We start from the raw sequence: 61,743 nt of genomic DNA on the forward strand, positions 1-61,743 counted from the left end.
TTACAAGCCCATATATCCTGAAGATTCAGGATGATCCAGTGTTTCAGGGGGGAATTGATGTCTTTTAGAAAACCAAAGTAACTCCATTTTACTTAGAAAACCTCAGTCTGACTAAAAGTAACCCCAGCCCAGCTCAGGCCCATCACAGCCTCTCATGATCAACGTCGTTATCTCTCTCCACTAAATTGTATCTAAGGAAACTTGGTTCTCACAGGATTCTCACTGTTCTTTGCTTACAATTAAGAAAACAGGATGTAACCAAATAAGGAGTAATCACCAGATGAAGAATGAATCATTCGCATGCGTACTAGATACTTAGCCCACCATTTTATTGCCACGTATACTATGTCTAGGGTGTCAGCATCATTCAGATTGTTTGTATAAATGTAAGATGCACCTATAACCAATTTGTATTCAGTGCAGAGCCAAAGCCCACTGGATACCTTGCTAATCTGCAGTAGCAATAAACACCTCAAAAGAGATTCCCACTGTGTCTGTTTGATTGGCTAAAAGGCGGACCCAGGGACGAACCAAATTCACATCACTGTTGTCCCCCTCCATGTGTGATCAGTCTTTTTCCTGCAGGGTTGCCAACCTTTTTGCTAGCCTGGCTCCTGTGCCTTGAAAAAGAGCTTGACAGTCCAAAATTAAGCAGATGAAGCTTTTGCTGCAATGGAAATGAAGAGATGGGGAAATCTTCATCGGTTTAATTTCTATATGCCAGGTTTCCTCTAAAAGCATAAGAGCAGGAGCAGGTAGAGAGTTGGCAACCCTGCTTGCTGGTGCCTCGTGGCCGGCATTGGGCATGGGAGTTCCGCCATCCTTGTGTACATTCAAACATGGCGGTTGCTGGGGGGGGGGGTCCAAGCCGGGAGTGTTTACCGGTCGTGACGGATCCTGATGGGGCTGGAGGTTCCGCTGCTGCCTTCAGTCTCTCTGGACTCGACCGTTGGCAGGAAGACTTTCTGGCCTCTCCTGCTGCTAACAGCAAATTTCCATCCAATTTGGATCGTGAAGGGAGCGCAGAACATGGCCTCAGGCAAGGAGTCCAGAGTGAGTGTCCACCACCCTGCCCCAAATGGTTTCAATGTTTTTTGGGCGGGGGAGACCCCCAGGGGTTGGATTTGGGTCCAGGTGGAGACATTTAGGAAGCGACACTGTCCTGGCCCCTCTGGGCTGACCTTGTAGGGCAGGAAGGGAGTGGCCCAGTTCACCTTCACGGGGTCCTCATGGAGCAGCAGCCCTCCATGGATGGCTCAGAGCTCCATCAGCCCCCTTCCTCCTCCAGGACCTCATCCAGCGAGGAACGTGCAGAGTGGAGCCACCTGCACAGAGGAAGGGAAGGGGTTCCTGGCCTCTCTGAGCTCTCTGCAGTTCCCCCCTTCAGAGGGGCAGGATGGCAATATTAGGGAGGGAAGAAAACAACACTGGTCTTTCTTGGCTAAAAGATATGAAATGTTGAGGTGGGGGGGGGGGGTGGAGGGAAGATAGAAATGGCAGGATCTGCCAAGTGGCACTTATGTGGAGGATGAGAATTGCCCCCTCTTGATGTAGCCTGGCTCCTCTGCTTTGAGCAAAAGCTTGAGCAGATTGAGCAGGTGAAGCCATTCCTAGCCCAAAGAAATGGGAAACTGCTTCACCAGCTTAAGACCTGCATGTCAGGCATCTGCTTAAGTCACAGGAGCAGGACCAGGTAAAGAGTTGGCAACCCAGCTTACTGGTTCCTCATGGCCACCACTGGGCCTGGGAGTTCCACCATCCTTGTGTACATTCAAACATGGTGGTTGCTGGAGGGGGGAGTCCCTGGCTGGGTGTGTTTACCGGTTGCAACGGATCCTGATGGGGCTGGAGGTTCCACTGTTGCCATCAAACTCTCTGGACTCGACCGTTGAAAGGAAGACTTTCTGGCCTCTCCTGCTGCTCACGGCCAATTTCCGTCCCATTTTGGCCGTGAGGGAGTGCAGAAAATGGCCTCGGGCAAGGAGTCCAGAGTGAGTGTCCACTGTCCTGCCCCAAATAGGTTCAATGTTTGGTGGGGGTAGGTGAGACCCAGAGGGGTTGGATTTGGGTCCCGGTGGAGACATTTAGGAAGCAACACTGTCCTGGCCCCTTTGGGCTGAACAAGGTGGGCGTGAACGAACTGGCCCAGCGCACCTTCACAAGGTCTTCATGGAGCACCAGCCCCCCCATGGATGGCTCAGAGCTCCGCCAGCCCCCTCCCTCCTCCAGGACCTCTTCCAGCGAGAAAGCACAAAGTGGAGCCACCCGCACAGAACAGGGGAAAGAGTTCCTGGCCTCTCCGTGCTCCCTGCAGCTTCCCCCTTCAGAGGGGCAGGATGGCCATATGAGGGACTTGAAGAACATAACACTGGTCATTCTTGGTATTTGAGCATGACTGGAATGGATGGTGAAAAGAGCCCAAACTCGGGAGCACTTTCAGCATCCAGCAACACCCCTGCAGCGAGGCTCCCCCTCTCTCTTCCTCTTTGGATAGATGGTGATGACCTCCATTTTTGGAAGGCTTCTTCTTCTGTAGCTTTGCATGAGATTATATGAGTTCTATTGTTTGTTAGCCACTTCATTATTTTTAAATTAAAAGGAAGATATCAATTTAATGGAATGTGGGGGGGGGGGCTGAGGAAGGAGGATAGAAATGGCGAATTCTGCCAAGTGGGAGTTGCAGGTTCTGTGGAGGATGGGAATTGCCCCCTCTTGTTGAAGGGGGTGGGGGGAGACCCCCAGGGTTGGATTTGGGTCAAGGTGGAGACATTTAGGAAGCGACACTGTCCTGGCCCCTTTGGGCTGACCCTGGTGGGCAGGAAGGGACTGGCCCAGCCCATCTTCACAGGGTCTTTATGGAGCAGCAGCCCCCCTTCGATGGGTCAGAGCTCCGTCAGCCCCCTCCCTCCTCCAGGACCTCATCCAGAGAGGAAGTGCAGAGTGGAGCCACCTGCACAGAGGAAGGGAAGGAGCTCCTGGCCTCTCCGAGATCCCTGCAGCTTCCCCCTTCAGTGGGGCAGGATGGCCATATTAAAGGAGAGGAAAGATTGTGCTGTTGGTCAGTGTCGACTCCTGGTGCCCACAGAGCCCTGTGGTTATCTTTGCTAGAATACAGGAGGGGTTGACCATTGCCATCTCCTGTGCAGTCTGAGATGAGGCCTTTCAGCACCTTCCTTGATTGCTGCTGCACGATATAGGAGTTTCCCATTGTTTGGGAAACACACCAGAAGGGATTCGAACCAACAGCCTCTTGCTCTCTAGGCAAGTTGCTTCCCTGCTTCGCCATTAGGTGGCTTTAAAAAAATATTTGTCATTCTTGGGAGCTGGAGATGCCTGGATTGGATGCTCAAAAGCCTGTTTTAAAACAGTTACACTGGCTGCCAATTTTTTTCCGGGCAAAATACAAAGTTCTGGTTATTACCTTTAAAGCTCTGAACGGCTTGGGTCCAAGATCTTTTAGAGAGCGCCTTCTTTTATATGATCCCCACCGCACATTAAGGTCATCTGGGGAGGTCCATCTCCAGTTGTCACCGGTTCGTTTGGTGATGACTCAAAGGCGGGCCTTCTCTGTAGCTGCTCCTGGACTGTGGAATGCACTCCCAGCGGAAATTCGTAATCTTGATTCTTTACTGTCCTTCAAGAGAGCCTGGCCTTTCAGGGTTTTAAATCAGTTTTAATTGTTTTAATACCTGGTTTTCAGGGTTTTAATTGTTTTGATAGTTTAATTGTTTTTTAAGTTGTTTTAAATTGGTATTTATATTTGTATCTCTGTTTTAATTGTTTTTAATATTTTCTGTTTTAATTGTAAACCGCCCTGAGCCATTTCGGAAGGGCGGTATATAAATGAAATAAATAAATAAATAAATAAATAAAAGGGGTAAGGCTCGGGAAAATTTTATGTCTCAAGCAACACCCCTGCAGAGAGGCGCTCTCCCTCCCTCCCTCCCTCCCTCCCGCTTTGGATTGATGGTGATGATGACCTTGTTTTGAAAGGCTTCTTCCTCAGTAGCTTAGAATGAAATAATACAAGTTTTATTGCTTGTAAGCCTCTTTGATATTTTTACACTAAAAGTAGGATATAAAAGAAATGAAATGTTGTGGAGGAGTATGGAGGAAAGATAGAAATGGCAAGATCTGCCAAGTGGCACTTATGTGGAGGATGGGAATTGCCCCCCTCGATGAAGGGGGTGGGGGTGGGGAGACCCCCAGGGGTTGGATTTGGGTCAAGGTGGAGACATTTAGGAAGCGACACTGTCCTGGCCCCTCTGGGCTGACCTTGTAGGGCAGGAAGGGACTGGCCCAGACCATCTTCACGGGGTCTTCATGGAGTAGCAGCCCCCCATCGATGGGTCAGAGCTCCGCCAGCCCCCTCCCTCCTCCAGGACCTCATCCAGAGAGGAACTGCAGAGTGGAGCCACCTGCACAGAGGAAGGGAAGGGGTTCCTGGTCTCTCCGAGATCCCTGCAGCTTCCCCCTTCAGAGGGGCAGGATGGCCATATGAGGGAGTGAAGAAAACAAACACTGGTCATTCTTCAGTAAAAGAAATGAAATGTTGAGGAGGGGGATGGAGGGAGGACCGAAAGGGCCATTTCTGCCAAGGGGGAGTCGCAGGTTCTATGGAAGATGGGAATTGCCCCCTCTTGATGTGGTCTGGCTCCTCTGCTCTGAGCAAAAGCTTGACCAGCTTAGCCCAAAGAGATGGGAAATGCATCACCAGCTTGATATCTGCATGCCAGCCTTCTGCTGAAGTCACAGGAGCAGGATTAGTGAGAGAGTTGGCAACCCTGCCTGCTGGTGGTGCCCCATGCCAACCACGGGGCCCAGGGAGTTCAGCTAACTGAGCCAAGAGACCCCTTCAAAGTGGTCATACTCTGATATTTAGCAGGGGGAGAGCAACCTGTCTCCCCTGCGGCTCATGCCAAATTTGGTCCATTTGGGTCCATGTGGGAGCGCTGAACATGGCCTCCGGCAGGGGTTTTAGAGGAAGGGTTCACCACCCTGCCCCAAAGAGGTCCAATGTGGGGGAAAGACCACCCAAGTTCTCAAAGCGGTTTGATGAGAAATCTAGGGTGGGAGTCCCCACTGGCTGCTTAGGAATGACCCCGGTGGGTGTGAACTGGCCCAGCCCATCCTCAATCCTGCTCTCCTCTCTCCTTGACAGGACATGGGAGAAGGATGCCCCTCACTACGCGGCGTGGGCAGCCTTGATGAGGCAACTCCTGTGGCTCCTCTCAGGTACGTCCTCCTGCTCCTCCTGGGTTATCTGGGCCCATTCTTGATTTATGGCACCTTGGATTTCAGGACCACTTGGGATCCTCTCAAGAAACATGGCCCCTGCCAGGGTTTCATTGTTGGAGATCCAGCTCCAGATGCCATCGGCCTTTGGCACCAGTAACCCTGATGACCACGACAGGTCTCTCTCTGACCAACACGTAGCCAGAAGTCAGATAGAGGTCTTTTCCTCTCAGCATCTTCTTCTGAATAAAGCAGATTAGTTTAACCTTGTGTGAATCTCCCTGCTTATCATGGACAAGCTGTTGCCCCGGAGACCCTGTTGACTTCTGCTGTAATGGGAGAAAATTAGCTCCTGAATACTCTGCCATAGAAGTCATGACCCCCAACATTAATAAGCCCAACCCCGCAAGAGGTCCCAGTTTGCAAGGGGCACCCAGTCTAAGTTCTGACTATTGGAATGTGGGGAAGACAGAAAGGAATGAGAGCAGGGGCAGGCAAAGGGAGTTCCAAAGGAGAAGAGCCGATCCGTCTGAGCTGGCTGGGTTCTGGGAGAGGATCCAGGGGTTCAGGCACAGGAGGCCAGGGAGGGTTCTCGTGCACATTTTGCTCCCTAGGGTTTCAAATGAGGATGGGTGGGGTGGGGGGATCGGTCCCATAGTCTGCTCTCTGAGGACTGAAGGGCTGTGGGCTCTATGGGCTGGTGTTCCTGGCCCACTATTTCTCAGGCCCTGGATTCCAGGTGAGGCCTGCAGCACCCAGAGCGTGAGGCTGGAGCCAGGGTGTGGCTGGCTGCTCCTTCAGGGCTGGATCTGCTGGTGCCTCCTTGAGTGGTTGCAGGGCAAAGGGAGCAGTTGAGATGGGGAGTGATGGAAGCCGCTCTGGGGGCCAGAGGAGGGGGTCGTGGCAGCCCCTCGGAACAGGTGATGCTGAGTCAGACCATTGCTCTACTCTGACCAGTAGCCGCTCTCCAAACCCCAACCAAGGGAGCTGAGCTGTTTTAGAGGTTTTTAAATTAGGCAGTATATAAATATATATAAATCCAATGAATGAATGAATCAGGAAAGAAAGAAAGAAAGAAAGAAAGAAAGAAAGAAAGAAAGAAAGAAAGAAAGAAAGAAAGAAAGAAAGAAAGCCCTTTATGTTGTGGAGAGCGGGGAGGGTATATAAATAAAATTAAAATAAAATAAAATAAAATAAAATAAAATAAAATAAAATAAAATAAAATAAAGAAAGTCACCTTTATGTTGCAAGGAGCTTGGAGGGTTCTTGCCTTCACCCCTGCCCACTGCTGGAAACAGGCTAATCTGGTTTCCTTTGACACACTCACTCACTCACTTGTGTCTTTTGTCCTTTTTCCCTCTCAGTGACTTCCAGCCACAGGAGATATATGAAGAGTGCTCCGTGGCCAAAACAAGCAAATGGTCACTGGTAAGGGATGAAAACCCAGTCTCTACATGGCAGGGCTGGGAGGGGGTGGGAGAGACCCCATTTCGAGCTAGAATAGAGGGCGTGTGGTAGAGATTCAGTCTTAGCAAGTTGAAGGGATGCTTTGAGAACTTGTCTGGAAAAGCCATATGCCTTGATATTTGCAGTGGTAGTAGCAGTGAATTGGGTGGGTGGGATGAGTGACAATCCGGGCTCAACTACAAGTGACTCAGGCAAAGGTTGGAGACCCTCGCTATGGAGGAAGCATCATGGGAACTTTTGGGATGGGAAGTGCTGAGAGGGAATAGGGGTGTGTCTACCTATCTTTCAACCTCGCTTCTTCATTCCGCTCTCCTGCCCCAAATCACTCCCTCCCCCAGGGTTCTAGACTTTGATTTTGTTCTGGACTACCAAGCAGAAAACACATCCAGGAAGGGAGCAGTCTGGAGGGGAACTAGAGTGGGAAAGTCTTCTTTGGGGTAGATGGTGCATTCTTCCCCCACTGCCACTTCTTGGCTCCTCATGGCCCACTTTCTGGTGTCATTGAAAAGGGCCTCAAAACACGGGTCTGCAGCATCAAGTGGCCAATAGCTCTGCCCAGCAAAGAGAAGAACTTAGCTAGGCTTTCCTTAATTAAAGGTACCATTAAAGAAACCATAGTGTCCCATGTAGCAGGAGGCCTGACTCTTCTTCGGGATCCTGACACTCCAAATGTTGTGTAATAGCCATGATCTCACCCGACTGCCCAGGAATAAGCGCAAAGCTGGTTTCTGAGGTTCAGTAGATTCTTGGGTTTGGTTTCCTCTCTGAGCCCAGTTACACGTTGTTAGACATGGTTTTGAGGTGCTAAGGAGCCACCTCCTGCTTTAAGCTCCTCTGTTAAGAAGGACCTCTTGAAGGAGGGTTGATGTTTGGACCCCAGATGCCCTGCAAAGGTCAAGTGGGCACCAGAGCACCCATTCCTCTCTCCATTCTCATCCACAGAAGTCATTCTCGGATGGCTCCAGGATTCAGACCGTCAACACTGGGAACGAGATCCTGGAAGAGGCACATGGCATCAGTTCCCCCAGGAGGTAGAGTTTCTTCTTGAACTTTTGTGTAGGGAAGGTTTTCTGTCCCCCTGCCAGCCTGGATCTGGGATAGATCCAGTGCTGCTGACTGGCAAGAGGTGCAGGGCAGACAAAAACGATGTCTTCATACATTGTGTAGAAGCAGGGGCGTAACTAGGTTGGAGTGGGCCCTGAGACAAGATTCTTAAATGGGTTCCCCCGCCCAGAAATTTTTAATAATAATAGTAGTAGTAGTAGTAGTAGTAGTAGTAGTAATAATAATAATAATAATAATTCAATTTCTATAGCGCCCTTCCAAAAATGCCTAAGGGCGGTTTACAAAGAGAAAAAGGTGCCTCTTTGCCCCGTAAGCAGGGGGCTTTTATTCTCACATTTCTGTCCTCATTCAAAACATACAAAAAATAGATGTACAAAATTGAGCAAATGAGGAGAGAAGAATTATATGGGAGTAAAACCTTTTTCTTAAGGAATCAGGAAGTGCATCTTTGGAGGCTCAAATGGATACCTTTCAGGCACAACTATTTCCAAGTCAAAAATTCCTTTTTCATGTGGTGTATTTGCAAAACCAAGGATTTGAGCTTGAAGTTCATCTAAGCGACTTCCAGTCTGCCAGCAAGTAATACCAGGTGGTGGCTCTGTGGACAGCAGATGCAGCTCCCTTTTCAATCATGAAGCTCTCTGCATTGTGCTCCGTTTTCGAAGTAGAGCTCTAAGAACGGAGCCAAATTCGCTCAGGGGCGTAGCAAGGTTGGAGTGGGCCCTGAGAAGAGATTTCAAAATGCCCCCCCCCCCCAAAGTCCAGGGCTTCCACACACCCCAGGCTTCCAAGGATTTAAGTCTGATATTTCAAAATATGTATGCTGCCAAGAAATACATTTCACTGAATACACACACACTTCACAATATATAGTGATATACATTGAATACTATATCTTTGTGCTACTTTTAATGCCTAGAACACACTAGAAACACTAATTATTAAGATGGGCCCCTTGCTGCAGATTAGCAAAGGAGACTTTCAACCATGCAGGGTGAGCCTATGTTTGTTTTCTCAGAATTCTGAACAAATTCAGTCAAGTTTGATTCCAGGAGGTTTTTCACAAGAGGCTTTGAAAGCCCTTTAACACACATCTCCTCTGGAATGGAGGTGCTGCATTCACATGTGGGCCAGATGGACCCTAAGGGGGAAAAATATAAAAGCACAACACATGCGTCACAGTTCTCACTCATGTCTCAGTTCTCACTCAGACCTGGGTTGCAAAACAACTTGAACAGAAGTGTATTTATGAATGAATGAATGAATGAATACATAAATAAATTTGTTCCAGAAGTTTTTGTAATTTCCTGCCATGAAACAAGCCACTTATAGGACTTTTTAGAGGTTTTTTTTAAGCCAGCAAATTTTCCAATCAGTCTTCCATGAAATATTCAGAGACTTCTCAGTCTCCCCACCCCCCATCCAAGCCCTATGGCAAGCAGATCCCTACCTGGATATAGGGGGCGGGGGGCGGGGTGTGACCACCAAAAGGAATCCACATTCTACCTGGCCACGGCTGAGCTGTCTGGCCTGGGAAGAAGAGGGTCTGCTGCAGAGAACTGGAGTGGCCACTCTGACTGCCAGCCTTCTTCCTGGGGCTGGCCAGCCTACTCGAATTCAGGCTTCACGGAGGCCTACACGGAGGCCTCCCTGGAAGCCCCGCCCAGCCGCCGATCAGCTGAGAGGCGCCCGGGAGAAAAGCAGCTTGCCTGCTGCTTGGATTGCCGACCAGGAGGACCAGAAGGAGGGAGGGCAAACAGGGCAAGTGGCTGAAGGGTCTTGGGGCTGGGCAGGGGGCAATGGGGAGTCATGGGAGGTGTCTCTGGGGGGCCCCTCAAGGCAGTGGGGCCCCGAGGCGACGGCCTCCCCCGGCCTCATGGTAGTTACGCCCCTGCGTAGAAGCATTCACTCTTCCAAGATGTGGTGGTGATGTCCGCTAGCTTGAAGGGCACAGAGGATAGCTTCCTGGAGGCCTGCTGGATGGCTGTCCCCTATTGGAAGCAGAGTGCTGGGCCAGATGCATCTTTGGTCTGATCCAGCAAGGCTCTTCCGAGGTACTCAGGCCATTGTATTTCTTCCTGCAGTGTCTTCACGGTTGAGGAGGATGGATGGTTTCTCCAGACCGTGGACACCGAATGGTCTTGTGAGGTCAGGAAACGATTCCAGTCGCTTTTGTGGATGGGCTGGTGGAGGGGTGAGGGGAGATTGCATCTCCACCGTCAGGAGACAGAGCGGGGTCAGATCCTGAAAGGGGAGGAAATCCAGCTGCTGCATGTTGGCCAGAGGATTACAGTGGGAACGTCGTGGCTAGGGAAGGATTCTGCCACCCTCTGCCTCTCCTTCCAATGGCCACCTTTCTGGGTTTGTGTGCTTTGGATTGGAGGCATCAAACGGCTCCCAAGACCCTGAGACGGGTCAGGAGAGGAGAGGGTCTTCCTGGCAGAGATCCTCCAGGTCTCTTGACTGAAGAGGCATTTCTGGAGAGACAATCCTGGTCCCCTCAGGTAAAAACAGCCCACAGCAGGAGGGATGGCCCTCACTCCGGACTCAGGGGCCCACCTTGTCTCTCCCTTTGGAAAGGCTGAGCTAACCCTGTTTCTTGGGGAGAGGAGAGAAGAGGACATGAAGGGGTGGGATCAAGAAGGCTCTCTGGGCCAAACTATTGATGCCAGTGGGTCCCGTTCCTCTTGGTTTCCATTCCCCATGAAAGGAATGCAGAAGAAATGACAAGAAATGACAACAAGCGGTTAGCATTCCATTCTGGAGCTCGCATGCAGTGATGTTTCTGTTAATGGCTGGTTTTGGGGAGGGAAAGAAAGAGATTTCACAGACCTACCTGTCATGCTGTCTTTGGACTAGAGCTCCAGATTTCGGCCAGCTGATTCTGATGGCCCTTTTGAAGGATGGTGGCCAGTTTGCTGACCACAGTAGATCATATCACAATGGAGGTTCATGGTTGGACATAGGATGAAACCAAATGGCCACAAGCATGTGGTGGCTGTGCCCTGGCACTCCCACCACAGTTAGAATTAGAACACATGGTTTCTTTTTAATAAGGTTTTTTTGTCTTAAAAAAAATCAAAATAATTTAAAGAAATAAAAATGAACTCAAAGAAAATGTCAGGGGGAAAACTCCCTACGAATCCTATTACCTAGGAAGATCAGAGTGAGTACACTCATTGGAAACCTTTGTCTCATATGCAGAGTCCTGACATCCAAGAGGCCAAGATCGCAGAAGACAACACTAGGGATCAGGAGCTGGACGTGGAGAGCTTTGTCAGTTCCCCGAGGTACTCTTTTCTCACCTGGAGGGGCAGCTCCATCGCTCATGGAAGTAGAGGACCTTCCTTAGGAGCCCATGCAATTTTTTGGGGGGTGGAGGTGGTTAGTTTAGCAAGAAGCCAAGGGTGGAGAGAAGCTCCGAGCAGCATGGAGGGTTGATTCCATGGAGACAGGTGTCTCCATGCCCAGCCCGTGGGCTTCCTGCAGGCATCTGGCTGTCCACTCCTGGAAACAGGGTGTTGGGCTGCATGCCTCATTCATCTCATCAAGCAGAGCTCATTCTAAGCACTCGTGTTCTGATCTCATGTGTCTTCGTTCTTTCTTTTCTTAGCGTCCATAGGCCAAGCACCGTGTTGAGGAGGCTGCAAAACACCGCCGCTGACCAAGAGCCATCCCTTGGAGAGGTCAGGAAGCCTCAACATCCAGTCCCTCCCTCGGAAGAACTGTGGGTTGGGCGTGTGGGTCCCCCGTGTTGCCCAGGAGTAGAGAGCATGTGGAATGGCCCCAGTTTTGATGCTGCCGGGTGGGCGGCCATCTTCTGACAGTTGTTTGCTTAAAGCTATGGTAAAGGGATAGCCATGCCCTTAACAACACTGCATCACAATGGTGGCACGGGGGGGGTGATAGGATTAAAGAATATGGCCGCAAGGAGATGGTGGCTATGGCCTTGACTTCTGGTCGAGACCTCACAGTTAAAGGTGGAGCATCCTGTTGCTTTAATGGCAACCATTGAAAAACAGTGACAAATAAATGAAGAATGAATAAAAATACAAAACAATAAGCAAACTCAACCAAACCAATGAGAAATGAACTAAATGAAAAAGGGAAAAGAAATGGGAAAGAAAGCGGAAAGGAGACCCAGTTTGGGCATGTTTTTGCACGTGCCTTTAGTGTCCTCACTAAGGAGCCGACTGAAAGCATGAAGTGGACTGGAAGTGGTCTTTTCCAGTCACCAAAGAGCAATCAGAGCCCCAGTTGAGTGAGGGAGCGCAGCATGTCTTGGGGTGGGGGGAGTTGATGCCTTTCCCCTCTGCCATTTGCATGAGTGCGCGAAGGCCTGAAATCAGCCCGACCGACCTCACTGCGAGGAAGGCGGGCTTGAGAGCGGAGCTCTTTCGCCATCTCTCCCGCCCGCCTCCAGCCAGCATGCCTGGGCTCCAAAGTGGTTTTTAAGAATGTTGAAAATCAGGAAAGCGGGAAGAATTGTGTCCAGAACGGGACGATCCCCTTCCGGCCCACTTCCTGCATTCAGCTCACCCGGTGATGACCGCTGGAAGGCTGGCCTTTTCCCTGCTGAAGCCTAGGAAGCTCAATGCGAGGGCCAGAGCAACCATTTCTCCCCCTTCTCTCCTTCACAGAGTTCTTCCTTCCCGGGGGCCGAGACTCCACATGCCAGCATGGAGGAAGAGGGGTCGGAAGGGGACTATGCCACCAGTTCCCCCAGGTACCTTTCTCAGCTGAAGGGCCGCTCCAGGGATCATAGAGGCGGATCACCTTCCCCGGGAGCCTTGGTTGATTAGAAATGTTCATGGAGGAGAAGCCAGTTGAAGACTATTACCCATGACAGCCAAGGAACCTCCGAATCTCGAGATCTCTCTCTCTCTCTCTCTCTCTCTCTCTCTCTCTGAATAAACACACTTTAATGCCACATGTAACCAGGTCTCAAGTGGTTCACAACCAACTAAATAGGCATCTGGCTGTCCACTGTTCGGTTCTGGGCTACACGTGTCTTTCACTTGATCCACAGGGCATGCATTGCTGTTCTTATGCCATGTCTCTCCTTTCTCCTCTCAGAGTCCAGAAGCCAAAGAAGTGGCTCATCAAGAAGATGATGAAGAACACCTACACGGTGGAAGACTCGTCCTCCGCAGAGGTGAGAAATGATCCATTTCATCATCCATTTTTTCATGTGAACGGGCTCTAGGTTGTGTTTGTGTGTTTGTGTGTGTGTGTGTGTGTGTGTGTGTGTGTGTGTGTGTGTGAGTGCCCTGTTCCCCAGCAGGAGTCAGAAAATGGAATGTTTCTAGTTCTAGATGCTGCAGGATGGGAGGGATTGTGATTGGTGGGATGGGAGGAAATGCATCTGAGGCATTGGAAAGGGGGCAAAAATGTGGTGAAAGGCTCTTCTGGGCTGAGATGCCAAATGCCTTTTCTACCAAGAGGCAGGTCTTATTTTAGAGCAGGATGTCTTCCCAACCGTCCCTTGGGCTTGGTTCCTCTCAGAAGCCTCGCAAGGTCAACGCAAGCCCTGAAACGCTCCCGTTTCTCTTCTCTCTCCTCCCCAGTGCTCCTCGACGGACGAGGACGACACGATGCATGACATCAGCAGCATCGAGGATGAGGTGTGGGACTCTCCGCTGACCCCCAGTTCGGCCAGGTAGGTACCCTCGTCTCAGCTGAGGAGCCAGTAGGGAGCTGGGGGGATTTTAGCGTAGCCAGCAGAAGGCTGCAGGGGACAGGGGCAGCCCCCCCATGTCTGAGCCCCATAGAGGGATGTTTCCTCCTACCTGCTCCCTGAGAAATCTGGAGGGGGAGTTCACCCAAGAAGGCCTATTGGCAGCCGGTGCAAGAGAGACACCAGCAAGTCTATTGCTGGCTGTTAGCAGAGGGAGCTCTGAGACCCCCATGCTGTTGGCATGAGCGGGTGTTGGGGAGAAGGAGCAGGGGAGGGCTCCTGTCTCAATGCCCCCTTTGAACACTTCCCAGGGCTTCTCAGTGGGGAATGAAAGGCTGGACTTGGGAGATCTCTGGCCTGATGAAGTTCCCCTGCCAGCCACCTCCCAAGGGAGGCTAGATCTTTGCTTAGCATCTCTTTGGGTGCCCGTGTACTTCTTCAGCTGGCTGCCATCTCCAACAGGACAGTTCTTTGAGAAGCTTTTCTCTCTCCTCTCCTCTCTCAGGAACATCGGCGAAGAGGAAAGAAGAGGACAGCTGGCCCCAGATTGGTTCTCCTCGGTCCATCTGGGAGAGGTAAGGGGCGCAAACCAAGGGTGACTTGACTCCACCCATCTGCCCCTCCTTTCCTGCACTACACAGGATGGCGGCTTGGATGGCAGTCACTGTTCACACGGGAGGTGGGGACTTGCCCTTTCCCCTTGTGGATGTCTTTCCCTTGCAGTTGACCTCATGCACCCTGAGCCAGAGGCAGCACCCTCCAGGCCCAGATGTGGGTGCAGACACCCATGGCACTGGCCTGGCCCTGGGGATTCTCCTGACCCATAACCGTCCCTCGGACTGTGTGCTGAGGCCTGACCCTCCTCTTCTTCGCAGGGGAGAGCAACAAAGAAGATTGGGGACGTCATCCGTAGCGTGGAGTATGCCAGTGAGGTGCAGGAGAGGTTCCCCGAACTCCTGGTGGGCCTGGTCAACAAGATCCTCACCGGCCTGCAGAACACCACCGAGGGAGTCGGGAACCGAGACAGCCATTACCTGCCTCCTGAGTAAGTCATGGCGGTGGGGAAAGCGGGGCCAGCAAGTCTTCCTTCCAGCACTCTGGGAGGACAGGCTAGGGTCATTTCTCCCATGTCCCACTCTGATGGGTGAGCAGCATTTCTGGCCTGTTTGGGTGACTCTGGCACAGATGTCCCCTCCCTCAGCTACACAGAGGAGAGCCCAGAATTTGCAGCCCTCTTGGCTCTGCAGAGAGCCTTAAAATGCATCTGCAGTGTTAAAAAGCCAGCTGTGGATAAAGTCACTTCGCCTCTGTGGTCTCCCTCCCATGGTCCAACTCAGTCCCTCCACCCTTGATACTATGCCACCCCGCAAGGAGTCCCTCCCTTGTCCACTGCCTCCACCCTTGAATGGTGGTGACAACAACCTTCTCTTCTCTGCAGGGAGACCACGCAGATTGTCCGAACCCTGCTGGAGAGGGTGGCACAGGTGACCCCAGAGAAGACCTGCTGGGAATCCCTGTGCTCTCCGCAGAGCTGCCTCCAGGGTGTGGCCCTCTTGGTGAGGTAAGTAGGAGTGAATAGGAGATTCCTCAGGAGGCCTGGGGGCTGGGGTGGTTTGGGTCAGGTCTGCTCTTTCTGGGGCTCCCGCCCAGGACTCAGCAGGGGCCTTTGTGTGTTGCAGGGCTCTCCTCCAGACACCATCCTCCACAGTGGCCAGGCTGAAGGCATACCTGGCTTCCCTCTTCAGCCTCGATAAAGATCCAGAAGAGCATTCCCTCGCAGAGGTGGCCTTCTTTGTGGAGGTGAGAAGCATTTTCCTCAGGTGGGCTTCCCTGAGAGGAGGGTTTGGCCCCAGGGGCTGATGGGTCTTCTGCTCCTTTCCCTCTTTTAGCTGCTCCTGAAAGACCAAGACTTTGCTGCCTTAGAGAAGACCTGGACGCTCCTGGTAGCGTGGCTAGTCCACCCCAGCCAGAACATCTGCTACCTAAGCGAAAGGGGTCTTCTCCACATTTATGGAAAGCTGAAGGCGGTGAGTGACATCCCTGGGCATGGAGCATCCCTAGACATGGAGACTCCTCTCTTTGGGGAGCCCTCCCTGAGGCTGGTGCTCCTAGGCATCCCCAGGTGTGACAGGAAGATTTTTCCAGTTGGGAGGATTCAGCCTGTGGAACCCTTGCCACAGGACGAAGGAGAAATCCTTAAGGGAATGCATCTCTCAGTGGGAGCCCTGATTCCCCACGTGCTCCAATGCCGCCTTCTCACCCCTCTTGGATGGAAGCCAAGCGGCATCAAACATGGACAGCTATGTGGTCCATTTAGCAGGGGGTAGACTAGCATGTGTTCTCAAGGATCCACCTTTTCCCTCCCTAGGCGAAGAAACCCCAGGATTTTAGTGCCGGGATCCTGGGAGGGCTCAGGACCTCCAGTCTGGAAGCCACTTTGGGGGTCCTGGCCTTCATGGAGCGGCTGAGGCACTGTCCATCAGAACACCAGGCCACGGTGAATGCTGTCCTGGCTGCCCTGTGCCGCCCTCTATTCCACCACGTGAGTACTTAAATGCCAGCCCTCCGCCCCGGCTCTATGAGGGCCGGCCAACCTGCAGGTTCCGAACGGGTTGGAGAAGGGAAACCAGACACCCCCTAGAGACCCATGCAAGCTCTTCTGCATGGTGATGGAGGTGAGGAATTCCTCCCTAATAACAAGCCCTGTTCTTCTTTGTAGGAGGAGGCTAAGATCCGAAGGGCAGCCATGAGGACCCACCTGGATCTCCTGCAGCACCGCCACCACCATCATGAGGGTACAGAGGAGAACATCACGACCCTCATCGCGGTGCTGATGCATGTGGAGGATGAGGACCTGGAGGTAGCACAGGTGAGAGCCCACTTCTTTCTGCCACCCCTACGAAGGTGTTTAGGCTTCCCCAAGTCCAGCCGCCCAGTGGCAGACCCCAGAGTTAGCCTCACAGGATGGTGAATTCACGAGCTGTCCTGCTGTGGTTTGGCCTATCCAGGCCCTACTCCTTGAAGCCCCCTAAGAGGTTTCTTGGAATCCCTTGGGAGGATTTTTCACTCCCATTCCGGTCTTTCTTTTGGCAGGCTGCGAAGGACAATCTGAGCCTCCTGGCGGAAGCCCTCCTATGGCACCTGGAGGGCAAGCTGCTGGCGCGGGACTCTTACAGCCTGCAGGAGCTGCTCCACAAGATCGCCAAGCGTCTGGTAAGGGCAGCCCCTCCCTGTCCGTCCCTCGGCTCAAATGGCTCAAGGACCTTTGGGCGATGCTTTGCTCACTCGGGATTTGTCTTTGCTCTTGATCCCAGATTCGGCAGCTCGGCACAGAGGACGCCGTGGAGATGGAGGCCACCAAGATCCTGGGCTTCTTCCGCAGCGAGCAGCCTTCAGTGAGGAGAACGGCTGCCCTGCTGATCGATAAGCGAAACAAGACTTTTGGGTCTCCCTTAGTGGGTTGTCTTGGTGGGCAAAGGTTCATTCTCTTGGAAGGCACTGCCAGAAGGGTGTGGAGGGGCAGGAGCTGTTCCCTCCCCAGGAGGACTGGCCCAGTGAGCGTTAGCGAGGTTTCTTGGCTTAATTTCCTCCCAAGGTGACATAAGAGTCCCTGGAGGAATGGCTCAAATTGTCAGTCCCAGACGGAGCAGAGAGGGGAGGACTTCCTCTCCTGAATGATCGGGTTGTCCATGCACAGTGTCCTGAACTGTGGTCCCATTTCCTTCCACCCTTGTTTTTTAGGTCACCTGGTCCACAAAAAGGGCAGCATCCTCACTGAAGGGAACATAGAGACCTTCCATGCTGGTAAGTGCCGGTTTCTGGGTGGGAAGGGGAAGTTTCTGTGAGGGGAGAGGCCTAGATTTAGGGACCACAGAGCTGGAATGGGCCACCTGTCCCCTCAAATGGAAGGTCCCGCTTGCATCCTCAGGGATGCTCAGCAGTAGGCTTTCCCAGAGTGCAGGGGAGAAAGAGTCAGGACTTGCGCCCTCTTGGTGTGGAAATGGTGGGGCTTGGCCAAGGGTGGGGTGATCTCTTCATGCCATTTCTGAACCTTCTCCTTCATCCCTCCAGCGCTGGAGAGCTTGCTTGGCGAACATGACCCCGAGGTCGGGAGAGTTGCCTGCAAGACAGAGAAGATCGTGAAGAAGGCCTTTTCCCTCCACTCCCGGCACGGGCTGCGGGCTGCCGTTCGGCGCTTGTGGGCGGGCTGTAAGAAGAAGAGACACCCGCCAGAGTACGGTGATCTCTCCACCTGACCGACTGGTGAGTAGACCAAGGCAGGGCTTCACTTGAAGGGGCCCCGATGGTTAGGGAGGGGGCTGGGGCTGCAGGAAGGGTGGGCAGGAATCTGGGCAACCCTCCCTCGTGTTGGAATGCCAACTTCGGCCCTTGTGTCTGGTTGTACCAGTAGCCAAAGGGAAAGAGGAAAGATCTCTCTTCCCTCTGGGAAATGAGGACACAAATATTCTGCCAGGAGTCCCTGGTGCTTGGTGGTGTCATGGGGGAGAGTGTGAGAAGACCCCCCATCTCTGAACCAATGTCCTCCTCTCTTTCCAGGAACAACAGCCCCGTGCTCTCCCCTTGAAGATCAGCAGCTGAAGGGAGGTTCAGGAAAGACCGTGCAGCGCAGGGGCCTCCCAGAAGACCTCCTCCAACCGCGTGGACACAAGATCTGTCCACAAGAAGACATCCAGCAGGGAAGTGCAGTTCTGTCTGAGGAGTGAGGGGGAAGCAGGCTCCACTCCCCTGGCCCAAGGAAGCCCCGCCTCTGGGGTGCAGAAGCCCCTCCCCTTGCTTCTGCTGGCAGGCTGTGGGAGGAGGCTACAGGACCACCCTGCCCCCAAGTGGCCCTTTGGAACCATTCTTGGGCTTCCCTTGGGTCCGGGGAGGCTGTGTGGCCCCAGCAGGAGGGCAAGGTCACCGCCTCCCTCCATTCCCACCAGCTGGCCAGGGAGCACCCCCTCCTTCTTCCACCTTTCTCCCCTTCCCCAGCGGCCTGGCTTCCCCTGGCAGGGGAAGCACCATCCAGGCATCCGCCCCCTCCCCTGCCGAGGGTGTGCTCCTCCCCCCCTCCACTCCCGCAGCCACGCCTCACTCCCCCCTCCGCTCCCTCCTCCTTCCTCCCAAACCGGTGCAGCAGCAGAGGAGCCTGGGAGACTCTGGGGCCCCCTTGCAGCCCCAGTAGCGCCCCCTGGTGCTGCCCGGTGGCAGGCCAGAGAATCCTCCTCTCCCTCCTGCTCCATGCTGTGGCTGCACAGTGGGGAGCCCGAATTCTCTGGCTTGCCCCCCCATCAACCCCCACCCCACTGCCCGATCCCCGCTTGCTGGGCTGCCGGAGTGGAAAGGGAGGAGGAGCAGGGCAACCCCACTGACGCTGCTTTGTGCTTCTTGCAGGCATGTGCTGCTGCTGGGCGGCTGGAGGAGTCGATCCGCCCCAGAAGAGGAGACCACGTGAACATGCCTGCAAGGAGCGGGGGGGTGGGTGGGGGCTGGCTGGGACTCCCCCCAATTTTGTTTGCCCTGCTATTCCCTTGTTCCGTGTGACCCTGGGCTTCCTCCCTTCCCTCCCTCCCCCTCCCTCCCAGGGACAGAATGGGCTTTGCTGGTCGCCCTGTTGGGGGCCGAGTAGGAATTTTTGGCTTTCCAACAGATTGGCCAAGATGGAAAGTTTTTTTGCCTACTCCATTCTGTCCTGTTTTGTTTCCTTTAGTTAGAAAGTTAAGTGACGACTTGTAACCTATTTAAGTATATTAATAAAGTTGCCCCTTTTGTTCAAAACATACCGTCGTGTCTGAGTTCCTCTTTTCTTCTCGTCTCCCTTGGAGCATTTGTGCCCACAGACTCCCAAGCTCACCTCTTGGCTGAGGGAGACGCTGCTACACTGCTACAGGTCCATGCAAATGCCTCTTGCTTGGAAGCACTCACTCAGACAATTGGCTTGGATCACTCCAGAGGAGCCCACTTGAGGTTTGCCGCCAATGAGGTTTGCTGAGCACAGGATCCTGGGAGCAAGCTGCACCTTCCAATCGAGTGCCCGGAAAGCACAGCCTTGGCAAGGCCTGGCAAGCTTACAAACCAACACTGACTGCCTCCAATACAGCCAAATAGGAAATGTGATTCCATTCCAGTGATTAAAAAGTCCTGCCAAGTATGAAATGCCATTTGTGCAGGAACAAGGCCTTGACCTCCTCTTGTGCTCTTCACAGTTCTGTTTTGAATGCGTATTTGCTTCCTTCCTGTGCTCTGTAATAAGAAGCTGGCAGGGATCACAGCTCCCGTTTGACAGTTTGGTCTGGTTGGGGAAAGAGTCCTGCTGTTTGGTTTTTGGAGAGAGGAGAGGGTTGGATTGGATTGGTTTGGTTTTGTTTTTTTAATGGGGGGAGCTCGCATTAATTTTGATTGGTTGGTTTGGTTTTTTCCCCAAATTCAATTTTTATTATTTTTAACAATATTAATATGTCATTTATTACGAATAGACAAAAGTGGACTTCCCGCACACATCTCTTCGTGAATCATCAGCTATAAAGTTCACCCTTGCTATAATAATAGTTCAAAACATAAATTTAAATCCTTACAAACACAGCTAATCCACCCAACCTGCAGGTTTTTTTACTGAATTTCGAACCCTGCTGTAAAGTCCATAGTAGGAAAATAGTTCTTTAGATACAACAAGAATGGTTTCCAACCTTCTTTGAAGCATTCCAAATTTTGGTCTCTTATTAGTGTTGTAAGTTTTGCCATCTCCGCATATTCCAAGAATTTTATCAGCCAATCTTCTTTTGAAGGCACTTCATTACTCTTCCATTTCTGTGCATATATAATTCTAGCCGCCGCCGAAGCGTACATAAAAAGCGTTGAATTACTTGTAGAAATTGCACCTTCTATTATTCCCAGCAGGAAGGATTCTGGCCTCTTAGGAAATGTCATTTTAAATATTTTCTTTAACTCATTATATATCATCTCCCAATATGCTTTAGCCTTCCCACAGCTCCACCACATAGGAAAAAAAGTGCCTTCAGGCTGTCCACACTTCCAACATTTGTTTGATACATTTTTATACATTAATGCCAATTTTTTGGGTGTCAGATACCATCTATACATCATTTTGTAATAATTTTCTTTTAAAGCATAACATGCAGTCAATTTTAAATGGGTTAGTTTCGGAAAATTGGAGGGGGGGAAGAGAATAAAAGGAGGCTTGCCTGCAGCAGAAAGTTAGTGAAAGCTGGAGGAAGAGTTTAAAGTTGGTGCTAAAGCTGGAATTAGAGCTGACTAGGAGTAAGACCCTGAGGCTATTCACATGATAGTCCTGGGATGCGGAGGGCGGGCAGTGGGGTAGGCAGAGTCCAACTAATTTCCCCCCCCAGATGATTCTTCTGCTTTTCTTCGGGTATACTACCATGCGCTCACATGATCCTCACTGCTCCCAGCAGTGTGGATCTTTGGAGGCTGGGATGACACATCCCAACCTTTGGATATCCCACAATGCATAGTGTGTCGAGCATGGTGCATTGGGGGATAGGAACATACGAAGCTGCCAGTCAGACCATTGGTCCATCTAGCTCAGTATTGCCTACACAGACTGGCAGCAGCTTCTCCAAGGTTGCAGGCAGGAATCTCTCTCAGTCCTATCTTGGAGATGCTGCCAGGGAGGGAACCTGGAACCTCGATGCTCTTCCCAGAGCGGCTCCATCCCCTGATGGGGAATCTCTTATAGTGCTCACACGTCTAATCTCCCATTCAAATGAAACCAAGGCAGACACTGCTCAGCTAAGGGGGGAAGACACGCTTGCTACCACAAGACCAGCTCTCCTCTCCTCTGAGACGGGCGCTCTAGGCACCCATCTCTGTGTGCACTCAGGCAACAAGCAGCCTGAGCACCCATCTGATCCCAGTGCCGGGGTAAAGGGCACGCTCGCACCCTAAACTTTGTCTAAAGGCCGGGCTTCAAAGTGGGGTTAGGCGGGCCAGCAGCACCGTGATCCATAGGGATGCCTGCGCTGCAGACGAGCAGCCTGGGTTAAACTGCTTCTGGGAACCGTCTTCCTGAGAAACATAGCTAGAACAGTGAAGAGGGAAGCAGACGCAGGAGAAAACAGGCCCCCACCCGCACCCCGATCAGTTAAGAGCAGAGAGCTGGAAATCACGGAGCTGGAATTGCATCTGCTTTGCTCGCAGAAGGTCCCAGGTTTGATCCCTGTCGTCTCCTAAATCTGCTTCCTTGCAATTTCACCCCATGGAATTTTTAATCCAATTTCTAATCCAGTCCTCGGGGGCAACAGAGAAAAGCTGCCTGTGACCTTGGAGAGCTGCTTCCAGTCAGAATAGACAATATTGTGCCAGAAAGCTCTGAGCCAGGCGGACCCAGGGTCTGACTTGGTATAAGGCAACTTCCTATGTTTCTACTGGGGGCAGGACCAGAGTTGTGAAGGCCTGGAAAGATGGTCTTCAAATACCCAGAAGATCATGGAAGGAGGAGGGAGGAGTTCAAGAGATGCATCATGACATTTCACAACAGAAACGGAAGAGGAGCAATGTGATATCCATTGTGAAGCACTAAAAAGGACTGTAGAAATTGTTGGAAGGAAAGGACTTTGCGCTGTCTCTTTGCCTCAGACAGTGGAGGACAAACTAGTAAGTCAGAGGGCTAGAAGGTCAAAGACATTTGGTCATCACTTCCTGCTGCTCTGATGCTATCCCTTTGAAATGTAGATTGCTAATCTTAGAGGATTCAACTTCCTTCCTCCTTCTCTCTCTTCCTACCTGGCTGTTGACCTTGCAACATGGCAAGTCTCTTGCCCTGCACCATATGTGCAGAGAAGATGGTGAATCCATCTGCATCCATTTAGACAGATAGATTAGAGATCCTAAATCCTCACTTTCCTATCTAGAATGGAGTTCCTTAATAAATACCTTTTATATTGATTTGAAACAAGCAATTGGCTCCAAGTTACTTTACTCTTAGCACACGTGCATGCATAACTAAATCCGCTGTGTTTGTGCCTCTGTGCACTCTGCTATATTGAAAAAGGGATTCTCTCACCACAGAGAATTTCCAACAGAAATGATATATTCTGAGTGTGTTTTCTCTTACGCAAACTACCTGCCTTCCCTTGGCACATTATAGTTGCTGCACAAGGGTGTTGTCTGGTTTCGTTGCACATCTCGACTGTATGCTAGAACACTAACTCATCATTCGAAGGTCAGGGGTCCTCATATTTGGGTCTCCAGATGATACTGAACTACAACATCCCTGGCCACCATGGCCTTATAGAAGAAGGAACAGACTGGTTCTCTGTTGCTCCTTAGGGCTGGGCTACTAGAATCCATGGGTTGAAATGGCAAGGAAGAAGATTTAGGCTAGGCATTAGGAAGAATTTCTTAATTGTAAGAGCTGTTCGACAGCGAAGCAGTCTCCCTCATGCAGTGGTAGGCTTTCCTTTGCTGGAGGTTTTCAAACAGAGGCTGGACAGGCATCTGTCCGAGCTGCTGTAGCAGTTTCCTGCACGGAGTAGGGGACTGAAGAACTCTAAGGTACCTTCCAACTCTGACATTCTATGATCCTGTGATTCTATGGGAGTTGTACATAGGAGCATAGGAAGCTGTCTTATACCAAGCCGGACCATTGGTCTGCTTAGCTCACTATTGTCTATACGTGTTGGAGATGGAGTTCCAGTGCATCGACCTTTTGCACCAACTAACCTAATGGCAACTAGGGGCATTGGGATCAGAGGGAGCTAGTCAGGGTCTCCTCACCTGTCCCTGCTTGCCTCTACTCTATGAACCCTGCTTTGACTCCTCAGGTACCTCCTGTGGTGAGTCAATCTTCTTTGTTTCCTCCTAGAGAGATGATGGAGACATATCCCCCTCTCTCTCCCTGATTGATTGATTGATTGATTGATTGATTAAGTGCTGTCAAGTCTGTGTCGACTCTTAGCGACCACATATATAGATTCTCTCCAGGATGATCTGTCTTCAACTTGGCCTTTAAGGTCTCTCAGTGGTGCATCCATTGCTGTCGTGATCAGGTCCATCCACCTTGCTGCTGGCCATTTTCTTCTCTTGCCTTCAGCTTTCCCCAGCATTATGGACTTCTCAAGGGAGCTGGGTTTTCGCATAATGTCTCCAAAGTATGATAGTTTGAGCCTGGTCATTTCTGCCTTGAGTGAAAATTCTGGATTGGTTTGTTCTGTGATCCATTTGTTTATTTTCCTGGCTGTCCATGGTATCCTCAAAAGTCTTCTCTAGCACCAAAGTTCAAAAGTGTCAATACTTTTTCTATCTTGCTGCTTAAAAATCCGGCTTTTGCATCCACAGAGTGTCACGGGGAAAACAATTGTCCAAACTATTCTAATCTCTGTAGGTATAGACACTTCATGGCATCTAAATATCTTTCCCAAGGCCTTTATTACAACTCTGCCAAGTGCTAGTTGAATAAATGATGATGATGATGATGATGATGATGATGATGATGATGATGATGATGATGATGCTTAGTACCGCAAGACCAGCTCTCCTTCTCAAACAACTTGTGGGAATCCAAATTTAAGAAGAATTTAAGAACGCGCCTGCCTTGGACGCTCTCTGCCCCGAAGCTTCCCACATGGCCAGTTTGGTGCATTAGCATCATTTTCAGAATTGTGGACCGCCTCCCCCTATTCAGATTGCAAGTAAGATTTCATTCATTCATTCATTCATTCATTTGATTTTTATACTACCCTTTCAAAAATGGCTCAGGGTGGTTTACACAGAGGAATAATAAATAACTAAATAAGATGGATCCCTGTCCCCGAAGGGCTAACAATCTAAAAAGAAACATAAGATAGACACCAGCAAAAGTCACTGGAGGGATGCTGTCCTGGGGATGGATAGGGCCAGTTACTCTCCCCCTGCTAAATAAAGAGAATCACCACATTAAAAGGTGCCTCTTTGCCTAGTTAGCAGGGTATTGCTCATGCTCTTCCCCAGGGAAAAAAACACACATTTATTCTATGCAGAAACCACATGCATTTTTAAAAACAAAAACAAGTTTTACCACAAGCAAGCATTGTGTAAGACTATGTGTAAGACAAATCCTATGATATTTATTTAGACTGCCTTCCTGCCTTCCTAATGTCCACCACCCTCTTGCCATTTTTAGCAAATCCAGACTCACAGTTCCATCAAAAATGTCCAGGTTTTCAGTTTTAAATATTTCCCCCCTCCGTTTCAAAACACTTAGGACTTCACTGTGAATATAGGAACTTAGGAACATCAGAAGCTGCTCTATATTGAGTCAGGCCCTTGGTCCATCTAGCTCAGTATTGTCTACACAGACTGGCAGCAGCTTTTCCAAGTTTACAGGCAAGGGTTTCATATGCTTTCGTAGTTTGTTGGTTCAATAAAAAAATCTTGTCCTAAAAAATAAAATAAAATTTTTTGTCCTAAAATCTTGTCCTAAAAATAAAAAAAAATCTTGTCCTGTCTTGGAGATGCTGCCAGGGAGGGAATGTGGAACCTTCTGCATGCAGTTTTCAAACATTATTCCCTAAAGGAGCATTTTATTGTCCCTTGGACTGTGTTAGGGATGGGGCTGTATTTCAGTGGTAGAGTATCTGCTTAAAGATGCTGAAGGTCCCAGGTTCAGTCCCTGGCATCTACAGGGAGAGCTGGGGAAAACTCTTGCCTGAAACTCTGGAGTGCCACTGCCAGACAGAACAGACAATATTGAGATAGATTGGGGTTCCCAACAGGGGGTACTATTACCCCTAGGGGTACTTCAAAGGCTATCGGAAGAGCCAGCGTGGTGTAGTGGTTAGAGTGCTGGACTAGGACCGGGGAGACTTGAGTTCAAATCCCCATTCAGCCAGGAGACTAGCTGGGTGACTCTGGGCCAGTCGCTTCTCCCTCAGCCTAACCTACTTCACAGGGTTGTTGTGAAGAAAAACTTAAGTATGTAGTAAACTGCTTTAGGCTCCTTGGAGGAAGAGCAGGATATAAATGTTAATAATAATAATAATAATAATAATAATAATAATAATATCATTATTATTAATTATTAAAAATAATAATAATTATTATTATTACAAGACAGGTCTCACCAGAGGATCCAGACAAAGAGTGCCTCTCCCATCAACAATATGGTGAGACGTAACTTTAATAAATCTATACCGGATTGGTCATCGCCCGGGTCAACAAGGACCGCACCAGGTGCTATAGTCCCTGGACATCTGGTGGCAAGTGGGCTACAGGACTCAGGATCTTCAGTTGAGCAACCAGGGCTGGAGACAGCAAAGCTAGTGGAAGAAACGTCGCTTAACCGAAAAAAATATACAAAAAATGCCAAGAAGGAAATAATGATCTGCTATTACAAGTCTAGTCCAACTAGAAGAGGTTATTTAAAAAGAATGTACCAAATTTGGAAAGAGAAGCATCCAGATACAGAAATAACAGAACAAAGGCTAGCAGACCAGAGAAGATTCAGAATAAGAAATAAAGTATTCACAGGAGTTGAGCTGGAAGAACTGCAAAGAGCAACACAGGCTCAAGATATGGAAGAAGAATTACCACCAACTGAAGCAGTTGCTCAGGCGCAGATGGAGGAGGCGTTGGAAATAGAGGATATCACCGTTGCTGAACTGTTTTAAAATTAAAACCAGGCAACCTCCCCTTTGCCTTCACCTCAAAAACCCAAATGCCGTTTAACAGGAAAGCAACAAGAACTAAAGCAAAAAATAACTGAGCACATGAAGCAAACAACCACCAGGGTTCGACTTCCCGCTCTAAAAACAGTTGCCAAAAAACAACTTGCTCAGGCATTAAAAGATGTCAATGCTGCACTTGCAGAAATAACAAGCAATAATTTGCAAGAAACAAAGCAACTCATGTACAGTGCAGCAACAATAACAACACAAGAGCTCGGATAGAAGATCAGTGGACCTGTAAAAAAAGAAAGCAGTACATCACCTAAATGGAAGATTTGATTAGAAAATAAAATCTCCAGGCTTAGATCAGATGCTAGTAAATTGAAAGATATGCCAGACAAGAAGATGAAGAATGAAAACACTAAACAGTATCTGATCCAAAAATACCATCTAGATTCAAGGAAAATGAGAGAAGTCCTGGAAATAATAAAGCAGCAAATAACAGCAGTATCAAAGAAGATTATCAGATATGAAGCCAGAATTACACAACACAGGCAGAATCTCCAATTCCAGTCGAATCAGAGACGTTTCTACCAAAGCATAGAAGGAGAAACTGCAAGAAACGTAGAAACGCCAAATAAAGAAGAAACAGTGCAATTCTGGCGGAAATTATGGGACAATCCAATAGATTATAATAAAAAAAGCAGGCTGGATGAAAGAAGTCAAAAAATGTAACCAACAAATGCAAGATCTAATAATAACACCAGAATTAATCAGTGAAAGAGCAAAGAAAGTTAAAAATTGGACTGCGCCAGGCGACGATGAAATGCATGGCTTCTGGCTTAAAAACCTAACAAGCCTTCATAAACAACTATCAAAACAGTTCAATCACATTTTGCAAGGAGGTGATATTGAACAATGGCTAACAACTGGGAAAACTCATGTCATCATGAAAGACCCAGCAAAAGGTGCAGTTCCAAGTAATTATAGACCGATAACCTGCCTGCCAACCATGTTCAAATTATTAACTGGAATAATAGCAGATGAAGTCATGCAACACTTATTAACTAACAAACAGCTTCCAGTTGAACAGAAAGGAAATTGCCCGAACACCAGAAGCACAAAAGACCAGCTGCTGATTAACAAAATGATTTTAGAAAACTGCAAGAGAAGAAAAACCAATCTAAGTGTTGCATGGATTGACTACAAGAAAGCCTTCGATTCATTGCCTCACACATGGATACCAACCGGAGTCTGGCATTCCATCCAAAAAGGAGGAGAGAGGCTTGATGATTTGCTATTCAAAAGCTTTTCCAGCTTTCCTGGGGGGAAAAGGTATCTTCATCATGAAAGCCCCATGTTGATCTACCTTTATTTGCACACATTATTTATGCTGAAATTTTGCCTTGCCAGGTGGAAAGGCATTCATACAGATTCATCATGTTGCTCTTGCCTGCCTCTTTTCTTCCTTCCCTCCTTCCCTCTACTGTCTTTCTCTGCTAAAAATCGAGATTGCATGCTCCTTGGGACAGGGACCTGTCATTTGGCTCTGTGTAAATCCATCAATGGTACTTTATCAGTTGTTTGATTGTTCAGAGAGCGCTTCAGCTGTGTACTTCACGCCATGATTGCAAAGTAATGCATGAAGCAGTGTTTAACATGTTGTTGGGAGTGTGTGTGTGTGTGTGTGTGTGAGAGAGAGAGAGAGAGAGAGAGAGAGAGAGAGAGAGAGAGAGAGAGAGTCGGGGTGCAACTGTGGGGAGTCCAGCGAGATTTAATTATGGAACAGAGAGGTGATAAAGCAGGTCAAGCCTTTCTGGAAGTCCTGTTGGAGATGGAACCATAGCTTAGCACAGAGAACATAGCTGCCTTTTGAGGGGAAGGAGGTGTGAAGGATCCAGAGGTTTGAGAGAGAGCATCTGCTTTGTATTCAGACAGTCCCAAGTTCCATCCCTGGCAGCATCTCCAGGTAGGGCTGGGAGAGACTCTTGCCTGCAACCTCAAAGAGCCACCGCCAGTCAGTGTTGACAGAACTGAGCTAGATGGACCAAGGGTCTGACTCAGGATAAAGCAGCTTTCCATGTTCCATGGTCTGCCCCTAGGTGCATGGGGCATTCTGCCCCAAAGCATGCCTTTTATACTACTACTACTAGTAGTAGTAGTACTACTACTAGTAGTAGTAGTAATAATATGCTCCAGGACAGAGCTTTTACAATTAAAACAGTTTCTTGGCTCACATTAAATCCTTTACCCTGTGTAGGACACTCTCTTCTGCATCCCCCATGCCCCTTCCTCTCACAAAACCAAAAACCAGACGCGCACTCTTGCAATGTCCTTCTGCGTGGCGCTTTCCAAACTAGCTGCTCATCAGCAGCAAAACGCCTCCGTTCAGGCAAGTTGCATTTGGAATGTAAACAGCAGGGGGAGCAGTCTCGCGGAAACTAACCACCCGAAAAAAGCAGCAACCGTTTGACGCCATATACAGGTGAAACTCAGAAAATTAGAATATCGTGTAAAAGTCCATTAATTTCAGTAATGCAAATTAAAAGGTGAAACTGATATATGAGACAGACGCATTACATGCAAAGCAAGATAAGTCAAGCCTTAATTTGTTATAATTGTGATGATCATGGCGTACAGCTCATGAAAACCCCAAATCCACAATCCCAGAAAATTAGAATATTACATGGAACCAAGACGACAAGGATTGTAGAATAGAACAATATCGGACCTCCGAAAAGTATACAGTGTACTGTGTTTGATTGGCCAGCAAACTCGCCTGACCTGACCCCATAGAGAATCTATGGAGCATTGCCAAGAGAAGGATGAGAGACATGAGACCAAACAATGCAGAATTGCTGAAGGCCGCTAATGAAGCATCCTGGTCTTCCATAACACCTCATCAGTGCCACAGGCTGAGAGCATCCATGCCACGCCGCATTGAGGCAGTAATTGCTGCAAAAGGGGCCCAAACCAAGTACTGAATACATATGCACGCTTATACTTTTCAGAGGTCCGATATTGTTCTATTCTACAATCCTTGTCTTCTTGGTTCCATGTAATATTCTAATTTTCTGGGATTGTGGATTTGGGGTTTTCATGAGCTGTACGCCATGATCATCACAATTATAACAAATTAAGGCTTGACTTATCTCGCTTTGCATGTAATGCATCTGTCTCATATATCAGTTTCACCTTTTAGTTTGCATTACTGAAATTAATGGACTCTTGCACGATATTCTAATTTTCCGAGTTTCAGCTGGATACAATGTCCTAACTCTATATCGCAGCAATTAAATTCACAACAAGGCACTGGAAATGTGAACGGCACCCTGCTGTCCATGGAGGGATAGCAAGAGTGGCTATCGGGCTGGCTGGCTAGTTGTCTGGCTAGTTGTCTGGCAGCTGGATTTTTAATTTTAAGCCTCCTAGCCGCAGTGGAAGAGAAGGTACTTAGGGGCCCAACAAATACTGCAAAAGAGGGGAATATTAAATGCAATTTGCTTGTATTTCAAGATGGACTGCAACTTCGGGCTTGTGTTTGGTTCGTCTCCTCAAAAGACAGCTCTGCATACAGTGCATCACAATGGTCTCCTCAGTGTGGATAGCAGTGGTCAGGTTCGTTGCTGGCCCTGTTCCTAGTCTACACAGTATAAGCAATTGGGTTGGGTGTTGTTGTTTTGCTCTTCTGCTTTGGTTTTTCCTGCTGTTACATAAGAACATAGGAAGCCGCCTCCTACCGAGTCAGACCTTTGGTCCACCTAGTTTACTATTGTCTACACTGATTGGCAGCAGCTCTCCAAGGTTTCAGGTAGGAGTCTCCCCCAGATCTACCCCGAGAGATGCTGCCAAGGATTAAACCTAGGATCTCCAGCGCGCCAAGCGGATGCCCTGCCACTGAGCTCAATCCCCATCCTCCTAGGATTTCTTCCAGCTGACGGTGCCCATATCAGGGGTGTAGCTATGATGGATGGTTCAAAGGACCCAGCCCCCCCAGCTCCTGAAGGCCCCCCAGCTCCACCCCTCCCTATTTTCTTCATTCTTCCCCTCATTCCAAGGCACCGTCAGAGAGAGGGCCAACCATGGGCCCACCTCCCTTAGCTACGACCCAGGCTCACATGTCATCACCCATCCAAATGCCAACCAAGATGGACCCTGCTTAGCAAAGGGGGTGACTCACGCCTGTGACATGAAATGTGTCCCGGGTTCCAAACAGCTGACCTTCAAACAAACTTTAGGAAGACAATACAGCCTGTCGGTGAGTTAGGGACTTCCTGTAGTTACCGTACTTGTCATAACAGAACAAGCAACGCCGTGGAAGGGAAGGAGAGTCGACATGTAATTCCCCCTTCCGCCAGTTCCCTTTCTCTAGGCCAACTTCTGCCTTCCCACCACCCTGAAAGAAGCTAAGGCTCAACAATAAATCAGGAGCAGCTCGTCCTAATGAGTCAGGGGGACACCCAAGGAGGCGGCTCAGGTTTCTCCTCTCTCTCCCACCCTGCCTGCTGCCTGTAGGCTGGACATCCATCAGGTAGAGCACCGTGGTTAGGAAATGCTTGGAAATGCTGGAACACAAGGGGACACCAGCAGCAGCCGTCAGGAGGGGTGCCGTGCTGGGGTTGGATAGGGCCAGTTGCTCTGTCCAGGAGAGACGCCGGACCCATCCGTTGGGGCCAGCATCTTTAAGAAACTGCGAGGCGCGCCTGCTCAGAGGAGCTCATTGCAAGCCCGTGATGTTTAGGCTTGCAACGATCTCTAAACTGCACGGGCGCGTCTGGCAGTTTCTTAAAGATGCTGGCCCCAACAGATGGGTCCAGCATCTCTCTTGGCTGCCGCCGGAGGAGGGGGGAGGGAGGACTGCTCCACTCCCCCCCCCAGCCACAAGTATTTTTTTAAGCGGAGCTTTGGAGGGGCGGCCCCCCCAATGAGATTGGGGGGCCTCATACAGGGCGGGGGGAGGGGTGTCTCATGGCTGGGTGGTCCAGGCACCTGAATTACTTTGGTGCACCCCTGGGAGGGGCTGCTGAGCTCTTGGAGGCATAAAAAGGAGGGAGGTGCACCAGAGGGCCGGCAGACCGCCTCTAGGCGGCCACCAAAGCTGGCCTCCAAAGGGGGCCAGCTTTTGGTGCCGGGCCTTCGGAGTGGGACTGAGGTCTAGGAGAAGGTTATATTAGGGTGGGGCTGGAGGTCTGGGCTCGAGTTTGCAGGAGGCTTTACACACAGGGTTTCTGCCCCGAATCTCCTTCAGTAGAGAGCGTGTGCATACACTCACTGGAGCAGGACCTTGCTCCTCTGCAATGCCAGGTCAGTTCAGAAGAAGACCGAAATCATCCACGACTTGATCATGGGTGAGGCAGGGAGCTGACCCGGCTTGTATAAGTCTATAACTGAGACTTGGCTGCGGGAGGAAAGGGGTCCAGTTGGGCCCAGCTTCTCCAATCAGGTTACTCTGATGGGGAGCAGGTTAGGGGAAGTGGGTGGGGTGGGGTAGGGTGGGGTGGCTGTGGTCCATAAGAATACCATCTCCCTTACCAGAGCCTCTGTGAGACAGATGACTTATACCAAGTGTATATTTCTGAGGCTGGGAACTAGGGATAGACTGTTGGTGTACCGTCCACCCCGCTGCCCAACGGACTCCCTAACTGAGCTGATGGAACCAGTCACAGAGTTGGTGTTGGAGTCTCCCAGACTTTTGATGTTAGGCGACATCAGTATCCACTTTGGGGCTGGCTTGTCTGGTGCAGCTTGGGAGTTCATAGAGGCCATGAAATCGATGGGCCTATCGCAATTAATTTCAGGACCAACTCATGGTGCCGGAAACACACTCAATTGGGTCTTCTGTTGGGCTCCATCGTCAGGAGATCCTGTGGTTTCCCCATTGTTATGGACGGACCACTGCCTGCTTCACAGCCACAACCCACCCCTGCAGGGGTGGTGGACCTATTAGGATGGCCCACCCGAGAAGGCTGCTGGATCCAGTAGGATTCCAAAAAAGCCTTGGAGGATTTTAATGTTGGTGCTGCCAGTGAGTCTGTCGAGGCCCTGGTGGGAACCTGGAATTTGGAACTCACCAGGGCAAGAGACACGATTGCTCCTAAGCGTCCCTTCCAACCAGGGGCGTAACGATAGGGGGGGCAGGGGGGGCACGTGCCCCAGGCGCCACTTGGGAGGGGGCGCCAAAAAGTGCCCCTGCCAGTCTCCTGCATTTGGCAAAAAAAATTTTGTGTGTGATTTTTTTTTCTTTTTCGTCATTATGGAGATCTCCGGCGGGCGGGAGCTCCCATTGGCTGCCGGAGAACACATGACGACCATGCTGGTTGTCTCAGTTCCTCCCTCCCTGCTTGCTGTACGCAGGAGGAGTGGAGTAGCTTGTGAGAGCTGCTGCTGCTGGGGACATTCCTTGATTCTGCCTGCCTGCCTGCCGTTTTCCCACCACACTGCCCTCTGGCTGCATTTTATTCTTCTGTTCTGCATTAACAAAGTAAGTTTCATTGCTCAAATCTCTCTCTCTCCCCTGTGTGTGTGTTGTGTGTGAGAGAATGCCCCTACTACCTTGCATAACGTCCTCCTTTTAGCTCTTCTGTGCTTTGCATAGCAGGCTTCACCCCCCCCCCACCCCTAAACCGAGGGTAGCTGCCTGCAAGTGGAGCCAGTGGCGCTCTCCTGGCTTGCATTATGTGAGTTTCTGGCTTGCATTGTGTTTCTGGCTTGCAGTTTCTGGCTTGCATTGTGTGAGTCCCGGTGGGATTGCAAAAGGAAACTCACGCAATGCAAGCCAGGAGAGCGACTTGTGGCTCCACTTGCATTGCCCGAGTTTCCTTTTGCAAACCCACCTCTGCAAAAGGAAACTCATGCAATGCAAGTGGAGCCACAAGTCACTCTCCTGGCTTGCATGCATGAGTTTCCTTTTGCAGAGGTGGGATTGCAAAAGGAAACTAGTAGTACTAGTACACAAGATCTTTGCAGCTCTGCTAGTAATTACAACTTCTGGATCATCCCTTAGCATGGGGGGTGGGGTGGCAATTTAATTTGGAACTCATTAATATAATTTTTGAATAATGTTCAGTCTGTCTGGATTAATACTAGGTTTATTCTTTATAGCAGATTTTTATTAGCAACATACAGTCTACAACATTTTCAGCCTTGTTCATTTGGTGCATATTGTAGATGTTCTGTCTCCAAAACATAAGTACAGCATCTATATTTTTGAGGGGGGGGGAAATCCCATTTAATACAGTGTGAACAAATTGGTCCAAAAAGTAGCAATGGGAAGTTTTTCTTTCTGCCCCTGTAGCTTTAATAAGATAGAGTGCACAAATATCACTTGATTAACAGCTGCAATATTAATTTCCCTTTTTAGTTGCTTGACTCACAGAGAGAATCATGTCAAGGCAGTGGAGAACCAATTAAATTGATTTTAATCTTTGTTAGGGAAGATAACATGCCTTTTTCTCTCCTTGTTTAAATAATTAAAGTTTCAGTAGGTATTATTTCTGGCTTTAAAAAAATTGGTATCTTAATGTAATGGAATTCTTCTAATTACATACTTAATAGTTTTTAAAAAGTTAATCACGGTTTTTCATTCAATGTGTATTTTGTTTTACATATTAAACTTATATTTTCCTTTGAGAGAGTTTTAAAAATAAGAGGAAATTGGGAAGGCTTTTTTAAAACAAAGAAAAATCTCACCCCTACTTATTCATGATCTTTTTGATTTGCCTGTGTAATTTCAAGCAAGTCAGATGTAATTGCAAATAACATGCAGAAGATCCCAGGTTCAATCCCTACCTCCAGGTAGGGCTGGGAGAAACTCCTGCCTGAAACCTTGGAGAGCTGCTGCCAGTCAGTGTGGGCAATAGTGAGCTAGGTGGACCAATATCTGACTCTGTAGACAGCTTCCTACGTAATCAAACCATAACTTGCCCTTACGTTCAGTCCAATTGGATGCATTCACATTCACAGCTTACATCCAATAAACTGCTGAGTAAGCCCTCCAAACTAGGATCACACAGTGTGGTTTGCAATTCTGGTATATGAAGGGCCCAAACCTCAGTTTTGCTGTTTAGGTGCATAGGCAAACGGTGATTTAATTAAACCAGGAGGTTATTTATTAAGACTGTGTATGAGAGGGAAGCAGAAAGAGGAGGAGATCATGGCTCAAATAATGGTGGCTGAATGTGGCCATTGAGTTTCCCAGGAATACAACCAACGTAAAGTGTGCTACAAATAGACATTATTATAGAATTAATAAACATAGAATATCTATGATAGACTAGAATATATGTCTATTATAATTTAAGTCTCTATTATAATATTAGCATAACTCTTGAATAGACTAGAATATCTATGATGGAAAAGACTAGAATACCTGTCTTGTCTTTTCCATTTTGGGACACAAAACCTATTACTATGTTTAAAAGCATTTATTTTCTGGCCATGAGGACTGCAAACTTAGGCTGTTAGTATGCAAGACATTTCTTTAAAATATATATTTCTAAAGAGCCTTGTAGCCTCATGTTTCCTTTTTCCTGTCCCAGTATACTTGCACGGATGCAGCCCACAACCCACATTTGACTATGACTGTGACACGTTTCCATATTTCTGGGGGGAAGGAGAGTGGGGGGGGGCGCTATTTCAGTGCTTGCCCCGGGCGCCGTTTTCCCTAGTTACGCCTCTGCTTCCAACCTGCTTCAAAAATGGCCCCTTGGTATACAGAGGAGTTGCGGGGGCTGAAGCATCAGAGTAGGTGTGACTGGAACACAAGTGGAGGAAAACCTGGCTCAAATTTGACAGGACACAGCACTGGATCCATTTGAAGGTTTATGTGATAGCGGTGCATGCGGCAAAAAACCAATTTTGGTCTGCATGAATTGTGCATGCAGATTTGCGTTCAGCAGAGCTATCCCAGGTTGTGAGGAGTTTAATTTCTGCTCTTTCTGTTTGGAATCAGTCCCCGGAGAATTTGTTCTGCTGTAAAGCTTTTAATGGGTTCTTTGCGGATAAAATCTCCTGTATTCTGGGCTGACTTGGACTCCACTATTTCTGCAAGGGTTATGAAGGGGGTGTTCAGCAATCCCTCTTGCAGTATTATGCTGGATCAGTTTCAATCTGTGATTTCTGAGGATGTGGTACGAGCTGCTTCGGGTGGTGCAGCCTACCACCTGTTCTCTGGAACCTTGCCCGACTAACAGGAGGAGAGCTAGTTTTGTGGTAGCAAGCATGACTTGTCCCCTTAGCTAAGCAGGGTCCACCCTGGCTGCATATGAATGGGAGACTAGAAGTGTGAGCACTGTAAGATATTCCCCTTAGGAGATGGGGATGCTCTGGGAAGAGCATCTAGGTTCCAAGTTCCTTCCCTGGCATCTCCAAGATAGGGCTGAGAGATTCCTGACTACAACCTTGGAGATGCCGCTGCCAGTCTGTGTAGACAGTACTGAGCTGGATGGGCCAATGGTCTGACTCAGTATATGGCAGCTTCCTGTGTTCCTACAACTTGGCTGCTTCTATCTAGCAAGGAGATTGTTGGAGGTGGCCTCGTTAATATCATTCATGCATTGCTGAGGGAGAACCCCCTGTTTGGAGGAGGGGCAATAGATAGACCACTTCTTAAGAAACCTTCCCTGGATCCCTTAGCGATGGCTAGTTACAGGCCAGTCTCCAATCTCCCATGGTTGGGCAAGGTGACTGAGAGAGTGGTGGCCTACCAACTCCAGAAAGTTTTGGAGAAAACGGATTATCTAGACCCATTTCAAACTGGCTTTAGAGCTGGCTATGGAGTTGAGAGGGCTCCATTCTGTCACCAGTGCTTTTTAATATCGACATGAAACCGCTGAGTGAGATCATCAGATTTGGTGCAGGGTGTTATCAGGATGCTTGTCATCTATTTCTCCTTGTCATCACCACCACCACCACCACCATCATCAGGAAATGGCATTCATTCCCTAAATGCCTGCCTACAGGCAGTAATGGGCGGAGGTGCTCATTGTAGGCACTCAGAATCTGAAGGATGAGTTAGATCTTCCTGTCCTGGGTGAGGGTTACACTCCCCCAAAAGGAACAGGTATGCAGCTTGGGAGTACCCTTGGACCCAAGCCTCACCCTGGTATCTCAGGTGGAGGCTATGGCCAGGAGTGCCTTCCAACAGCTTTGGTTGATTCACCAGCTGCGTCCATTCCTTGAAGAGAACAATCTCAAAACAGTGGTGCATCAGCTGGTAACCTCCAGGCTTGACTATTGCAATGCGCTCTACGTGGGGCTGCCTTTGTACGCAGTTTGGAAACTTAAGTTAGTTCAAAAACCAGCAGCCAATCTCTCAAAAACCATTGCTTCTCTCCAACCATCAATTTTCTGCTAAACCAGCCTGCCTCTGGACCTAGGAGGGAGGGAGAGAGAAAGAGCATCCGAAGGCTGCCTGTTTGCTTAAGGAATCAAGTGGCCAGCTGGATCTTCGATTTTGACAGCCGATGATGATGGCGAGAGGGAAGCCTTCTTGGATACAATTGGGACAGATGGGACATTCTCCTTTTGTGCTGACCCCCCCCCAACGCCCCCCCATGCTCCCAGCAAACGTGATGGTTGTTGGTCCCTGCATTAAACAGCATTCTGTGCAATGCCCGCTCCATCTGTGAGAGCCCTCTTTGACATTTCTTTCCCTGTCTCCAAGGAAGTAGCTTCGATAGCCTACAGAAGACCAGCTAAAAGACCCCCCCCCCAACACACACACAGCTCTGGCGCTTGGGGGAGACTATCTGCGTAGATGGATAGATAGATAGATAGATAGATAGATAGATAGATAGATAGATAGATAGATAGAAAGAACAAGGCTGCATAATCAACCAGAAACAAATCTGGAACTTCCCCATTAGTTCCCTGAGATCATAGTTCTGGCAGTGAACTATATAACTATATAAATTTAGTTATATTTGTAACTATATATAGTTATAGATATAAATATAACTATATAGTAATAGATATAAATATAACTTTATAAATATTCACCATATTCCTATTATTATTTATTTGATTTATATACCGCCCTTCCAAAATGGATCAGGGCGGTTAAGGGATGTGATACATATTGGGGATGTGAGTGTGAGTGCACTATATATTGTGAAATGTGTCAACCAACCAACCAACCAATCAATCAGTGAGGGGCCCATTGTAAAACCTCGTCTCTGGGCCCACTCCAACCTTGTTATGCTCCTGCTTTTGCAGTGGCCACTTTGACGGAGCTGCTCCATTCCTTCCCATCCTGCCACCTGCGTTCTCACCAGAGTAGCTGCTTTCACTCCGTAGAAGGGAAAATATTATTATTATTATTATTTCTTGTTTACACAGTCAGACAGGTGTTATTGACTGGTTTGTTTTATCCAGACATCGAGTCCTTCCCAAGGACCTGGGATGCCAGAATTTTATTGTCAATCGTTATAGATATCGTCGCAGAATATAGGCTGTTCCCAGTAAAGCTGCTTTTTGTATTTGGCTGATGGTGATTTCTGTGGCTCCTATGGTGTTGAGGTGCTCTTCAAGGTCTTTTGGAACTGCACCCAGGGCGCCAATTACCACTAGGATTATTTCGATCTTTTTCTGCCACAGCCTTTCAATTTCAGTTTGTAGATCTTTGTATTTTATTATTTTTTCTATTTCTTTTTCTTCTATTCTGCTATCCCCTGGTATTGCTATGTCGATTATTTTCACTTGTTTTTCTTTCTTCTCGACTACAGTGATATCTGGTGTATTGTGTGGCAGATGTTTGTCTGTTTGTAGTCGGAAGTCCCATAATATTTTTACATCTTCATTTTCTTCAACTTTTTCAATTTGATGGTCCCACCAATGTTTGGCTACAGGTAGCTTGTATTTTTTGCAGATGTTCCAGTGTATCATCCCTGCTACCTTGTCATGCCTTTGTTTGTAGTCAGTCTGTGCGATCTTCTTACAACAGCTGATCAGGTGGTCCACTGTTTCATCTGCTTCTTTACAAAGGCGGCACTTGCTGTTTGTTGTGGATTTTTCGACTTTGGCTCTTATTGCATTTGTTCTTAGTGCCTGTTCTTGTGCAGCCAGTATTAAACCCTCTGTTTCTTTCTTCAAGTTGCCATTCTTGAGCCATTGCCAGGTCTTGGTGATGTCTGATTTTCCACTTATATTGTGTAAATATTGACCATGCAGGGGCTTATTTTTCCATTTTTCTGCTCGGTTCTTGACTTGTTCTTTCTTGTAGGCCTGTTTTGTTTCATTGGTGTTGAATAGTTGTGCATTCTTGACCATTTGAAGTGCATCTTCTTCACTGTCCCTTATATATTCTTCAAGGTCTCTTTTCGCCTCCTCTACTGTTTGATGGACTTGCAGCATTCCTCTTCCACCTGAGCTGCGAGGGAGGTAGAGCCTATCTACATCACTGTGGGGGTGCAGAGCACGATTGATGGTCATGATTTTCCTGGTCTTACGATCTAGCGTCTCCAGCTCTGCCTGGGTCCAGTCTATCATTCCTGCAGTGTATCTAATAACAGGTATAGCCCAGGTGTTTATGGCTTGTATGATGTTCCCGCCATTGAGTTTGGACCTGAGGATTTTTCTGACTCTCCTGATGTATTCACTTCCCATTTTTCTTTTAACTTCAGTGTGTGCGATGTTATCAGCCTGGAGAATGCCCAAGTATTTGTAAGGTTCTTTCTCTTCCAGGTTCTTGATCTTGCTTCTATTGGGCAGTTCTATTCCTTCTGTTTTTCTTATTTTCCCTCTGTTCATTATTAATGCAGCACACTTGTCTAGTCCAAACTCCATTGCTATATCGCTACTGAATATACGGACAGTGTTTAGCAGTGATTCGATTTCTGACTGGGACTTTCCATACAGCTTCAGATCGTCCATGTACAGCAGATGGTTGATTTTACTGGATGTTTTAGATGTTTGGTATCTGAGGCTTGTTTTGTTTAGTATTTGTGAAAGTGGGGTCATGGCGATTACAAACAATAGAGGGGATAGTGAGTCCCCTTGGAAAATGCCTCTTCTAATGCTAACCTGTCCAAGTGCCTCGCCGTTGATTGTTAACTGTGTACTCCACATGCTCATTGCTTTTTAAATAAATATCTGAATGTTTTTGCTGACACCAGTTGTTTCTAAACATTTTAGTATCCATGTGTGAGGCAATGAATCGAAGGCTTTCTTGTAGTCAATCCATGCAACACTTAGATTGGTTTTTCTTCTCTTGCAGTTTTCTAAGATCATTTTGTCAATCAGCAGCTGGTCTTTTGTGCCTCTGGTGTTCGGGCAATTTCCTTTCTGTTCAACTGGAAGCTGTTTGTTAGTTAATAAGTGTTGCATGACTTCATCTGCTATTATTCCAGTTAATAATTTGAACATGGTTGGCAGGCAGGTTATCGGTCTATAATTACTTGGAACTGCACCTTTTGCTGGGTCTTTCATGATGAGATGAGTTTTCCCAGTTGTTAGCCATTGTTCAATATCACCTCCTTGCAAAATGTGATTGAACTGTTTTGATAGTTGTTTATGAAGGCTTGTTAGGTGTTTAAGCCAGAAGCCATGCAGTTCATCGTCGCCTGGCGCAGTCCAATTTTTAACTTTCTTTGCTCTTTCACTGATTAATTCTGGTGTTATTATTAGATCTTGCATTTGTTGGTTACATTTTTTGACTTCTTTCATCCAGCCTGCTTTTTTATTATAATCTATTGGATTGTCCCATAATTTCCGCCAGAATTGCACTGTTTCTTCTTTATTTGGCGTTTCTACGTTTCTTGCAGTTTCTCCTTCTATGCTTTGGTAGAAACGTCTCTGATTCGACTGGAATTGGAGATTCTGCCTGTGTTGTGTAATTCTGGCTTCATATCTGCTAATCTTCTTTGACACTGCTGTTATTTGCTGCTTTATTATTTCCAGGACTTCTCTCATTTTCCTTGAATCTAGGTGGTATTTTTGGATCAGATACTGTTTAGTGTTTTCATTCTTCATCTTCTTGTCTGGCATATCTTTCAATTTACTAGCATCTGATCTAAGCCTGGAGATTTTATTTTCTAATCAAATCTTCCATTTAGGTGATGTACTGCTTTCTTTTTTTACAGGTCCACTGATCTTCTATCCGAGCTCTTGTGTTGTTATTGTTGCTGCACTGTACAGGAGTTGGTTTGTTTCTTGCAAATTCTTGGTTGTTATTTCTGCAAGTGCAGCATTGACATCTTTTAATGCCTGAGCAAGTTGTTTTTTGGCAACTGTTTTTAGAGCGGGAAGTCGAACCCTGGTGGTTGTTTGCTTCATGTGCTCAGTTATTTTTTGCTTTAGTTCTTGTTGCTTTCCTGTTAAACGGCATTTGGGTTTTTGAGGTGAAGGCAAAGGGGAGGTTGCCTGGTTTTAATTTTAAAACAGTTCAGCAACGGTGATATCCTCTATTTCCAACACCTCCTCCATCTGTGCCTGAGCAACTGCTTCCGTTGGTGGTAATTCTTCTTCCATATCTTGAGCCTGTGTTGCTCTTTGCAGTTCTTCCAGCTCAACTCCTGTGAATACTTTATTTCTTATTCTGAATCTTCTCTGGTCTGCTAGCCTTTGTTCTGTTATTTCTGTATCTGGATGCTTCTCTTTCCAAATTTGGTACATTCTTTTTAAATAACCTCTTCAAGTTGGACTAGACTTGTAATAGCAGATCATTATTTCCTTCTTGGCATTTTTTGTATATTTTTTTCGGTTAAGCGACGTTTCTTCCAGTAGCTTTGCTGTCTCCAGCCCTGGTTGCTCAACTGAAGATCCTGAGTCCTGTAGCCCACTTGCCACCAGATGTCCTGGGACTATAGCACCTGGCGCGGTCCTTGTTGACCCGGGCGATGACCAATCCGGTATAGATTTATTAAAGTTACGTCTCACCATATTGTTGATGGGAGAAGCACTCTTTGTCTGGATCCTCTGGTGAGACCTGTCTTGTAATAATAATAATAATTATTATTTTTAATAATTAATAATAATGATGATATTATTATTATTATTATTATTATTATTAACATTTATATCCTTCTCTTCCTCCAAGGAGCCCAAAGCAGTTTACTACATACTTAAGTTTCTCTTCACAACAACCCTGTGAAGTAGGTTAGGCTGAGGGAGAAGCGACTGGCCCAGAGTCACCCAGCTAGTATCATGGCTGAATGGGGATTTGAACTCAAGTCTCCCCGGTCCTAGTCCAGCACTCTAACCACTACACCACACTGGCTCTTCCGATAGCCTTTGAAGTACCCCTAGGGGTACTAGTACCCCCTGTTGGGAACCCCAACCTATCTCAATATTGTCTGTACTGTCTGGCAGTGGCACTCCAGAGTTTCAGGCAAGAGTTTTCCCCAGCTCTCCCTGTAGATGCCAGGGATTGAACCTGGGACCTTCAGCATCTTTAAGCAGATACTCTACCACTGAAATACAGCCCCATCCCTAACACAGTCCAAGGGACAATAAAATGCTCCTTTAGGGAATAATGTTTGAAAACTGCATGCAGAAGGTTCCACATTCCCTCCCTGGCAGCATCTCCAAGACAGGACAAGATTTTTTTTTATTTTTAGTACAAGATTTTAGGACAAATTTTTTTATTTTATTTTTTAGGACAAGATTTTTTTATTGAACCAACAAACTACGAAAGCATATGAAACCCTTGCCTGTAAACTTGGAAAAGCTGCTGCCAGTCTGTGTAGACAATACTGAGCTAGATGGACCAAGGGCCTGACTCAATATAGAGCAGCTTCTGATGTTCCTAAGTTCCTATATTCACAGTGAAGTCCTAAGTGTTTTGAAACGGAGGGGGGAAATATTTAAAACTGAAAACCTGGACATTTTTGATGGAACTGTGAGTCTGGATTTGCTTAAAATGGCAAGAGGGTGGTGGACAGTAGGAAGGCAGGAAGGCAGTCTAAATAAATATCATAGGATTTGTCTTACACATAGGCTTACACAATGCTTGCTTGTGGTAAAACTTGTTTTTGTTTTTAAAAAAGCATGTGGTTTCTGCATAGAATAAATGTGTGGTTTTTTTCCTGGGGAAGAGCATGAGCAATACCCTGCTAACTAGGCAAAGAGGCACCTTTTAACGTGGTGATTCTCTTTATTTAGCAGGGGGAGAGTAACTGGCCCTCTCCATCCCCAGCACAGCATCCCTCCAGTGACTTTTGCTGGTGTCTATCTTATGTTTCTTTTTAGAGTGTTAGCCCTTCGGGGACAGGGATCCATCTTATTTAGTTATTTATTATTCCTCTGTGTAAACCACCCTGAGCCATTTTTGGAAGGGTGGTATAAAAATCAAATGAATGAATGAATGAATGAAATCTTACCTGCAATCTGAAGAGGGGGAGGCGGCCCACAATACCGAAAATGATGCTAATACACCAAACTGTCCACGTGGGAAGTTTCAGGGCAGAGAGCGTCCAAGTTAGGTGCTTTTTAAAATTCTTCTTAAATTTGGATTCCCAGAAGTTGTTTGAGAAGGAGACCTGGTCTTGCGGTACTAAGCATCATCATCATCATCATCATCATCATCATCATTTATTCAACTAGCACTTGGCAGAGTTGTAATAAAGGCCTTGGGAAAGATATTTAGATGCCATGAAGTGTCTATACCTACAGAGATTAGAATAGTTTGGACAATTGTTTTCCCCGTGACACTCTGTGGATGCAAAAGCTGGATTTTTAAGAAGCAAGATAAAAAAAGTATTGACACTTTTGAACTTTGGTGCTGGAGAAGACTTTTGAGGATACCATGGACAGCCAGGAAAATAAACAAATGGATCACAGAACAAACCAATCCAGAATTTTCACTCAAGGCAGAAATGACCAGGCTCAAACTATCATACTTTGGACACATTATGCGAAAACCCAGCTCCCTTGAGAAGTCCATAATGCTGGGGAAAGCTGAAGGCAAGAGAAGAAAGTGGCCAGCAGCAAGGTGGATGGACCTGATCACGACAGCAATGGATGCACCACTGAGAGACCTTAAAGGCCAAGTTGAAGACAGATCATCCTGGAGAGAATCTATCTATGTGGTCGCTAAGAGTCGACACTGACTTGACAGCACTTAATCAATCAATCAATCAATCAATCAATCAATCAGGGAGAGAGAGGGGGATATGTCTCCATCATCTCTCTAGGAGGAAACAAAGAAGATTGACTCAACACAGGAGGTACCTGAGGAGTCAAAGCAGGCTTCATAGAGTAGAGGCAAGCAGAGACTGGTGAGGAGACCCTGACTAGCTCCCTCTGATCCCAATGCCCCTAGTTGCCATTAGGTTAGTTGGTGCAAAAGGTCGATGCACTGGAACTCCATCTCCAACACGTATAGACAATAGTGAGCTAAGCAGACCAATGGTCCGGCTTGGTATAAGACAGCTTCCTATGTTCCTATGTACAACTCCCATGGAATCACAGGATCATAGAATGTCAGAGCTGGAAGGTACCTTAGAGTTCTTCATTCCCCTACTCCGTGCAGGAAACTGCTACAGCAGCTCTGACAGATGCCTGTCCAGCCTCTGTTTGAAAACCTCCAGCAAAGGAAAGCCTACCACTGCATGAGGGAGACTGCTTCGCTGTCGAACAGCTCTTACAATTATTTATTTGTTTATTGATTGATTTGTTTTGATTTGATTTGATTTTTATACCGCCCTTCCGAAATTGCTCAGGGCGGTTTACAATTAAAACAGAAAACATTAAAAACAATTAAAACAGAGATACAAATATAATTACCAATTTAAAACAACTTAAAAAACAATTAAACTATCAAAACAATTAAAACCCTGAAAACCAGGTTAACATTAAAACAATTAAAAACTGATTAAAATCCCTGAAAGGCCAGGCCAAACAGATGGGTTTTAAGGGCTCTCTTGAAGGTCAGCAAAGAATCAAGATTACCAATTTCTGCTGGGAGTGTATTCCACAGTCCAGGAGCAGCTACAGAGAAGGCCCGCCTCTGAGTCGTCACCAAACGAACCGGTGACAACTGGAGACGGACCTCCCCAGATGACCTTAACGTGCGGTGGGGATCATGTAAAAGAAGGCGCTCTCTAAGATATCTTGAACCCAAGCCGTTCAGGGCTTTAAAGGTAATAACCAGCACTTTGTATTTTGCCCGGAAACATATTGGCAGCCAATGTAACTGTTTCAAAACAGGCATCATATGGTCTCTCTGGGTTGCCCCAGAGACCAATCTGGCAGCCGCATTCTAAACTAACTGAAGTTTCCGGACTACATACAAAGGCAGAATGAAGAAATTCTTCCTAATGGCTAGCCTAAATCTGCTTCCTTGCCATTTCAACCCATGGATTGTAGTAGCCCAGCCCTCAGGAGCAACAGAGAACCAGTCTGTTCCTTCTTCTATAAGGCCATGGTGGCCAGGGATGTTGTAGTTCAGTATCATCTGGAGACCCAAATATGAGGACCCCTGACCTTCGAATGATGAGTTAGTGTTCTAGCATACAGTCGAGATGTGCAACGAAACCAGACCACACCCTTGTGCAGCAACTATAATGTGCCAAGGGAAGGCAGGTAGTTTGCGTAAGAGAAAACACACTCAGAATTCATCATTTCTACAGTCCTTTTTAGTGCTTCACAATGGATATCACATTGCTCCTCTTCCGTTTCTGTTGTGAAATGTCATGATGCATCTCTTGAACTCCTCCCCCCTCCTTCCATGATCTTCTGGGTATTTGAAGACCATCTTTCCAGGCCTTCACAACTCTGGTCCTGCCCCCAGTAGAAACATAGGAAGTTGCCTTATACCAAGTCAGACCCTGGGTCCGCCTGGCTCAGAACTTTCTGGCACAATATTGTCTATTCTGACTGGAAGCAGCTCTCCAAGGTCACAGGCAGCTTTTCTCTGTTGCCCCCGAGGACTGGATTAGAAATTGGATTAGAAATTCCATGGGGTGAAATTGCAAGGAAGGAGATTTAGGAGACGACAGGGATCAAACCTGGGACCTTCTGCGAGCAAAGCAGATGCAATTCCAGCTCCGTGATTTCCAGCTCTCTGCTCTTAACTGATCGGGGTGGGGGTGGGGGCCAGTTCTCTCCTTCGTCTGCTTCCCTCTTCACTGTTCTAGCTATGTTTCTCAGGAAGACGGTTCCCAGAAGCAGTTTAACCCAGGCTGCTCGTCTGCAGCGCAGGCATCCCTATGGATCACGGTGCTGCTGGCCCGCCTAACCCCACTTTGAAGCCTGGCCTTTAGACAAAGTTTAGGGTGCGAGCGTGCCCTTTACCCCGGCACTGGGATCAGATGGGTGCTCAGGCTGCTTGTTGCCTGAGTGCACACAGAGATGGGTGCCTAGAGCGCCCGTCTCAGAGGAGAGGAGAGCTGGTCTTGTGGTAGCAAGCGTGTCTTCCCCCCTTAGCTGAGCAGTGTCTGCCTTGGTTTCATTTGAATGGGAGATTAGATGTGTGAGCACTATAAGAGATTCCCCATCAGGGGATGGAGCCGCTCTGGGAAGAGCATCGAGGTTCCAGGTTCCCCCCCTGGCAGCATCTCCAAGATAGGACTGAGAGAGATTCCTGCCTGCAACCTTGGAGAAGCTGCTGCCAGTCTGTGTAGGCAATACTGAGCTAGATGGACCAATGGTCTGACTGGCAGCTTCATATGTTCCTATCCCCCAATGCACCACGCTCGACACACTATGCATTGTGGGATATCCAAAGGTTGGGATGTGTCATCCCAGCCTCCAAAGATCCACACTGCTGGGAGCAGTGAGGATCATGTGAGCGCATGGTAGTATACCTGAAGAAAAGCAGAAGAATCATCTGGGGGAAAGATGAGTTGGACTCGGCCTACCCCACTGCCCGCCCTCCGCATCCCAGGACTATCATGTGAATAGCCTCAGGGTCTTACTCCTAATCAGCTCTAATTCCAGCTTTAGCGCCAACTTTAAACTCTTCCTCCAGCTTTCACTAACTTTCTGCTGCAGGCGAGCCTCCTTTTATTCTCTTCCCCCCCTCCAATTTTCCGAAACTAACCAATTTAAAATTGACTGCATGTTATGCTTAAAAGAAAATTATTACAAAATGATGTATAGATGGTATCTGAGACCCAAAAAATTGGCATTAATGTATAAAAATGTATCAAACAAATGTTGGAAGTGTGGACAGTCTGAAGGCACTTTTTTCCCTATGTGGTGGACCTGTGGGAAGGCTAAAGCATATTGGGAGATGATATATAATGAGTTAAAGAAAATATTTAAAATGACATTTCCTAAGAGGCCAGAATCCTTCCTGCTGGGAATAATAGAAGGTGCAATTTCTACAAGTAATTCAACGCTTTTTATGTACACTTCGGCGGCGGCTAGAATTATATATGCACAGAAATGGAAGAGTAATGAAGTGCCTTCAAAGAAGATTGGCTGATAAAATTTTTGGAATATGCGGAGATGGCAAAACTTACAACACTAATAAGAGACCAAAATTTGGAATGCTTCAAAGAAGATTGGAAACCATTCTTGTCGTATCTAAAGAACTATTTTCCTACTATGGACTTTACAGCAGGGTTTGAAATTCAGTAAAAAAACCTGCAGGTTGGGTAGATTAGTTGTGTTTGTAAGGATTTAAATTTATGTTTTGAACTATTATTATAGCAAGGGTGAACTTTATAGCTGATGATTCACGAAGAGATGCTTGCGGGAAGTCCACTTTTGTCTATTCGTAATCAATGACATATTAATATTGTTAAAAATAATAAAAATTGAATTTGGGGAAAAAACCAAACCAACCAATCAAAATTAATGCGAGCTCCCCCCATTAAAAAAACACAACCAAACCAATCCAATCCAACCCTCTCCTCCCTCCAAAAACCAAACAGCAGGAATCTTTCCCCAACCAGACCAAACTGTCAAACGGGAGCTGTGAACTCTTGATCCCTGCCAGCTTCTTATTACAGAGCACAGGAAGGAAGCAAATATGCATTCAAAACAGAAATGTGAAGAGCACAAGAGGAGGTCAAGGCCTTGTTCCTGCACAAATGGCATTTCATACTTGGCAGGACTTTTTAATCACTGGAATGGAATCACATGTCATATTTGGCTGTATTGGAGGCAGTCAGTGATGGTTTGTAAGCTTGCCAGGCCTTGCCAAGGCTGTGCTTTCCGGGCACTCGATTGGAAGGTGCAGCTTCCTCCCAGGATCCTGTGCTCAGCAAACCTCATTGGCGGCAAACCTCAAGTGGGCTCCTCTGGAGTGATCCAAGCCAATTGTCTGAGTGAGTGCTTCCAAGCAAGAGGCATTTGCATGGACCTGTAGCAGTGTAGCAGCGTCTCCCTCAGCCAAGAGGTGAGCTTGGGAGTCTGTGGGAACAAACGCTCCAAGAGAGACGAGAAGAAAAGAGGAACTCAGACACGACGGTATGTTTTGAACAAAAGGGGCTACTTTATTAATATACTTAAATAGGTTACAAGTCGTCACTTAACTTTCTAACTAAAGGAAACGAAACAGGACAGAATGGAGTAGGCAAAAAAACTTTCCATCTTGGCCAATCTGTTGGAAAGCCAAAAATTCCTACTCGGCCCCCAACAGGGCGACCAGCAAAGCCCATTCTGTCCCTGGGAGGGAGGGGGAGGGAGGGAGGGCAGGAGGGATGGGAGGAAGCCCAGGGTCACACGGAACAAGGGAATAGCAGGGCAAACAAAATTGGGGGGAGTCCCAGCCAGCCCCCACCCACCCACCCCGCTCCTTGCAGGCATGTTCACGTGGTCTCCTCTTCTGGGGCGGATCGACTCCTCCAGCCTCCCAGCAGCAGCACAAGCCTGCAAGAAGCACAAAGCAGCGTCAGTGGGGTTGCCCTGCTCCTCCTCCCTTTCCACTCCGGCAGCCCAGCAAGCGGGGATCAGGCAGTGGGGTGGGGGTTGATGGGGGGGCAAGCCAGAGAATTCGGGCTCCCCACTGTGCAGCCACAGCATGGAGCAGGAGGGAGAGGAGGATTCTCTGACCTGCCACCGGGCAGCTCCAGGGGGCGCTACTGGGGCTGCAGGGGGGCCCCAGAGTCTCCCAGGCTCCTCTGCTGCTGCACCGGTTTGGGAGGAAGGAGGAGGGAGCGGAGGGGGGAGTGAGGCGTGGCTGCGGGAGTGGAGGGGGGAGGAGCACACCCTCGGCAGGGGAGGGGGCGGATGACTGGATGGGGCTTCCCCTGCCAGGGGAAGCCAGGCCGCTGGGGAAGGGGAGAAAGGTGGAAGGAGGAGGGGGCGCTCCTTGGCCAGCTGGTGGGAATGGAGGGAGGCGGTGACCTTGCCCTCCTGCTGGGCCCACACAGCCTCCCCGGACCCAAGGGAAGCCCAAGAATGGTTCCAAAGGGCCACTTGGGGGCAGGGTGGTCCTGTAGCCTCCTCCCACTGCCTGCCAGCAGAAGCAAGGGGAGGGGCTTCTGCACCCCAGAGGCGGGGCTTCCTTGGGCCAGGGGAGTGGAGCCTGCTTCCCCCTCACTCCTCAAACAGAACTGCACTTCCCTGCTGGATGTCTTCTTGTGGACAGATCTTGTGTCCACGCGGTTGGAGGAGGTCTTCTGGGAGGCCCCTGCGCTGCACGGTCTTTCCTGAACCTCCCTTCAGCTGCTGATCTTCAAGGGGAGAGCACGGGGCTGTTGTTCCTGGAAAGAGAGAAGGACATTGGTTCAGAGATGGGGGGTCTTCTCACACTCTCCCCCATGACACCACCAAGCACCAGGGACTCCTGGCAGAATATTTGTGTCCTCATTTCCCAGAGGGAAGAGAGATCTTTCCTCTTTCCCTTTGGCTACTGGTACAACCAGACACGAGGGCCGAAGTTGGCATTCCAACACGAGGGAGGGTTGCCCAGATTCCTGCCCACCCTTCCTGCAGCCCCAGCCCCCTGCCTAACCATCGGGGCCCCTTCAAGTGAAGCCCTGCCTTGGTCTACTCACCAGTCGGTCAGGTGGAGAGATCACCGTACTCTGGCGGGTGTCTCTTCTTCTTACAGCCCGCCCACAAGCGCCGAACGGCAGCCCGCAGCCCGTGCCGGGAGTGGAGGGAAAAGGCCTTCTTCACGATCTTCTCTGTCTTGCAGGCAACTCTCCCGACCTCGGGGTCATGGTCGCCAAGCAAGCTCTCCAGCGCTGGAGGGATGAAGGAGAAGGTTCAGAAATGGCATGAAGAGATCACCCCACCCTTGGCCAAGCCCCACCATTTCCACACCAAGAGGGCGCAAGTCCTGACTCTTTCTCCCCTGCACTCTGGGAAAGCCTACTGCTGAGCATCCCTGAGGATGCAAGCGGGACCTTCCATTTGAGGGGACAGGTGGCCCATTCCAGCTCTGTGGTCCCTAAATCTAGGCCTCTCCCCTCACAGAAACTTCCCCTTCCCACCCAGAAACCGGCACTTACCAGCATGGAAGGTCTCTATGTTCCCTTCAGTGAGGATGCTGCCCTTTTTGTGGACCAGGTGACCTAAAAAACAAGGGTGGAAGGAAATGGGACCACAGTTCAGGACACTGTGCATGGACAACCCGATCATTCAGGAGAGGAAATCCTCCCCTCTCTGCTCCGTCTGGGACTGACAGATTGAGCCATTCCTCCAGGGACTCTTATGTCACCTTGGGAGGAAATTAAGCAAAGAGACCTCGCTAACACGCACTGGGCCAGTCCTCCTGGGGAGGGAACAGCTCCTGCCCCTCCACACCCTTCTGGCTGTGCCTTCCAAGAGAATGAACCTTTGCCCACCAAGACCACCCACTAAGGGAGACCCAAAAGTCTTGTTTCGCTTACCGATCAGCAGGGCAGCCGTTCTCCTCACTGAAGGCTGCTCGCTGCGGAAGAAGCCCAGGATCTTGGTGGCCTCCATCTCCACGGCGTCCTCTGTGCCGAGCTGCCGAATCTGGGATCAAGAGCAAAGACAAATCCCGAGTGAGCAAAGCATCGCCCAAAGGTCCTTGAGCCATTTGAGCCGAGGGACGGACAGGGAGGGGCTGCCCTTACCAGACGCTTGGCGATCTTGTGGAGCAGCTCCTGCAGGCTGTAAGAGTCCCGCGCCAGCAGCTTGCCCTCCAGGTGCCATAGGAGGGCTTCCGCCAGGAGGCTCAGATTGTCCTTCGCAGCCTGCCAAAAGAAAGACCGGAATGGGAGTGAAAAAGGCTGCCAAGGGATTCCAAGAAACCTCTTAGGGGGCTTCAAGGAGTAGGGCCTGGATGGGCCAAACCACAGCAGGACAGCTCGTGGATTCACCACCCCATGAGGAAAACTCTGGGGCATGCCACTGGGTGGCTGGACTTGGGGAAGTCTAAATCCCTTCGTAGGGGTGGCAGGAAGAAGTGGGCTCTCACCTGTGCTACCTCCAGGTCCTCATCCTCCACATGCATCATCACCGCGATGAGGGTTGTGATGTTCTCCTCTGTACCCTCATGATGATGGTGGCGGTGCTGCAGGAGATCCAGGTGGGTCCTCATGGCTGCCCTTCGGATCTTAGCCTCCTCCTACAAAGAAGAACAGGGGTTGTTATTAGGGAGGAATTCCTCACCTTCATCACCATGCAGAAGAGCTTGCATGGGTCTCTAGGGGGTGTCTGGTTTCCCTTCTCCAACCCGTTCGGAACCTGCAGGTTGGCCGGCCCTCATAGAGCCGGGGCGGAGGGCTGGCGTGCAAGTACTCACGTGGTGGAAGAGAGGGCGGCACAGGGCAGCCAGGACAGCATTCACCGTGGCCTGGTGTTCTGATGGGCAGTGCCTCAGCCGCTCCATGAAGGCCAGGACCCCCAAAGTGGCTTCCAGACTGGAGGTCCTGAGCCCTCCCAGGATCCCAGCACTAAAATCCTGGGGTTTCTTCGCCTAGGGAGGGAAAAGGTGGATCCTTGAGAACACATGCTAGTCTACCCCCTGCTAAATGGACCACATAGCTGTCCATGTTTGATGCCGCTTGGCTTCCATCCAAGAGGGGTGAGAAGGCGGCATTGGAGCACGTGGGGAATCAGGGCTCCCACTGAGAGATGCATTCCCTTAAGGATTTCTCCTTCATCCTGTGGCAAGGGTTCCACAGGCTGAATCCTCCCAACTGGAAAAATCTTCCTGTCACACCTGGGGATGCCTAGGAGCACCAGCCTCAGGAAGGGCTCCGCAAAGAGAGGAGTCTCCATGTCTAGGGATGCTCCATGCCCAGGGATGTCACTCACTGCCTTCAGCTTTCCATAAATGTGGAAAAGACCCCTTTCGCTCAGGTAGCGGATGTTCTGGCTGGGGTGGACTAGCCACGCTACCAGGAGCATCCAGGTCTTCTCTAAGGCAGCAAAGTCTTGGTCTTTCAGAAGCAGCTAAAAGAGGGAAAGGAGCAGAAGACCCATCAGCCCCTGGGGCCAAACCCTCCTCTCAGGGAAGCCCACCTGAGGAAAATGCTTCTCACCTCCACAAAGAAGGCCACCTCTGCGAGGGAATGCTCTTCTGGATCTTTATCGAGGCTGAAGAGGGAAGCCAGGTATGCCTTCAGCCTGGCCACTGTGGAGGATGGTGTCTGGAGGAGAGCCCTGCAACACACAAAGGCCGCTGCTGAGTCCTGGGCGGGAGGCCCAGAAAGAGCAGACCTGACCCAAACCACCCCAGCCCCCAGGCCTCCTGAGGAATCTCCTATTCACTCCTACTTACCTCACCAAGAGGGCCACACCCTGGAGGCAGCTCTGCGGAGAGCACAGGGATTCCCAGCAGGTCTTCTCTGGGGTCACCTGTGCCACCCTCTCCAGCAGGGTTCGGACAATCTGCGCGGTCTCCCTGCAGAGAAGAAAAGGTTGCTGTCACCACCATGTCAAGGGTGGAGGCAGTGGACAAGGGAGGGACTCCTTGCGGGGTGGCGTAGTATCAAGGGTGGAGGGACTGAGTTGGACCATGGGAGGGAGACCACAGAGGTGAAGTGACTTTATCCACAGCTGGCTTTTTAACACTGCAGATGCATTTTAAGGCTCTCTGCAGAGCCAAGAGGACTGCAAATTCTGGGCTCTCCTCTGTGTAGCTGAGGGAGGGGACCTCCGTGCCAGAGTCACCCCAACAGGCCAGAAATGCTGCTCACCCATCAGAGTGGGACATGGGAGAAATGACCCTAGCCTGTCCTCCCAGAGTGCTGGAAGGAAGACTTGCTGGCCCCGCTTTCCCCACCGCCATGACTTACTCAGGAGGCAGGTAATGGCTGTCTCGGTTCCCGACTCCCTCGGTGGTGTTCTGCAGGCCGGTGAGGATCTTGTTGACCAGGCCCACCAGGAGTTCGGGGAACCTTTCCTCCACCTCACTGGCATACTCCACGCTCCGGATGACGTCCTCAATCTTCTTTGTTGCTCTCCCCTGCGAAGAAGAGGAGGGTCAGGCCTCAGCACACAGTCCTAGGGACGGTTATGGGTCAGGAGAATCCCCAGGGCCAGGCCAGTGCCATGGGTGTCTGCACCCACATCTGGGCCTGGAGGGTGCTGCCTTTGGCTCAGGGTGCATGAGGTCAACTGCAAGGGAAAGACATCCACAAGGGGAAAAGGGAAGTCCCCACCTCCCGTGTGAACAGTGACTGCCATCCAAGCCGCCATCTTGTGTAGTGCAGGAAAGGAGGGGCAGATGGCTGGAGTCAAGTCACCCTTGGTTTGCGCCCCTTACCTCTCCCAGATGGACCGAGGAGAACCAATCTGGGGCCAGCTGTCCTCTTCTTTCCTCTTCGCCGATGTTCCTGAGAGAGGAGAGGAGAGAGAAAAGCTTCTCAAAGAACTGTCCTGTTGGAGATGGCAGCCAGCTGAAGAAGTACACGGGCACCCAAAGAGATGCTAAGCAAAGATCTAGCCTCCCTTGGGAGGTGGCTGGCAGGGGAACTTCATCAGGCCAGAGATCTCCCAAGTCCAGCCTTTCGTTCCCCACTGAGAAGCCCTGGGAAGTGTTCAAAGGGGGCATCGAGACAGGAGCCCGCCCCTGCTCCTTCTCCCCAACACCCGCTCATGCCAACAGCATGGGGGTCTCAGAGCTCCCTCTGCTAACAGCCAGCAATAGACTTGCTGGTGTCTGTCTTGCACCTGCTGCCAATAGGCCTCCTTGGGTGAACTCCCCCTCCAGATTTCTCAGGGAGCAGGTAGGAGGAAACATCCCTCTATGGGGCTCAGACATGGGGGGGCTGCCCCTGTCCCCTGCAGCCTTCTGCTGGCTACGCTAAAATCCCCCCAGCTCCCTACTGGCTCCTCAGCTGAGACGAGGGTACCTACCTGGCCGAACTGGGGGTCAGCGGAGAGTCCCACACCTCGTCCTCGATGCTGCTGATGTCACGCATCGTATCGTCCTCGTCTGTAGAGGAGCACTGGGGAGGAGAGAGAAGAGAATCGGGAGCGTTTCAGGGCTTGCGTTGACCTTGCGAGGCTTCTGAGAGGAACCAAGCCCAAGGGACGGTTGGGAAGACATCCTGCTCTAAAATAAGACCTGCCTCTTGGTAGAAAAGGCATTTGGCATCTCAGCCCAGAAGAGCCTTTCACCACATTTTTGCCCTCTTTCCAATGCCTCAGATGCATTTCTTCCCATCCCACCAATCACAATCCCTCCCATCCTGCAGCATCTAGAACTAGAACCATTCCATGTTCTGTCTCCTGCTGGGGAACAGGGCACTCACACACACACACACACACACACACACACACACACAAACACACAAACACAACCTAGAGCCCGTTCACATGAAAAAATGGATGATGAAATGGATCATTTCTCACCTCCGCGGAGGACGAGTCTTCAACCGTGTAGGTGTTCTTCATCATCTTCTTGATGAGCCACTTCTTTGGCTTCTGGACTCTGAGAGGAGAAAGGAGAGACATGGCATAAGAACAGCAATGCATGCCCTGTGGATCAAGTGAAAGACACGTGTAGCCCAGAACCCAACAGTGGACAGCCAGATGCCTATTTAGTTGGTTGTGAACCACTTGAGACCTGGTTACATGTGGCATTAAAGTGTGTTTATTCAGAGAGAGAGAGAGAGAGAGAGAGATCTCGAGATTCGGAGGTTCCTTGGCTGTCATGGGTAATAGTCTTCAACTGGCTTCTCCTCCATGAACATGTCTAATCAACCAAGGCTCCCAGGGAAGGTGATCTGCCTCTATGATCCCTGGAGCGGCCCTTCAGCTGAGAAAGGTACCTGGGGGAACTGGTGGCATAGTCCTCTTCCGACCCCTCTTCCTCCACGCTGGCATGTGGAGTCTCGGCCCCCGGGAAGGAAGAACTCTGTGAAGGAGAGAAGGGGGAGAAATGGTTGCTCTGGCCCTCTCATTGAGCTTCCTAGGCTTCAGCAGGGAAAAGGCCAGCCTGGCACCTTCCAGCGGTCATCACCGGGTGAGCTGAACGCAGGAAGTGGGCCGGAAGGGGATCGTCCCGTTCTGGACACAATTCTTCCCGCTTTCCTGATTTTCAACTTTCTTAAAAACCACTTTGGAGCCCAGGCATGCTGGCTGGAGGCTGGCAGGAGAGATGGCGAAAGAGCTCCTCTCTCATGCCCGCCTTCCTCGCAGTGAGGTCGGACTGGCTGATTTCAGGCCTTCGCGCACTCATGCAAATGGCAGAGGGGAAAGGCATCAACTCCCCCCACTCCAAGACATGCTGCGCTCCCTCACTCAACTGGGGCCCTGATGGCTCTGGTGACTGGAAAAGACCACTTCCAGTCCACTTCATGCTTTCAGTCGGCTCCTTAGTGAGGACACTAAAGGCACGTGCAAAAACATGCCAAAACTGGGTCTCCTTTCCTCTTTCTTTCCCATTTCTTTCCCCTTTTTCATTTAGTTCATTTCTCAGTGGTTTGGTTTGGTTTGCTTATTGTTTTGTATTTTTATTCATTCTTCATTTATTTGTCACTGTTTTTCAATGGTTGCCATTAAAGCAACAGGATGCTCCACCTTTAACTGTGAGATCTCGACCAGAAGTCAAGGCCATAGCCACCATCTCCTTGCGGCCATATTCTTTAATTTTATCACCCCCACCTTGCCACCATTGTGATGCAGTGTTGTTAAGGGCATGGCTATCCCTTTACCATAGCTTTAAGCAAACAACTGTCAGAAGATGGCTGCCCACCCGGCAGCATCAAAACTGGGGCCATTCCACATGCTCTCTACTCCTGGGCAACACGGGGGACCCACACGCCCAACCCACAGTTCTTCCGAGGGAGGGACTGGATGTTGAGGCTTCCTGACCTCTCCAAGGGATGGCTCTTGGTCAGCGGCGGTGTTTTGCAGCCTCCTCAACACGGTGCTTGGCCTCTGGACGCTAAGAAAAGAAAGAAAGAAGACACATGAGATCAGAACACGAGTGCTTAGAAAGAGCTCTGCTTGATGAGATGAATGAGGCATGCAGCCCAACACCCTGTTTCCAGGAGTGGACAGCCAGATGCCTGCAGGAAGCCCACGGGCTGGGCATGGAGACACCTGCCTCCATGGAAACAACCCTCCATGCTGCTCGGAGCTTCTGTCCACCCTTGGCTTCTTGCTAAACTAACCACCTCCACCCCCCCAAAAATTGCATGGGCTCCTAAGGAAGGTCCTCTACTTCCATGAGCGATGGAGCTGCCCCTCCAGGTGAGAAAAGAGTACCTCGGGGAACTGACAAAGCTCTCCACGTCCAGCTCCTGATCCCTAGTGTTGTCTTCTGGGATCTTGGCCTCTTGGATGTCAGGACTCTGCAAATGAGACAAAGGTTTCCTATGAGTGTACTCACTCTGATCTTCCTAGGGCCCAGGATTCGTAGGGAGTTTTCCCCCTGACATTTTCTTTGAGTTCATTTTTATTTCTTTAAATTATTTTGTGTTTTTTTTTAAGAGGAAAAAAATTATAAAAAAGAAACCATGTGTTCTAATTCTAACTGTGGTGGGAGTGCCAGGGCACAGCCACCACATGCTTGTGGCCATTTGGTTTCATCCTATGTCCAACCATGAACCTCCATTGTGATATGATCTACTGTGGTCAGCAAACTGGCCACCATCCTTCAAAAGGGCCATCAGAATCAGCTGGCTGCACTCTGCAGCTCTAGTCCAAAGACAGCATGACAGGTAGGTCTGTGAAATCTCTTTCTTTCCCTCCCCAAAACCAGCCATTAACAGAAACATCACTGCATGGGAGCTCCAGAATGGAATGCTAACTGCTTGTTGTCATTTCTTGTCATTTCTTCTGCATTCCTTTCATGGGGAATGGAAACCAAGAGGAACGGGACCCACTGGCATCAATAGTTTGGCCCAGAGAGTCTTCTTGATCCCACCCCTTCATGTCCTCTTCTCTCCTCTCCCCAAGAAACAGGGTTAGCTCAGCCTTTCCAAAGGGAGAGACAAGGTGGGCCCCTGAGTCCAGAGTGAGGGCCATCCCTCCTGCTGTGGGCTGTTTTTACCTGAGGGGACCAGGATTGTCTCTACAGAAATGCCTCTTCAGTCAAGAGACCTGGAGGATCTCTGCCAGGAAGACCCTCTCCTCTCCTGACCCGTCTCAGGGTCTTGGGAGCCGTTTGATGCCTCCAATCCAAAGCACACCAACCCAGAAAGGTGGCCATTGGAAGGAGAGGCAGAGGGTGGCAGAATCCTTCCCTAGCCACGACGTTCCCACTGTAATCCTCTGGCCAACATGCAGCAGCTGGATTTCCTCCCCTTTCAGGATCTGACCCCCCTCTGTCTCCTGACGGTGGAGATGCAATCTCCCCTCACCCCTCCACCAGCCCATCCACAAAAGCGACTGGAATCGTTTCCTCACCTCACAAGACCATTCGGTGTCCACGGTCTGGAGAAACCATCCATCCTCCTCAACCGTGAAGACACTGGAGGAAGAAATACAATGGCCTGAGTACCTCGGAAGAGCCTTGCTGGATCAGACCAAAGATGCATCTGGCCCAGCACTCTGCTTCCAATAGGGGACAGCCATCCGGCAGGCCTCCAGGAAGCTATCCTCTGTGCCCTTCAAGCTAGCGGACATCACCACCACATCTTGGAAGAGTGAATGCTTCTATGCAGGGGCGTAACTACCATGAGGCCGGGGGAGGCCGTCGCCTCGGGGCCCCACTGCCTTGAGGGGCCCCCCAGAGACACCTCCCATGACTCCCCATTGCCCCCTGCCCAGCCCCAAGACCCTTCAGCCACTTGCCCTGTTTGCCCTCCCTCCTGCTGGTCCTCCTGGTCGGCCATCCAAGCAGCAGGCAAGCTGCTTTTCTCCCGGGCGCCTCTCAGCTGATCGGCGGCTGGGCGGGGCTTCCAGGGAGGCCTCCGTGTAGGCCTCCGTGAAGCCTGAATTCGAGTAGGCTGGCCAGCCCCAGGAAGAAGGCTGGCAGTCAGAGTGGCCACTCCAGTTCTCTGCAGCAGACCCTCTTCTTCCCAGGCCAGACAGCTCAGCCGTGGCCAGGTAGAAGGTGGATTCCTTTTGGTGGTCACACCCCGCCCCCCGCCCCCTATATCCAGGTAGGGATCTGCTTGCCATAGGGCTTGGATGGGGGGTGGGGAGACTGAGAAGTCTCTGAATATTTCATGGAAGACTGATTGGAAAATTGGCTGGCTTAAAAAAAACCTCTAAAAAGTCCTAGAAGTGGCTTGTTTCATGGCAGGAAATTACAAAAACTTCTGGAACAAATTTATTTATGTATTCATTCATTCATTCATTCATAAATACACTTCTGTTCAAGTTGTTTTGCAACCCAGGTCTGAGTGAGAACTGAGACATGAGTGAGAACTGTGACGCATGTGTTGTGCTTTTCTATTTTCCCCCCTTAGGGTCAATCTGGCCCACATGTGAATGCAGCACCTCCATTCCAGAGGAGATGTGTGTTAAAGGGCTTTCAAAGCCTCTTGTGAAAAACCTCCTGGAATCAAACTGGACTGAATTTGTTCAGAATTCTGAGAAAACAAACATAGGCTCACCCTGCATGGTTGAAAGTCTCCTTTGCTAATCTGCAGCAAGGGGCCCATCTTAATAATGAGTGTTTCTAGTGTGTTCTAGGCATTAAAAGTAGCACAAAGATATAGTATTCAATGTATATCACTATATATTGTGAAGTGTGTGTGTATTCAGTGAAATGTATTTCTTGGCAGCATACATATTTTGAAATATCAGACTTAAATCCTTGGAAGCCTGGGGTGTGTGGAAGCCCTGGACTTTGGGGGGGGGGGGCATTTTGAAATCTCTTCTCAGGGCCCACTCCAACCTTGCTACACCCCTGAGCGCATTTGGCTCCGTTCTTAGAGCTCTACTTCGAAAACGGAGCACAATGAAGAGAGCTTCATGATTGAAAAGGGAGCTGCATCTGCTGTCCACAGAGCCACCACCGGGTATTACTTGCTGGCAGACTGGAAGTCGCTTAGATGAACTTCAAGCTCAAATCCTTGGTTTTGCAAATACACCACATGAAAAAGGAATTTTTGACTTGGAAATAGTTGTGCCTGAAAGGTATCCATTTGAGCCTCCAAAGATGCGCTTCCTGACTCCTTTTAAAAAAGGTTTTACTCCCATATAATTCTTCTCTTCTCATTTGCTCAATTTTGTACATCTGTTTTTTGTATGTTTTGAATGAGGACAGAAATGTGAGAATAAAAGCCCCCTGCTTACGGGGCAAAGAGGCACCTTTTTCTCTTTGTAAACTGCCCCGAGGCATTTTTGGAAGGGCGGTATAGAAATCGAATTATTATTATTATTATTATTATTATTATTATTATTATTATTATTATTAAAAAAAATCTCGGCGGGGGGCCCATTTAAGAATCTTGTCTCGGGGCCCACTCCAACCTAGTTACGCCCCTGCTTCTACACAATGTATGAAGACATCGTTTTTGTCTGCCCTGCACCTCTTGCCGGTCAGCGGCACTGGATCTATCCCAGATCCAGGCTGGCAGGGGGCAGAAAACGTTCCCTACACAAAAGTTCAAGAAGAAACTCTACCTCCTCGGGGAACTGATGGCATGTGCGTCTTCCAGGATCTCGTTCCCAGTGTTGACGGTCTGAATCCTGGAGCCATCCGAGAATGACTTCTGTGGATGAGAATGGAGAGAGGAATGGGTGCTCTGGTGCCCACTTGACCTTTCCAGGGCATCTGGGGTCCAAACGTCAACCCTCCTTCAAGAGGTCCTTCTTAACAGAGGAGCTTAAAGCAGGAGGTGGCTCCTTAGCACCTCAAAACCGTGTCTACCAACGTGTAACTGGGCTCAGAGAGGAAACCAAACCCAAGAATCTACGGAACCTCAGAAACCAGCTTTCCGCTTATTCCTGGGCAGTCGGGTGAGATCATGGGTATTACACAACATTTGGAGTGGCAGGATCCTGAAGAAGAGTCAGGCCTCCTGATACATGGGACACTGTGGTTTCTTGAATGGTGCCTTTAATTAAGGAAAGCCTAGCTAAGTTCTTCTCTTTGCTGGGCAGAGCTATTGGCCACTTGATGCTGCAGACCCGTGTTTTGAGGCCCTTTTCAATGACACCAGAAAGGGGGCCATGAGGAGCCAAGAAGTGGCAGTGGGGGAAGAATGCACCATCTACCCCAAAGAAGACTTTCCCACTCTAGTTCCCCTCCAGACTGCTCCCTTCCTGGACGTGTTTTCTGCTTGGTAGTCCAGAACAAAATCAAAGTCTAGAACCCAAGGGGAGGGAGTGATTTGGGGCAGGAGAGCGGAATGAAGAAGCGAGGTTGGAAGATAGGTAGACACACCCCTCTTCCCTCTCAGCACTTCCCATCCCAAAAGTTCCCATGATGCTTCCTCCATAGCGAGGGTCTCCAACCTTTGCCTGAGTCACTTGTAGTTGAGCCCGGATTGTCACTCATCCCACCCACCCAAGTCACTGCTACTACCACTGCAAATATCAAGGCATATGGCTTTTCCAGACAAGTTCTCAAAGCATCCCTTCAACCTGCTAAGACTGGATCTCTACCACACGCCCTCTATTCTTGCTCGAAATGGGGTCTATCCCACCCCCTCCCAGCCCTGACATGTACAGACTGGGTTTTCATCTCTTACCAGTGACCATTTGCTCGTTTTGGCCACGGAGCACTCTTCATATATCTCCTGTGGCTGGAAGTCACTGAGAGGGAAAAAGGACAAAAGACACAAGTTAATGAGTGAGTGAGTGAGTGTGTCAAAGGAACCCAGAGTAGCCAGTTTCCAGCAGTGGGCAGGGGTGAAGGTAAGAACCCTCCAAGCTCCTTGCAACATAAGGGTTACTTTCTTTCTTTCTTTTATTTTATTTTATTTTATTTTATTATTTATATACCCTCCCCGCTCTCCACAACATAAAGGGCTTTCTTTCTTTCTTTCTTTCTTTCTTTCTTTCTTTCTTTCTTTCTTTCTTTCTTTCTTTCTTTCTTTCCTGATTCATTCATTCATTCATTCATTCATTCATTCATTGGATTTATATATTTTTATATACTGCCTAATTTAAAAACCTCTAAAACAGCTCAGCTCCCTTGGTTGGGGTTTGGAGAGCGGCTACTTGTCAGAGTAGAGCAATGGTCTGACTCAGCATCACCTGTTCCGAGGGGCTGCCACGGCCCCCTCCTCTGCCCCCCAGAGGGGCTTCCACTGCTCCCCATCCCAGTTGCTCCCTTTGCCCTGCAACCACTCAAGGAGGCACCAGCAGATCCAGCCCTGAAGGAGCAGCCAGCCACACCCTGGCTCCAGTCTCCTTCTCCCGCTCTGGGTGGCTGCAGGGCTCACCTGGAATCCAGGGCCTGAGAAATAGTGGGCCAGGCCCACCAGCCCATGGAGCCCCACAGCCCCTCAGTCCTCAGAGAGCAGACTAGGGGACCGATCCCCCCACCCCACCCATCCTCATTTCAAACCCTAGGGAGCAAAATGTGCACGAGAACCCTCCCTGGCCTCCTGTGCCTGAACCCCTGGATCCTCTCCCAGAACCCAGCTAGCTCAGACGGATCGGCTCTTCTCCTTTGGAACTCCCTTTGCCTGCCCCTGCTCTCATTCCTTTCTGTCTTTCCCACATTCCAATAGGCAGAACTTAGACTGGGTGCCCCTTGCAAACTGGGACCTCTTGGGGGTTTGGGCTTTAATGTTGGGGGTCATGACTTCTATGGCAGAGTATTCAGGAGCTAATTCACTCCAATTACAGCAGAAGTCAACAGGGTCTCCGGGGCAACAGCTTGTCCATGATAAGCAGGGAGATTCACACAAGGTTAAACTAATCTGCTTTATTCAGAAGAAGATGCTGAGAGGAAAAGACCTCTATCTGACTTCTGGCTACGTGTTGGTCAGAGAGAGACCTGTCGTGGTCATCAGGGTTACTGGTGCCAAAGGCCGATGGCATCTGGAGCTGGATCTCCAACAATGAAACCCTGGCAGGGGCCAGGTTTCTTGAAAGGATCACAAGTGGTCTTGAAATCCAAGGTGCCATAAATCAAGAATGGGCCCAGATAACCCAGGAGGAGCAGGAGGACGTACCTGAGAGGAGCCACAGGAGTTGCCTCATCAAGGCTGCCCACGCCATAAATCAAGGCTGCCCATGCCATAAATCAAGAATGGGCACAGATAACCCAGGAGGAGCAGGAGGACGTACCTGAGAGGAGCCACAGGAGTTGCCTCATCAAGGCTGCCCACGCCGCGGAGTGAGGGGCATCCTTCTCCCATGTCCTGTCAAGGAGAGAGGAGAGCAGGAGTGAGGATGGGCTGGGCCAGTTCACACCCACCGGGGTCATTCCTAAGCAGCCAGTGGGGACTCCCACCCTAGATTTCTCATCAAACCACTTTGAGAACTTTGGTGGTCTTTCCCCCACAT

At 49.2% G+C, this 61,743-nt stretch overlaps 2 protein-coding genes across 3 annotated transcripts; one reads left to right on the plus strand and one right to left on the minus strand.

The window, feature by feature from the left end:
* Positions 1 to 13,338: 13,338 nt before the first annotated feature.
* LOC128332780 (uncharacterized) lies at positions 13,339 to 19,224 on the plus strand. Of its 2 annotated transcripts, XM_053267507.1 has the most exons (13): positions 13,339 to 13,426; positions 13,950 to 14,019; positions 14,320 to 14,489; positions 14,883 to 15,005; positions 15,124 to 15,244; positions 15,334 to 15,471; positions 15,813 to 15,986; positions 16,164 to 16,313; positions 16,538 to 16,657; positions 16,759 to 16,912; positions 17,186 to 17,248; positions 17,516 to 17,707; positions 18,002 to 19,224. In XM_053267507.1, exons 1-12 carry the CDS (start codon positions 13,362 to 13,364, stop codon positions 17,698 to 17,700), a joined length of 1,533 nt encoding a protein of 510 aa, XP_053123482.1. In that variant the 5' UTR covers positions 13,339 to 13,361; the 3' UTR covers positions 17,701 to 17,707; positions 18,002 to 19,224. The 2 variants fall into 2 exon arrangements, with proteins under 2 accessions (XP_053123482.1, XP_053123483.1); XM_053267508.1 differs by lacking the exon at positions 18,002 to 19,224 and having other exon boundaries at positions 16,759 to 16,839; positions 17,516 to 17,654.
* Positions 19,225 to 47,432: 28,208 nt separating this feature from the next.
* Positions 47,433 to 57,382, minus strand: LOC128332778 (uncharacterized). Its single transcript, XM_053267501.1, has 19 exons — positions 57,124 to 57,382; positions 56,737 to 56,800; positions 55,594 to 55,679; positions 55,198 to 55,270; positions 54,153 to 54,238; positions 53,734 to 53,812; positions 53,236 to 53,327; positions 52,643 to 52,712; positions 52,173 to 52,342; positions 51,656 to 51,778; positions 51,417 to 51,537; positions 51,190 to 51,327; positions 50,675 to 50,848; positions 50,348 to 50,497; positions 50,004 to 50,123; positions 49,794 to 49,902; positions 49,413 to 49,475; positions 48,954 to 49,145; positions 47,433 to 48,659 (listed from the first exon to the last, which is right to left on the minus strand). The coding sequence occupies exons 1-18, from the start codon at positions 57,162 to 57,164 to the stop codon at positions 48,961 to 48,963; spliced, it is 1,944 nt and encodes a 647-aa protein (XP_053123476.1). The 5' UTR covers positions 57,165 to 57,382; the 3' UTR covers positions 47,433 to 48,659; positions 48,954 to 48,960.
* Between the last annotated feature and the right edge of the window lie 4,361 nt (positions 57,383 to 61,743).

The sequence above is a fragment of the Hemicordylus capensis genome, chromosome 7 (assembly GCF_027244095.1).
Source record: "Hemicordylus capensis ecotype Gifberg chromosome 7, rHemCap1.1.pri, whole genome shotgun sequence".
Taxonomy (NCBI): Eukaryota; Metazoa; Chordata; class Lepidosauria; order Squamata; family Cordylidae; genus Hemicordylus; species Hemicordylus capensis.

Bases quoted from the DNA above. Each gene is read 5' to 3' on its own strand.
- LOC128332780 (XM_053267507.1), top strand. From the start codon at position 13,362: ATGCATGACATCAGCAGCATCGAGGATGAGGTGTGGGACTCTCCGCTG. The intron at 14,490-14,882 runs GTAAGTCATGGC...TCTTCTCTGCAG, and splicing joins AGCCATTACCTGCCTCCTGA to GGAGACCACGCAGATTGTCC. The intron at 15,006-15,123 runs GTAAGTAGGAGT...TGTGTGTTGCAG, and splicing joins GGTGTGGCCCTCTTGGTGAG to GGCTCTCCTCCAGACACCAT.
- LOC128332778 (XM_053267501.1), bottom strand. From the start codon at position 57,164: ATGGCCGACCAGGAGGACCAGCAGGAGGGAGGGCAAACAGG. The intron at 51,538-51,655 runs GTAAGTAGGAGT...TGTGTGTTGCAG, and splicing joins GGTGTGGCCCTCTTGGTGAG to GGCTCTCCTCCAGACACCAT. The intron at 49,903-50,003 runs GTAAGGGCAGCC...TCTTGATCCCAG, and splicing joins ACAAGATCGCCAAGCGTCTG to ATTCGGCAGCTCGGCACAGA.